We start from the raw sequence: 56,929 nt of genomic DNA, 5'->3' as shown, positions 1-56,929 counted from the left end.
AACCAGAGTCAGAGTCACTCTAGAAACAGGATTGGGGGAGGGGTGGGGGGTTGAGGAGAAGTGAAGAGGGTCAGGCATCCTTTTGCTTAGTTGGTTTAGGATCATGCCATTCATACCATGTACACATTAAATTACACTACGTCATTTAGCAGATGCTTTTGTCCAAAGCAACTTACAATAAGTGCATTTTGTCAACAGTAGTCAAACCAACTGTTTATCACAGTCTTCATCAACTAAGCCTTTAACAGGAATAAGTAACATTTGTAGAGTTTTTGTATGAGTTTTTTTTATTTATTTATTCTTTATATATTAAGAGTAGAGGGGGAAGAATGATAGGTTAATTCAAGCGGGGTCCAGGTGTAATCTGAAGAGATGAAGAGACCTGAAAGATGGGTAGTGATTGAGCCGTTCTGACAGAAGGGGGGAGCTCGTTCCACCATTGTGGTGCCAGGAATGGGATGAGAAGAGGTGGAGGAGCGAGCTGGAGTTTGGAACCCGACCAGTGATTGTAGACCCACAATGCCCTGGGTTTTAATCTATCTCTACTGTGAACTGTGTAATGAAAAGCTGATATCCCCCCAAAAATAATCTATTAAAAAAAGAGGGTCAGTGACACCACCAGCAGGTTAATGATTAAAGAAATTCTGCTGATCACACCTCTCTCACAGATCTCTCTCTCTCTCTCTCTTTCTCCCTCTGTGTCTCTCTCTCTCTCTCTCTCTCTCTCAGAATCACAGACAGCGAGCCAGAGTTAAACCAGGCAGTTTGGTGTTTTGGTGATTGGGTGTTTTGGCTGTCAGTGATGTCAGGGCGCCGTGTTTGTGTGGGTGACTTTGAGGAGGAAGCCAGGAGAGTTCTTCCTAAAGCTGTTTATGACTACTACCGCTCAGGAGCTGACCAGCAACACACACTGGCCAGCAACACCGCTGCCTTCAACAGGTACAACACACACAAACTCACACATGACTATATGAGTAGGCCTGGTTTGCATGCCAACCCTGGACACAAATAGTGAAGTACTATAGTCAGTGTTGCCGTCACTTTGAATCATATCCAAAAGACATACATTAGTATTGGTATTAGATAATAATCCTAGCTCAGTGAAATCCAAAAGATTCTCAAAAAATACTATTTGCTTTGATTAAACAGAAAGATTTCCTCTAAAATTGGTAGACAGCTTCAGGAGACTGAGATACACAAACCTACTATAAACCGCCCAATCGCATGAACTGTTTGGCCACTATTAACAAATTAACTTCCAAAAGTCACGTCTAACTATGTAATTGGCCAGAACTCCATGGCAGTTTGTTCAATTATTGTGAAACTTGTTAGATATGTTAATCTAAATGGTTTAATCCATATGCAAGTTTCACTAAAAATAGCCAAAAGGCCTACCATGACTAAATCATGAATATCCAAGTAAAAGAAAACAGCCAGTGCTATCAGAATAATGTATATCATAATACATTTTGCGCTAAATCACATAGGGCAGAAAAAAGTTAGCTCTGTTGCCCAGTCCCTCCAGGATTTCACGATTGTGCGATTGCAATAATTAACGCAAATTCAACCAATCCCTGCAAAATCTGTGAGAGCTTGCAATTTTGTCCAATCACCGCAGTATTCCCGCATAAAATGGTCCAGTCAAACTACACATCACCAAACTCACTTCCTTGCTCCTCGGTCTGAGTATGCAGACACTGACAGCCACTTCTCTACCGTGAAGCACATAAGAATAGCTGAAATGTCTGGAAATCACTGTGACAGAGGCTGCTGCATCAAAGTCCATAGCAAGCGCTGAAAGGATTGAATTTATCAGGTTCTCGGTAGTGTCATGAAAATCAGAGACATACAGGCAAGTGTATGTGTGTGTGTCTGTACGACAGACTGTGAGTGAGCAAGAGAGAGAGGGAAAGAAAATAGTCCAGTGGTAAGAAGTTTGGTAAGATTGTAAGAGGGAGAGAGATGCAAGCAAGTGTGTGTGTGTGTGTGTGTGAGAGAGAGAGAGAGAGAGAGAGAGTGAGAGAGAGAGAGAGAGAGAGAGAGATAGAGAGAGAAAATCACATTTAAAAAAAAAAAAATCACATTTGTTTCGCAATTTTCACCCATTCCTGCAATTTTATCGCAGAAAAAGCACACAACATATAACAAATTGCGTTGCAATTTTTGAGAAAAGCCGCTGCAAAATCAAACATTTTAGGCCGCAATAATCAGAAAAAAACAAAACAAGGAGGGCACTATCATGGGTGATTTACAGTCGCATCATCATTTACAGTCGCATCATATTTATTTTATCAGCATGTAAACCATCATGGGACATCACTGTAAAACTCTGGGATACATTAGGCCTTGAAATGAAGAATTAATTTACAAAAACCTTATTGAGCAATTAAATGGGTAACACTTTATTTTGACTCTACATGTCAGTTGACTGTCAACAAATTTGTCTCAATGGACAAGTGAAATGTATTCAACCACTACTAAGCCGATAAATTATATATCTGTCTAATGCTAATACAATATTATTTAAAGTCTTACATTAAAGCTGACAGTCTGCACTCTGAACTTGGCGTCATTGCATCATTCCGTGATCAGAAAAATTAGAGTGAAGCCAAAACAGTGTGTCGCTGTCCAAATATATAGTGAGCTTCCTCTATGTGTTGAGTACACGGTCTTATCTTGCATTGTTTCTCCACTACTGTATCTGCATATTTTGTGTATGCAGTTTTGTCACTTATTGACATGTAAATTGTGATGCAGTGGTAAATAAAGCAGTGGGTAAACTATGTCCTCCATTATAACAAAAATCATATATACTTTCAGAAGGAATTATGTTTTTCTTTCCTAAAGAACGATATATAGATATATAATTTAATCAGTTTGATACTGCTTACAATGATGTATACTATGAATTTATGTCTTAAATATTTATGTCAGGCCTAAAAATGTGATTGAACTCTATTCTGAAAATAAAATAGGTAAACTGAGTTTCATTGTATTCCTGCTTGTATCACAGCACTAACAAATCAAATTATTCATTACAATCAGGTCCCCTATTATTCAGTTTTCATGATTTTGTTTTCAAACATACTCAGTCTCAGGATAAGAATAATGTTCTTCTTGATGTTTTTCAAATAAATGGAGTTTAGTTAAAAGTTGAATTGAATTGGTGAAATTGAATGAATTTGAAGGCTAAGTCCTCATAATACTGGACCCTGATTAGCCGACAACAGTAACTTCTTTTTTTCAAATGAAGTAAACCTGCTGAGTGGAAACTTTCCTGTTCAAATGCTGCAAACTGGCCTGCTTGGAAGGATTTCAGTCATTCTTTAGTCATTCTTGAGTCATTCTCAAACTACTCAAACAAAATAAATTTGTAACATTTATGATCCTATATCCTAACATATATGATCCTATATTTTATATCCTATATGTATAGAGGAAAATTTGAATTCCTATGACATAGACCTTTAAAGGAAAAATCCACCCAAAAACACTGTAACACTGTTAAAAAAAACAGCTATTGGTGACATACCTTGAATTTCGAGTCATCATTTTGTTTTTGGGCATGTGGTTTTCTTGTTTTCTGGCCAAATGTAGATGACATGATGTTACATTGAGACATTTTCTGCTACAATAGAGTTTGATAGCAGAAAATGTTTCACCTATCTAAAACATCAACAAGTAAACGTCGGTTGCACTGAAGTTCAACAGTCATATAGGGAGAAATCTATCACAGAAGAGGCAAAGATTCCAATTTCTCCACCAACAGTAGGCTCAATAGGCCAGAATGCAATGTAGCCACAGACATGTTTTGTTTTGAGTAAGGGCGCGATCACAATGTTCACTAAGTAGTTGGCTACCTAGTTATATTTCTATGCCCATTTGATTGAAAGCGACATGTTCTCTGGGGGTATTCAAAAATGGACAGTAAGTCACAACACTTCAGCACAAAATAACTCCTGGAATGTATTTAACATCACAAATTGATGATGTATAACAGTGGATTAGCGTAAGAGGATTTGAGGGTGGATTTTTCCTTTAAGAAAGATGTTTCTGTAATCAATATTGCTTATTTCTCCCTGTTTGCAATTGATATGACTGTAAATCACACCTGCATGTGTGTGTGTGTGTTTGTGTGTAGGTGGTATCTTCTCCCTCGGGTGCTGAGGGATGTGTCGAAAGTGGACCTATCTGTCCCTCTGCTGGGCCAGACGCTAAGCATGCCACTCTGTGTTGGAGCGACAGCCATGCAAAGGATGGCTCACCCTGAAGGAGAAACAGCTACCGCCAGAGGTAGACAAACAGGCGGAGTGAGACAGCTACCATCAGAGGTAGACAGACAGACAGACAGACAGACAGACAGACAGACAGACACAGAGACAGACAGCTACCACCACATGGCATTGATACACGTCCTGGGTGATTGGAGTGCAAAAACACATAAAACCCAGGTGTGAATGCTACTGTGCCAATGTTACACCCTCAACAAAGTATTAAGCTCACTTATAATGAATAGGTCCAACAAACAATATGCAAAACCTAAATTAATGGTGGCAGTTCAACAAGTATCTAATGAAAATATCACAGGCTCTTAGACACATCAGCACAATGAAATGCTGGTCCTGCTAGACAGCCAACTGTCAATGAATCTTTATCTTTCAGTACAAGATCTACACATTTTGTTGATGCTACTGTATAAATCTGTATAAATTATGTGTGCAAATGTCAAAAATATAAAAACAAGAATACACAATTAATATTTCCCAACATTTTATTCTTTACATTTCAGCAGAATGTCTCAGCAGACAGAAGAAGTTGAAGAAACCATGATTCACATTCACACTTTTCCTTTAGCTCTCTCTCCGTGTTAAAAGACATCAGCTCATTCAGACATCATTGTTTAATTTTGTTTAACTTTTACATGATTTATTGTTATGTCTCTCCTTGATTCTTTTAATACTGATTCATTGTTGTAAAGTGTACTGAGACACCCTGGTGTGATATTGCACTTTAAATAAACTTTGACTTGACTTTACTTGACAAGAGCATCATCTTAAGTTTGAATGTGTTCCTACCCAGCATGCCAAGCAGCGGGGACAGGGATGATGCTGAGCTCCTGGGCCACCTCAACAATAGAGGAAGTGATGTCAGCGATGACTTCTTCACAGGGCGATGCAGGTATCCTATGGCTGCAGCTTTATATCTATAAAGATAGAGAGCTCACGCTGTCATTGGTCCACCGGGCTGAGGAGGCGGGTTATAAGGCTATCTTTGTTACCGTGGATACGCCATACCTGGGGAGGAGGTGGGATGACGTGCGCAACTGCTTTAAACTTCCCTCACACCTGAGGTAGGAACCAAAATAACACTGACAACAGAAGAAAACACAAACACATCCTAAATCCTAATGCCAACACTTACCTCTGTGTGTGTGTGTGTGTGTGTGTGTGTGTGTGCGCGCGTGCGTGTGTGTGTGCGCGTGTATGTGTGTCCAGTATGTCTAACTTCTCAACAGCCTCACTGGCTTTCTCTGAGGGCAACTATGGCAGTGATAGTGGATTGGCAGTTTATGTTGCCAAGGCGATAGACCCCACCCTCTGCTGGGACGATATCACCTGGTTGAAGAAACACACACACCTACCAGTGATTGTCAAAGGAATACTGACCGGTACACACACACACACACACACACACGGACACATACATACACACACAGACGTATTGGATGCCTGACCTTAAGGGCTTCCAGGAGGCAGTCAAGTGCTCCTTGACTCAATTTTAGGTTTATGTGATTATAGTTAGAAATTATTATTATTTCTATTATCTTATTTGAAAGATGTGTCATTCTAATTGTTAATTTGTGAATGACTTCATAGGGGGTCCCAAATAACTTGTTCATACTAAATACTTGTTCATTACTTATTCAGAACATTACTTGTAGCAGATATTGGGCTAATACCAGGGGTATCAAATTAGATTTTTATTATTATTTTCGAAATAATAATATATGATACTATAAGCCACACATAGCAAATTGATTTTCTGTGTTGAATCTTTAAAATGGTGACAAAATTTTATATGTTACTAATCTCTGTTTCATGAGCCCAAACTAATGGCATGAGTCTATATATTTATGTAAAGTTCAGTACTGGGTATTGTTTGGTTATCATGTACTTGCAATAATAATAATGATAATAATAAGCTTAGTACATGGAATCAGTATCAGCAGTTTTATCAGTGCATCTCTAGTTATCAGCATTTTAGATTTCAGTTAAGAAGAATTAAGAATTCTAAGAATTCTTAAGAATTAAGAATTCTCTGTGCATGGAAACACACCCACTGAAAACTTTACGAATATTATAATAATAATTATATTATATAATTATATTATGTAATAATATAAGCCTAATAATATAAACATTTCATAATTTTAGAGCCAGTGTAGAATTCATCAACACATCCTGGTTTTACCAACCTGACCTTTTCTGATTCAAGATTGAACCTGTTCAGAAGCACTCAACTCTGGTTAATCTCTGTGTGTGTGTGTGTGTGTGTGTGCGTGTGTGTGTGCATGCATGTGTGGTCAGGTGAGGATGCCATCCAGGCTGTGAACTATGGTGTCGATGGTATCCTGGTGTCCAATCACGGTGCTCGACAGCTGGACGGGGTTCCTGCCACGGTGTGTGTGTGTGTCAGTTGTTTGATAGGCCCTTTTCACACCGTCATGGTAACAGCTTCCATGTTGAGAAACTGGTGCATCTCAACTTCCTGTGGCAACTTTCTTTTTTGCGACAACAAAAACAATAAAATTGTATTGGATACTAGCACTAGATACATAACATTATGTAAATGAGGTGATGACTGAAGCTAAAACTCACCTTCATAATCAAAGAGGTAAGTTTAGGTGAAGAACTTGTAGCCTTTCTCTAGTTTAGATTCAGGAGTCAATGAAAACAGGTCAGCAAGTCTTTGTACTTCACCAATGTTAATGTTGGGCAGGTTGTGGAGTGATTAGTGAAGGTCATAGCTGGCAACAGGAAGTTGTAATGCACAAGTTTCTCAACGCGGAAGCTGTTACCATGACGATGTGAAAAGGGCTTATAGTAAGTCTTATCAATCCAAACCGCCAAGTCCAACCAGTGGAATCTGTAGCTGTCTGAAATCCATTGAAATACTGAGGTAATTCATACTATGTTTGAAACACAAGCATAGATATTCTAAAACACTGTAGTCTGATTTTCGTGAAAAGCTTCCGAGTGAATGTATGGATATGGATTTTCTAACAATTGTACTAGGCCTACTAACTGGAGTTCGACCAATATATCAATTTGACGACATATTGGGCCGATATTGTCCTTTTATTAGATACAAGATATCAGCCAGTGTCATCCACCTCTGAAAACCTGACATGAAATTTGATTTTAACACTAAACACAATGGGCCTCATTTATCAAGCGATTTCGAAACGGATTTGTTCGTAAATCCTTCAAATCCATATTTACACATGAAAATCAAGATTTATCAAAGTTTTCGGATGTCTGAATTGTTCGTACATCTGAGCGAAATTTGAGTCAAATTTACACCTGACTCAGAGCAAGTGTAAAACGTGTGTAAACTCCACAGTCTTTTACATTTAATTGATCAGTAACATACCCCTACTTTTTTCTCAAATTATTACATAGCATTAAAGGCATAAAGAAAGCAATATTTTAAAGAAACGAACTTAATTTGTTGTCGATGATCAATGTCCTTTTATTCTGTAGTTAGACTACTTAAATGGCTAAAATGCTGCAAAATCCCAGATAATCTGGACTCAGAGGAAAGTGGGGGGAGACATTTTCTTACCAGTCAACCCACAATCCAAAGAGGTCTTCCTCCTTGAGCCCGTGCGCTGGTGAATAGTTTCAGTGCTGGGCATGATGTCACTGTCCCCATCTGTGGGACAATGCCAGGCTCCAGGCTCCAGGCTCCAGGCTCCAGGCTCCAGGCTCAAGAACTGGTACTACTCTTCAATTTGTGGCGACAAACTTGTTGACTGTCCACACATCGGCCGAGTTTCCCTGGTCACTCAGTTCTACAGGAAATTAATTACCTCTTTTTATAGATGCACTGGAGCCTCAGTATTTACAATGCAATTTATCTGTCACAATAAAAATGGGCCTAATGTGTGTGTGTGTGTGTGTGTGTGTGTGTGTGCACGTGTGCATGTAGCTGGATGTGTTGGAGGAGGTGGTGAGTGCAGTGCAGGGTCGCTGTGAGGTCTATATGGATGGAGGAGTGAGACAAGGGACAGACGTCCTGAAGGCTTTAGCTCTGGGAGCCAAGGCTGTCTTCATAGGACGGCCAGTACTGTGGGGCTTGGCCTGTCAGGTGAGATACTGGACTAATACGCTGAAAGCTGGAAGTGCGGCCGCAGCAGAGAAGAGTGTTTCATCCCTCTTAATCGATACACTGTTCGCCCTATTTGTCTTCTCCGCAAGTGATGAATGGAAATTTAAAGTGGTTATTGGTGACATTTTCATATAAATAAATGCCAGTTTTGCTACTTCCTTAGTGAGGAGGTGTGTCTAGGTATGATGCTGTCTTTTAGACGCTGTCATTGGTCCATCAGGAAAAACCTCAGCATGCCTCTTTTAGTCATTCAGAATGAAATTGAGAAACACACAATTTACTCTATTTTGAAGTGTGGTTTACTTATAATGTCAAAAACGATTTTGACAAAATGTTTGAAAAGCCTAACCTTTTAATACTTGCGTGGCACTCACAGCCTAATACATGACACCTTTATTTGTGTGGACACAGTAATGTTATCATGACTTGTCAATTCAATTCAATTCAAATGAGCTTTATTGGTATAAATACTTCAGTATCTGTTGCCAAAGCAAAACAGTGACAAGCAATAAAAGTAACAATAATAACAATAAAAATGATTGAACAATAGAGAATTGCAATTATTCAGTCACACAAAGCAAAATATAAAGTATTAGTAGTTAGGTCAGTTGTCTCTCCTGTCTCAGGTTTTCACAGGATTTTATATAAATGGCAGCTAGAGTGGCACACTCACTTTTTTCTCCAATGATATACTGGAGTTTTTTGTCAGGGGGGGAGTTTTTCAAAATTACATACATTTTGGAATTTGGAGAAATATGTCTCTCTAACATTTTAATATCTAGCGCAGTTCAGAAGGAAGTGCAGCTCTGTCTCCACCTCTGTCTGTGAGCAGAGTGAACACAGCTGCTCCTCTCTGGGTTGTAATTATTAGAGGGTATTGGTATAATTCTGCCCTGCATCCAGAGTTTGGGGCATTTCTGTGCACACCAAGTATTGATTTGCAGAACTCTGCATGCAGGGTCTCAACTGGATGTTTCTCTCAAATTTCAAAGTCTCGTTTTGTTTTTGGTCCCCATATTTCACTGCCATATAATGCTATGGGTTCAATTATTGATTTGAAAATTTTGAGCCAGGTCCGAATTGGTATGTCGAATTGGATTTTTCTTTTTATGGCATAGAATGCCCTTCTTGCTTTCTCTTTCAGTGCATTCACAGCCTTATTGAGGTTTCCTGTATAACTTAAGATAATGCCTAAGTAATTATAATATCCCCTCCAAGTATGAAGTTATTTTCCTGAGAACTGGATCTTTTTTGGAAAATCATTACTTTTGTTTTGTTCAAATTGACTTGTCTATCAAGTTGACGTTAAGACATGGTGAAAATGTCTCAAGACAGACTGATTCATACAATTGCTGGCCTTTATTATAGGAATAGGGTTGTTGAACAAGAGTAGATTGTCACAGATGCGGACCATCAGTATACATATTATACACATATCATATACATATTCGATACAGTGTTATTGAGCTGAATGGGAGACGTGAGTGCATCTCTAATTAGATCAGCAACAAACATTATCCCTGCACAAAGTCATCTATAGAGTTTAACTAACTCACTGTCATTCAGTGTTTGGAGAACATTTCTCCTGCCTCTGGTTCTTTCAGCCATTTTCTCCTTTGCTTAAGAAACTCCTCAGCCTCCTAAACGTCGTCCTCTCTTCTCAACAGTTTTTCACCTTAGGAGCTCTCTTAAGGCCTAAGATGCTTCTTGAATAGCTTTTATCTTTACTAGGATTTCGTCTTACTTTTAAGGGGAAATTCTTCGAAACGGTCATAATTCTAAAAAATTTCTTGAGGGCATAAACAAAAGGATGACAGCGGATTGTCTGTAGCATATGCAAGAACTATCTACTAACTAAACTGCTTTCACCATACCCTCTGTAAACCATACACTGAATGACTAGCATAGCAATTTAGGTACACCAAACTAACCACTAGGGGGAGCCAAACACAATGCAATATACTGTAGCACAATTATACAAACGTGTGTGTGTTTGTGTCCAGGGGGACAAGGGAGTCTCTGAGGTTCTGGAGCTTCTGAGAGAAGAGCTGCGACTGGCTATGGCCCTGGCAGGTAACACACACACACACACACACACACACACACAAACAAACTCAGGCACATACCAAAGTGCGCACAATAAACTGATCAATTATTTCCATACTTTGGATCTACTATAGGTACTGAACCACCTATCAGCCATATTTTCTGCTAGACCACTGACTGTGTGCACGTGTTTGTGTTTGAATGTGTGTGTGTATGTGTGTGTGTGTGTGTGTGTGTGTGTAGGTTGTCGTTCTATATCAGAAATCAGCAGGTCCCTGGTCAGGAAAGTGGAGTTCACCTCCAGAATGTGACAGAAGAATCTACTGCTGTCCAGTGGAGTTTACTAACCTCAGTTTGTCTCCAGAAATCACAAATAAACTCTGGGCTGAGTGTTGGACTGATTTATTTGTGGGGGAAATGGTAGCCTGTAGGTTAGTCAATAACAATACACACTATCTGTATTAAAATTACTAGCTAACCAAATCTCCTTGGGAAAACTCCTTTGGCTAGAGTAACTTATTAGGGGTCCAAGCCCATTGTTCTATTGTCCTATTGTTTTTGTTAGGATTATTCTTTTTCTGCCTGAAAATGACCTGAACCTCGGAGACCACATTTTGGCTGATAACTGAACCGTAAGACCTAGAAAAAAATTCCACTGTGATTTTGAATTTTATGCAAAACCTATTTTCCGCTTTTACCAAAGCAAAGTGGGCCAATCTCACACAGCATATATGGACTTCTTAGATTACAGCTATTACCTACAGTTTTTTTTTCCAAATCGCGCAAACAGGAATTGAGGCGTAATTCCTAAACGCTGGATGCTAAAGCAACCAAACTTCAGATACATATTTGGGATGGAACCCAAAGTGTGACAGATCACATTTGGTCATGCATCATAGCCCCACCAGGCCAACCTTGCAATAGCAACTATTTTTTCAAATTTCTCCTAGAAAGTTGACTTGATCTCCACCACATTTTACACACAACATGATTGAGCTGCCTACATCATGTCTCTTTCACAGATTTTTGATACTCATACTCATGCATGAGGAAGCAGTGTGCAAGAGTAAGCGATAAGTGTTCCTCTTTTGTTCCTTGTACTTTTGGTGTTATGAAAGGGTCCACATTGGGACCTATTATTTAGTATATATATTAATGATCTTCCTCTAGTATGCTCAGATGTTAATATCCACATGTATGCTGACGTTACGGTCATTTACACCAATGCAAAGACCAAAGAACAAGCTGCAGCCAAACTGACAACTGCCACTCTGAACTCTTAATGTGAGTAAAACTGTCTGTATGTACTTTACCACAAGGAGCAATAACTCAATTGATCCAGACATCCTGTTTAATGGAGAGGTCATCACTTCTGTGAAGCATTTTAAATATTTAGGCATTTGAATTGATTCAAACTTGTCTTTTAAAAAGCAAGTTAAAAGGGTCATTAGCAATGTTAAAGTTAATCTAAATAATTTTAAATGCATTAGACATCAGCTGTCCTTGTCAGCTTGCAAGCTTTTTGTTCATTCTATGATTTTTCCTCATTTGTCATATTGCATCACAACCTAGTCTCAGGCAGGTGTGACTACACTTAAGCCAGAGTACTCGCTATACAAACAAATCCTTAAAGTGTTAGATTAAAAAACCTAGGGATTACCATCACTGTAACATTCTGAGGAAATTATTTATTTAAACTTTTTTTAAACTTTGATCATTTTTTATTTCCTGGTCATAGGAAGTCATAAATGGGGCGCCCCTGAAAGGCAATATGTAAAAAAAGAATGCGGTCAGTGTACAAGATAAACCAACATTGACTTTAATTGATACTATATTTGTCTTGAGGGAAGCTTTGCTGTAGTTCAACTTCTTCCAATGTGAAGAAACTGGTAGCTTGGAAAAACTAGACTTTCCCAACACTGTTAACACCATTTAATATCAATATGAATACATGCATATGACTTTGTGTTGATCTACAGTGATGTTTGTACTATATTTGTCTCATCAATGGACAGCTGGGTACTAGCAATTCTAATCTTTGGGACTGGAAGTGGATATTAGAATGATAATCAGCAATAGGAATGAAGACAGTGTTTAAACCACTTTAGGCTTTATTTCATGAATAAATACATAAATAAATACATAAATAAATACATGTAAATTATATGAATGTCCTGGAATACTCATTTTAGATTAAGTTGCCACTTGCTAGCCACTGGTTTCAGAACAGGTCTTCTATTCACCCCATAATACTTTTGGTTAGCCCTCTGGTTGGGGAGATCTGATGGAGGATGAAAGACAAACTCTGTCATACATGCCAGGCTTCCTCCACTTTACTTCCACTGTACCACTGATATTGAGGTCTAGCTCTACAGACAGTGCACGCTCCTCAGGAGTGCAGTACATAATAATCTCATTTACAAAAGTAAACAGGCTTACAAATATTAACGCTATATGTTAGTTCAGCCACACACTAAACATAATCTGTTTCCCTTATGCACTAGGATGCAAATTTCACAATGGGAAGAGGAAATTACAGACAGGGTTTGACAATGAGCTTGCTCAGCACTTCCCTAAGAAATAGGGAGCGTGGGAAGGGAGAAATTCCTAATTTGCAACGTCTTCACAAACATACAGATGACAGGTCTTGCTTAGCTACTTTGGTTTTTTCCTTCTTGTCTAAGGTCTTGCCTCCCATTGGAGAAGAGTAGTAAGGTGGGTGGGTCGATGAGGTGGATGGAGGTGTGGGATTAGCTAGCCCCTGGACTCCAGAGATCTGGATGTGGAGAGAGAGAGAGAGAGAATTATGCAGCATATTGAATGTGTTTTTATACAGGTACCCAGTTTCCGAAATTAACTTTTTTGCTAACTAAAAACAAATAGCTGCCAAGAATCATTTTTACAGGCCAAAATAATTATTTTTTGTTATCATTTTTTCATGGAAATATGTCACCATACCCATTTTCAATGATACCTATATCAGGTGCTGTGTGAAACATTCAATGAAGAGAAATAAGTTAATACTTTTTGCCTGTTTTCAGACTTTGTCCATGCTGATCCCTGTACACTCTCTATAACCATGAGCGAAGACCTGAAACTGTATAGGATATATGAAGTAAATACTCGTGTCCTTGTGGATAACATTCCTCCCAAGTTATCTTGAAGACAACAAACTTTCCAAGAACGTGAGCACAGAGGATGCGTCAGTAGAGTTTGCGATGGACTGTGTGCTTGACATTGCATGTGCGATCAATTCAGACACACAGCTGTTCATTTCCCAGCTGATTCAACCGGATCTGTACTACAGACTGTAGCACTGTCTGGATGTGATGCGCTGTTTCGCATGATTAATTGATTCACAATTAATCTTGGAGGACACAAGACCGTGCTAGAACGCGTATTGACAAAAACCGTATATAAACGAGGCATTCAAAAGTTACCAGCCAGTGTGGTGGGCGACCCTTATTCAATTATCCACCAAAGACAAATTTTACCAGCATTTGGTGCTTGGTGGGTGTTAATTTTGGACCCTGCATGTACCTATCCATGTATGAACAGTGGGGTTAGGGTTCAGATTAACGAGGAGTCTCACGAGTAGCTGGTGTGCTGCTGGCGTCTCCTGGCGCTCCTCATCTTCTCAAAGCGAGCCTCCATCTCCTCTAGGACCTTGGGGGTATACCGGACCACCAGTTTGACCGAGCTCTGGGCGGCTTTTAGTAGCTCCACGGCCTTCTCATGGTGCTCCCCCTCCACGCTCTGCATGGATGCCAACACAGCACACATCATCACAGCGACCATTTGTAAAATTCCCTGATTTGTCCCCAGAGAATTGGTCAAATTCCCTAACTTTCCCTGTCTGGAATACACTTCCAAGATATTCCAGAAATTCTATGATCAGTGGGAATCCTGATATATGTAGGATAACCAAGAAAAGATACACCTCTGAGAAAAATAGGAAAATGCAGCTACACTTCAACCCCACATTGCTTTTGATTCGGTTTAGAGGTAAAAACTTTCTCTTACCAAATGAAAGTGTGATTGAAAACTCTCTTGGATTGTTGAGGTCCTTGGGACTACAAGACAAACTTGAACCATGAGAATTCGCCACACAAATAACCTCTTTTGTGGTGTATTTTTCTTATTAACATGGATAATTGGTCAGGTCGAGATATTTCCAGCACAGCTATGTGGATGAATCCTATCTGGCTTAATCACAATGGTAAGTGGACTCAGTCCCTTAAAATCAAACCACAAGGGCTTCTTTCTAGAACCGCCATTTTCCACCGACGTTCAGCAGTCATACAGGGAGAAATCCATTGTAGAAGAGGCACAGATACCAATTTCTCCACCGACAGTAGCTTCCATAGACCAGAATGCAATATAGCCACAAGGCATGTTCTTGGAGTAAGAGCCAGAAGTCTCTCTTTTTCTCGACTGGAAACTCTCACTCTCTTGCCGTTACTATCTCTATCGCTATCATTATTGTTCTTTCCACCTACACGTAGAACCCGCAAATGCAGTTAATGCCATCTTGACAATTCAAGCATGTTTAATATTATCTTAAATCTTTAGTCTTGGCTCAAAAGGTGTGTGATGGTCAACGACGCGATTTATAATGTTAGACTGTCGTCAACAGCCAATAGGTGCGTTGTCTTTGGCTCTACAGATAGACAGAGTAGTAAACATGGCGATGCCGGAAGGGAAGCGCAAGTCCTGGTTCCGTTGGACCGTCGAATTAGAGGAGAAACTGGTAGAGCTGTGGAGAGAACGAGAGTTTATCACTCTCTTTATTTCTCTCTCTGCGTGTTGTGTATGTGTGGTTTGTTGTATGTATGTATGTATGTATGTATAGATGGTGGAGGAGGGGGATGTTGTAGCTTCATTCACACTCAACTGATGATATCTAACAGTGTAGGAGTATCTGAGGGTGGCTTTATCCTTTAAAGTGGTAATTTGTATGTTCCTGTTTTTTTTTTTTTATTTTGTTTCCATCTTTGTTGCTTAGCAGTCATTGCTGTGGTGTTTTTTTTTTAAATTTTGTCTACATCTTTGGCGCCTAGCAGTCATTGCTGTGGTGTTTTTGCACTGCACTTCCCAGAGATCACCTGTCAATCAAACGATACGTGTGGGCGGTACTGTGATGTCTTTTTCCTTGGCTCTTCTGTTAATGAAGTTTGAGTTTCTATAGGTGGCGCTCTTTTCTTTGCCTGTTCAGGCATGGTGGTCATGCTAACTAAGAAAAGGCAAGGAATCCGCACACTACTTGGATCAAAAGAAGGAGGCCGAAAAAGTATTTTCAAGGCATTTATTGAGCCATGCTCTGCTCACCAAAATGTGCTTCTTCTATTTATTCCAAACAAGCTAGAAACGTAAAACCTATCACTTCCTGTTCACCAGAGGATTTTTTTCAAGAAAAGACCTACCCCACACCAGGGCCATATTTATAAAACTCAGTGGTAACAGCATTGCATAGCGCAGAGTCTGGGGCGTGGTAATTTAAGGTGATTCATGAAGTTACTGTGGTGTGCCTACCGCAGCAAAAAACACTTTACCATGGTGTTATTGTCCGCGGTGGCCCAGGTGAAAGCCAATGAAAATCATTATGTAAACAAAGTGTTGCATCTACCCACTACCGCGTCGTTAACCCTGCCGGTGAGTTTTATGAATATGAGCCATAGACTGTAAAAAAAGATGGACATAGTGGGTGTGACGTCACCCATAGGTTTCTGAAGGGCCGTTTTGAAGCCTAAAGATTTGGTTGTACGATGGCCGCCATGTTGACATCTTTTGGAGCTGGCGCAGCCAGAGCAAGCCGAAGGTCAGCTCTGTGCTATTGGCCCGTTATCAGAGACCTGTCGATCACTGGACAGGCAACCTGTCAATCACTAGGAAAACAACCCCGTTTTATGTCCGTTATATCCCATTAATGACACAATTATTTTGAAAATCGCCATAAGGAAGAAACACAGAAGAAGTGAAATTAGCTACTGAGACCATAACTTCTTGTAAAAAAATGTATTGACTTTATATTTTGAGAAGTTGGGTTGTGGTCCCATTGACTTGCATGGAGTTGGGCCTGATTTGGAGTCTTTTTGGAGCCAGCCCCTAGCGGACGTTAGAGGAATTGCCGCATGCCGACACTTCCTTATTGGCTTCAAAATTCACCTGTGGTTTTCGACGCTTGATATGAGCCAAAGTGTTATGAATGCACAAGCTTTCATGAACTGGCTATAGGTTTAATCACTACTATGTTATACAATTGGTGATAGAGAGCCACCAAAAGAACATTAATTTATATGAAAATGTCACAGATTACTTTTTAATGCATTAACATTAAAATGTATTATTATTATTTAATGTAATTTTTTTAATTTAATGTAATTTTTAATGTTACTTTATGTTTTTTAACCCATGTATTGTTTAATCAACCTATTTTATGTAAAGCACTTTGAGTTGCGTTCTATGTATGAATGGTGCTATATAAATAAACTTAAACTTAAAAAGTTGACATTTCACCAAACATGTCTATATGAGTGTGCAGCAACTTCTCATGGTTGAAGCTTTTTGTGGACAATCTCATTGGTTTCACTGTAACACACACACACAAACAAATACACACACACTCTTTCCCCGCAGCCAGCCAGAGCTTCCTACCACTCCATTGACAGACAGCAGTTGGTCTCCTCTCTTTAGTCCCCCCTGGCGATCGGCCACCCCCCCGGGGATAACCCTGGATATGTAGATGGGGGAGTTCTGCTCCTTTCCCCCCATGATGTTGAAGCCCAGCCCCTCCTCTGTCTTGGGCAGCTCCACTACCCGTGGGTGGGCATGGCCCTCGCTGGCTGCGAAGGCTGCCACCGTGGCCTGGCCAGGGAGGAAACCATATGTCCAGTCATGTAGAGGTAAATAAAAGGAGAATTGACTACTGCCACGTTCACGTCATGTTGGGTTCACCATAGATATGACCTGCTGACTGGGATTCACGGCGACTTCCTAGTGGTAATTACAAGTAGGACGTGGGGCGCCCCGGTGGCTCAACCGGTAGAACGCATACCATTACGGCTAGGGGTGAAACAGTTACCGAAAAAAACCTGTGCTGTATGGTTAGCCACCGCAGGTCATTCAGTCCTGTCCCCACACTCCACATGGGTCCAATCTCCATGGAGAGTATCTGTCCAATCAGTTATCAGAATTACATATCAATCTATGATGACATCACAGTTGGGTACCGTCACTAACACATGCAGTTTGGAGCAAATTGTGGAACGTTAAGTCCAATAAAGCAGAAGTGCCAAAAAGATAATCTTAAAAAATAAGAAAGAAAGAAATTTTAAATTACAAGTATGACATTTTTTGTAGGCTCTGATATCTCCCACTTGGCGTCACAAACAAGGCAGTAAATCCACTGATGTCAGCAGTCCAAGGTAATAAAAATCAATAATGTCTGCTGCAGTTCATTTATGGTTGATTTTAAATTCATGATTTTTGATTGCGGGTGCTCCAACAAGTTAACCTGGTGAAATCTTCCAAGTTGTAGCAATGAGATGTCATTCCATTCTTTTGCTTATTCCGATATGGCGTGAACGTGGCATATGTCCTCAAGTCTGTGGTCATCAAAGGCAAACAATCACCAATATGAACAAAAATCAATTATACTTTCAGAAAAGGATTCATTTATGCTTCTTTCCCTTTAAGACCCTATCTTCTTGAAACTTAGTGTGGACCGTTGCTTTGAGGCAGCCCGCCCCACCAGCATCAGCTACCGCTCCTCTTGAACAACCAATAATAAATACACGTATAATATTTATTAATTACAGTAGAATCCCCTTTATCTGAACCTCAGAGTTCTGAACCCATCAAGCGAACAAAGAAGTCATTCAGTTTCCCTGTATCATTTAAATATAACTTAGTGTGTAATCCCAATTAGCGTACATCTGCAATTTATTTAATGGATAATCAGACCCAGGGGAAGGAACCAAAATTATTTTGCTGTTGGTTTGTTCCAAACATAACCGTATTTTTTTGGTTTTCGGTTCAAATATTACAACCTATAAACCTATAAAGTTCTGAAACGAGTGGCATACAAGCACAGACCTATGGCACAAAGAGGAGGCAGCAGCAAAAAAACTATAGCCTAGTGATGGGGATCATTTTAACAACAAAATAGGATATTGATGAATATTATAATGAAAAGAAACGTATCGTGCTCAGCAGTTGCACATCAACAAGCTAGCTAGTTGACGTCAACATGTTAAAAAAGGGTGCAGATGATGAGTCTAGACAGTGAAAAATTACTGATATAAATTCTGAATTTCATATCACAAAGATTAATACAAGCCTTAGAAGGTGGTAGGCTCTATTCCACAAATAAAGAGTTATTATCCTATAATAATATAAGACTTATCCTATATATAGTTATACTTTAGCTCAAAGTCATATGCATGGATTTGGCTTGGGCCTAATAACTCCAAAATGATTATTCTTGAACGATGCTGGAGTGTTCTTTAGTTATTTGTTTAGATGTGTAATACCTTTGCAGTTGCCTGTGCTCGCACCTCTGGTCCTCCTACGATGTCTAGAGTGTCGTAGAGCTGCTCGTATACCTGAGGGACGACATGGCAGATATGTACCAAATATATACAGATATATGTCAAACCAGAGGTGAAAAAAATCACTGGGGAGGTTGGGCATGCTGACACTTACAACAGCTGACAATCTTACACTTGCAACCACGGGTTCCGCGGGTAAAACCGTGGGGCCCAAAGTGAGTGGAAAAATGCCATTTCAGTCAAGAGCAGAGTTTGGATCAACTCTTGTTAATTTCAGAGGTTTTGAATGAAAATACATATTTGTACAAGAACTCATTTCAAGTAATTTGTCTAGCCCTGAAAACCAGTTGATTCCAAGCCCTGGTGAATTGGATGCAAGCAGGCAATGTGGGTGTTAACAGTGTTATCTGCTGCTGGGTGACCTACCTACACACACAGGGTTTACTGGTTGGAACCACTGGAAACAGTTCATACATTGTTATACCAGCATAAAAACATATTGCCTCCCCTCATGACACAAGAATAGCATAAAAAATAGCATAAACTTACTCTGACACACATCTCATTCAAATGATGCTTACAGAGAATGCTCAAAATAAAAAGAACTCCAACAGAAATACTTTCCTCACTACAACTGGCTCCACAATGGGGTAAAAGTAGCATGTATATATCCTATGCCATGAAACTTTACTTATTTGTGGATAGCAAAACAGCTTTATCCTTTATTGATTGTATTATTCACATTTCTGGATTGTTCTGGATTTATTGAAGAATGAGACTGACCTCGCTCCATGCATTCAGCTCAGAACTTAATGCATTAATTGCATGCAAAAATAGGGAAGGTTAAATGACTGCACACAATAAATAGGATTTATTTCACATTACCATCCATTTTCATTCATGATTCCTATTTGGTAGGAGCCTGGTCTCAGATTACTGTATTGTACTGTACTTTACTGTATTACTGTATTGTGTTGTATTGTCTCTGATTATTATCATGTCATTCCTACCTCTCTGATGGCGGCGCAGAATTTACTCTGTAGGACTCTCTGCAAGGCCTGCAGTTTGGGAGGCGGCAGTTCACCGCTACGCTGCAGCCGGTCCAGCAGCTCGATCACCCTGCACACATCTGACAGAGACAAGATGGCCTTTGACAAGTTCCACTCTTGTTTGTGGCATTGGCTTCACCTCTCATGCTTCCATTAATGAGAACCGGTTGTTACTGAGGACAGGTAATGGGGAAACCCCAGTATCAATGTGAAACTTTATCAGTTGTAAGCTTCTGTCTTCCTCTACCTACTCTGTTTATTTTAACTTGTCTATTTAGTCAAGTTATATCTACAAATATGTATATTACATTGTATTATATTACCTTATTATCTTACTACTATATGTACGATGATAGTCCAACATTATGTCTGTTCCATATAATTAAATTATATCAAAACCCATATAAGGGGTTTCAGTCTATCATCTATTGATTATCCGTACATATTATAATCAACTGTCATTATAAGGTTTTAATATTGTAAAAAAAATTATTTCCATTAATATTACTGTGTCAGGCTAATAGTTGTTGCAGTGATGGACTCATTTGTAGCCCTAAAGCTGATGCACTGCAAACTAGTTAAGCTATAGGCTGGTTGTAATGCAATCAGAAGATGATCCTATAAATTAAAAATATAAGCAACAACTGCAGCCTCACACCACAAAAAATGTGATCAAAATAAATTGTTGGATTGGGCTCCAAACAGTTTTTTGCAGATACAGAATGAAGAAAGCATGTCTACACATGTACTGATGTCTAGATTTACAGTATTTTGTCATGACTTTTGTTATCTTTAAAATAAGGGCACAGTTATTGCTTTGTGCTTGTTGTGGTCCAAATACTCCCATTGTATTCAATTAACGCTGTCAGTATAGACAAATACAAAGGGTGGACAAAATTAGGGAAACATAACATGGAGTTAACTTTGAAGTAATCACAATTACGAAGGCTACATAGTCAAGTCATGTTAAGTTAAATGCCAATTAGCACTATGTATCAGCTTTAAAAGAAGTCTGGCAATCACCACTTTTATATGTGAGTTTTCAAAGGAACATGATGCAACTAACAGAGCTCCAAAGAGGTCAAAGCGTCATAGAACATTGGTCATAAAACTGTAAAATTATTTCATGTGGCAAATGGAACATTCTGGAAAATCATGACAACATATGTCAAACACAGACAAACTGCATCGGCAAAGAGGAACAGTGGTGGCAAGTGGAAGTTCATCACTGAACCTTTATGGGAAGCAGATTTCCTCCTCCTCCATCCCTCAAAGAACTGGAGGCTTTCTTTCTTGAACAAAGGTCCAACATCCCACTACACATAGTTTAGGATGATAGCAGGACAGAGGCCTGAAGCTGTTCTGAAAACCATCTGTGACCCTTGATATTGATTGTTAGGTGTTTCTGTTATTTTTTCCACTCCCTGTAGATGCCTGGTCTATTAGCTTAACAGTGGTCTTCGAAGAAATGAAAATGATCCTGCCTTCCTTTAACATAAAAACACTGATCAGTTAATTTGATTCATGAAATGGCACCTAGTAGTAAAACTCTGATTTGGGGCCTGGAGGCCTTCAGTACAGTCAATGTGGTTAATGTGGACATGAGAGACTACTGTTACTGAAGACACTGGTACTCAGGGAGGAGGGGGACATTATTAAATTTGTCACCAGACTAGCTTACTGGTTTAAGGATTCAGCCTAGGTGAGGAGCTTGGTTGATAGCAGGTGAGTGATAGCCAAAACGTTCAGAATCAGAAGCTCATCTTTCCGTGTTTCAGGGGAGGAGTAAATTGGCTGTGGCGCCGCCCACAGAATTACAATTCATTCTATTTCTATTCCATTCTATTTCTGTGGTGCCACCCCTCGTCTGTAAAACAGCAGTGAGGGATTAAACACCCTTTAAATCCCCAATGCGATTTCAACTCCATTCAAAAACCTTTATTTTTATGTTGACTTGCTTATCGGCAAGGGTACAAACTAGAACATGACCTAAGACCGTTTACTAATGGTTAGGAGACATTAAATTCGGTATACAAATACGCCAAACAGTATTAACTGAATTTCAACTTTTAGAATTGGTTCGCCTGTTATACGGTCTTCAAAACACACCGGAAGGCGGCATTGAGCAGTGAACCAATTCTAAAAGTGGAAATTTAATTGAAATAAGAGTAGCTTGATGGATTACATATATATGCCCAATTTAACATAAGAACGTAGTGATTCATAAAAAATCTTAGATGTTGTTTTGCGAGGTACACATCTTTGTCTTAAATAACGGCAATATAAAATTTGCAGGTTTTGAATGGATTCCAGCTTGACGTTCTTTCCATACGAGAACGAAACGTATCGAGGATACGGAAACCGTTAGCACCCTGGGCCAAAACCTTAGAAAACTGGTAATGTTACAGCTTGACCAGCAAGCTTCATGACAGCCCGCATCAGGCACTACAGCGGTTTATCATACAAAGGGGAATATTGTACACATCAAGTGTGCTGTCTTAACCATCACTAATCCGCTAGGAAGAGCGTTGCATGTGAAATCCTTCTCTAAAGCAATTAACTACATACTGCAAACACTCGTTTGCAGTATTGTTACTGTAAAAATGGTGCAAATTGCTGATAATTTAGCTTATCTTTATAGCTGTGAAGTTACCTCTTTCTAGGCAGAGCGGCTCTGTCATGGCCGCCATGTCCGCTTCCTTTGCAGGGTGGTAATAGGAGGACATCATGCTGAGCTCCAGATATGAGGCTTTTCTTAAGTAAACACGGCAGACCAAGACTAACAGAAAAACAAAATCACGGCAATATCTAGTTCAGGTTATGATGGCAAAGTCAGTAGGCTGAAAATGAGCTGAGAAATTGCTGGAGGAAGCAGATCTGCTGGAGAGCAGAGTAGAGCAGCCTGACGCAGCAGCCCGTCACTCCAATAACGACTCCAGTATGTACTTACACCATACATGTATGGAGGGACAATCCCTTCAATATCTCAGTTAAAATATTCGTAACTAGGCTGACTTAAGTCATATCCATAATCACGATGCCAGTTTGTGCAGAGCTAAAATATGTGGGGCCAAACACCAGTCATAAATAAAAGAAATTTATTCCAACACAACCAAGATGCTGAACAGAACAATGCTCGATTTAGTTTAACAGTGAAAAATTGGTAATCAGCCCACTCCTGGTCATGCAATAGATTTCATTGCAGAAATTGTTACCTATTTGGGTCCAATTAAGCAAACAAAAATCTAAGTGAGCGATGTCTAGGTTTGGAAAAGAAAAAAAATAAACAGAAAAAACACACAAATCTCCAAAATGAAGTAAAACAAATATAGCTAGTGCCTCACAAGGTTATGCACTTGTACAAAAAATAGTCATTGATGCCTAACAGTTTCTGCTTACTCCTCCCCCACCAAAAAAAAACACCAAAAAAAGTTGCAGTTGAAACTCTTAAATTCACCAGGAACCTTTGGTGGCATGGATTAGTTGGGCAAAATAGGAAATCATTGCTCCCTCATGAGTCAACTATATGTGAAACGATAGCTAGTGGAATATTGTAACACATTCTCATCAGATTCGAATTGAAAGCTAGTGAAGGATGGATGTAGAGCTATGGTACTGAGGAAGCCCTGAAATTACTTACGGTTCCTATACCTAAACTGCCCTGTGGCAGTCAGAGTAAGGGGGCAAGGGGATGAGTACAGTATCATACACTTTATGTATGAAAGTGGGAGTCTGTTGAATAAAAATGGAGGCGGCCATCTCAGTACTCGTCTCCCTGTGCCTCCATCTTGTAGCCGTTCTCGTTGGAGCCGTATCCTTCTCCAGATTGCACAGACTCCTGGTCCATCATCATCCCATCTTGGCTGTACTCCTCCATGGGCGGTGCTGTGTCTCCCTCATCCCCGTTGCCCATGTCATCCTGGGGGCCCATGTCGTCTCGTAGGGAGGCGTGGCGCTCCTCCCTGCGGTCCGCTCCTCTCTCTCTGTCTCCTCGCTCTCTTTTATGCTCCCTGTCTCTCTCCCTGTCTCCCCTGCGCCTGTCTCTGTCCCTGTCCCTGTGGCTGCGCCTGCGCTCCCTGTCTTTCTCTCTGTCCCTGTCTCTCTCTCTGCTGCGCTCCTCCAGGCCCTCGGCAGCCTCCTCTCCCTCATGCTCCTCGGGCATCCGGTCTCCTCCTTCCATGGGGCCATCTCCCTGGCCAGCCTCCTCCCCATCCAGCCCCTTGCCTCTCTCCCTGTCTCTCTTGCGTTCTCGGCTCCTGCTCCGTCTCTTCCTGTCTCTGTCTCGACTCCTCTCCCTGCTCCTGCTGTCGCCTCCTGCCCCGCCCCCACGCTCCCTCTCTCGTTCTCGGCGCCGGCTGCCCCCGCTGCCGTCCTCCCCTCCCGGCGCCACCACCAGACCCGACCTGTCTCTCTCCCTGTCTCTCTCTCGAGAACGGGAACGCCGACGGCGTTCACGGGATCGGGACCTCCGGCGTTCTCTGTCCTTATCCCGGTCACGCTCCCGGCTGCGCTCCCGCCGGTCTCCGCGTTCCCGGTCACTACAGGTAGAAAGGACAATGAAAAGACTGTAAAAACACAGAGCAGCACAGCATTTCACACCAATCAACATGCCTTTACTGATACTAGCAGTGATATCTGGTTTGACCAAATCACTGCGCTTACATTACCATCCCAGGACTGAAATAGCTGCATGAATCAAAGCACTGGAACATTCAAAGAAGTTACTAACCCTCCCAGAGCGCGGTCATCGTAGCGAGATGCGTCATCTCGGCCAGAGTGCTTGATGTTAACATCAGCTCCACCTCTCCTGGTGCCACCCAGTCCACCACCTATTTGGAAAAAAAAACAATAGCTTGGTTGGAATGAAAACCTGCACACACAGAGCTCACTATGGCACATGGTTAGAGACCACCGATGTACAAGTTTAATATGAATTGATGGCTGACCTAGCCTGCGGGGATGCCATCCTTTGACAGTGCGTCCTCGTTCTACGTCAACCAACACCCTCCTGCCGTCAATCTTCTTCCCATCAGCATGCTTGTAGGCGGCTGGAGAGGAGGAATAGGGAGAGGGAAGACAGAGGTGGTGAGCTAGGAGTATGGCTACATCACTGTGGCCAAGGAAACAAAGAGTGCATGATTATACTGACCAGGAGCAGGCGAGGCCGAGAGGGCTGCTCTCTGGGTAAAAGCCGAAGGATATTGGGAGTTGACCTCCTTCCACCACACCCCAGGAGTGGTCGATACATTATGGTTTTACCTGCATCTCTCAGATACCCAGCTCTCACCTAGGTTTCCGTTATTTTGATGTCGATACAACAGTTATATTGTGAAGTGCAATTTAACTATTGTATGCGATAGAGTACAATGCCACTCTAATATGCCTTACAAATGCATGTAAAGTTAAACATGAAATAAAATCCCCTTGGACATTTTGGTCACAAGTGCTAAATCTTTCATACAAGTTTGACAGTGACAACGTAGAGCAATTATTGACTCGAACACTGAGGTAGCAGCATTGCGTTGGGGCATCAGGAACTGTAATATCTTACTTTAAGAAGGCTTTGTGCTCAGTTGTTTAAGAGTTTCCTGAAGACTTGTGAAAACAGCAACTAAAGCTTCAGGTTCCTGTGGAAAATCAACAGGGAACCCTCAGATCAGATTACATATCCAATTCACTCCCGTCAATTATTTTACAACCACTAGATTGCTTACTGCATGTTACACTGAGATGTAGAATCATGCTAAGTTTTGACCACACAGTTTTGAGTGATACAGTCTTTAATCAAAACAATAGTTTCATTACATTTACAATGTATTTGCTAAACCTAAACCAACCTGCTGTGTTAGTTAACGTTGTGGTTTTGTATAAGTCAAACTGTTGCTAATGTGTAACAGTATGTATTCACCACGTGAGATTATCAGAACATCCAGTTTGCTTACAGGTAACTTCAGTGTCCATGCAACCAAGCAAATTTCCATTATTGCAGTAAAGCACACCACATGACCTACAATCCTGAATACATTGCCAGTGATGGGTTGTTGAATAATTGTAAATCTGCAGTAGTTTTATTTATTTTTTTTAACAATTAATGAGTTTGTCCTGTATTAATTTTCACAAACCTGAGAAAAATAGTACCTGTGCAGTCACAACAGCATTTCACTGTGGCCGTGCAAATAAAATTCTTTGAAGAAAGAACCCGGAGGCTGACAAATTCCCTTACTTACCACAGCATTTTATACAAGACGTACATTGCATAAGTGACATATATTATGAATGATCTATTGATGGTTGTCTCCACCCAAATAATTTTTGACCTAGATGCCAAACTCTTTGTTCAGCCAAGAAAAGTGTGACTGAGAAGCATCTGATATTGTGAAAATTTGCGTGTATTGCCACAGTATGTGGTTTTCAAAAGCAATTCATGCCAGCCCAAGTTTCAATCATATTGAAGTGCACTGTGGTCTTTGTGTCCTCATGGCTTAGCTTTAATCTGTTGAAAATTCTTCACTGTCAACTATCTTACCACCATCTGGATGCATGTGCAACATGCTGGAAGGAACCAACAGCAAAAAGCTTCCATTTGCCAATCAACACGGGAGTTGACAGCCTTTGGCATATTTACAACATCCGCTATATTCTGACTTTGTCCAACTCTTAAGTACACCCCATTACCCCACACAACAGTCTTGGAATCCATCTTTTATGATGGAAGAACTTGACGAGATCCAGACGACCCATCCTGGCTGCTACACTGGTCTGATGTGGCGATGATCCCTGAGGGCAGGGCCTTTACGTCCAAGAAGAGGGACTTACCCAAGACCCCTTACTCATAGTATACAGTCTGAGGGTCTTACCAAAACCCCTCACACATGGGCCTTATGAAAGCCCCTGACCCAATCTGAGGGCCTTACCAAAATCCCTCATTACCAGAAAGCACATAGTGTCACAACAAACAGGGGGCCTTACCGCAACCCCTCCATTTCCTAGGTTCACCAAGTATGACAACATCCCATTCTAAAGTAGGGCCTTACCAAACCCCCCGCCAGTCCTGCCGAAATTGACCATCTGAAAAATTAACTCTAACCTAAATAGGAACTGCTTTCCTTACAGGAGTTGCCTTACCACAACCCCCGACCAACTCGCACATGAGGCCAGAACATACCGAGCTTTTTTTTTTTTTTTTTTTTTTATAAACTTGAAAGCACAAAAACTAGGATTTCAAAGAATTCAATCTAATAATGTTCCACATGCTGAAATAAGTGTATGCAAGTAACCTGATTTCTCAAACTGATAGGGCTTCCCATGTCTAAACCTATGTACTGACGTGTCATAAGCTGTGAGTGGGATCCATTTTATGAAAACCTTTGTCGAACTATTCTGTTATCTATACGAGTCTGTAATGTTATCTTGCCAAATATCTACTTTAAGTTATGCAGTGGATGCAACAGTGTATGAGTAGCCTATGTAGTAGTATTATCAAGCGAGTCCCCTCATCAGCCAATTATATTAAAGCCAGCTCAAAAGCTCATTAGCTCAATCTAACCTGTCAACATCTTATTTGAGATTCTAGCATTATATAGATGAAATCAAGTTATGAATTTTGTCAAGCTACACAACATCTAGAGCCTGCCAGTAGCCCAAAGTCACACAGAAGCAATAAGCAGTTTGGCCAATGGAGCAGGCTTTAGCACCCTAACAAATGCCTTAGCCCAACTTTCACTGTGAAGACTCGTCAAAATAGTTTACTTCCTTACGACTCTGTAGATATAGATTCCATTTCGATCAAAGTGGTGAACCTTTGGAAAAGCTCTGTAATGGAGCTTTTGGGCGTTCTGTTACTTCCTCACTGTCACACTCACTGACAATGTGCTCTCCATAAATCTAAGAAAGAAAAAAAAAACTACATTGCTTGTGCTAAGCAACAGCCTTCATTAACCCGAGGTGGCTTTAACATAAAGGGCAGATTCATTGGGCACCTGTCAATACACTAATGGCCTGGGGTGCGTTCAATGGTCAAAGCCCAAGCTCCAAGTTCTATCAATTGCAGTAAAAGCTCTTTATGGCTTGCAAAGGAAAAGTGCTTTTGCCATTGAACGTAGCTCCTCTTCCCTAAGTAGGAGATGGAGGGTGGAAAGAAATCTTACCCATCATACAAACCCATTATACCAACCATATACTGAGCTGTGGTAGTAGGGTGTAGATGTATCATAACCATCATCATCTGCAAGCCAGCTCTGGCCAATAGCCATCACAGATTGGCGGCTGCAGTGGCAATGAGAACAACACACAGTTAATACACTGCAGAGTCCCACATTCCCCCTCCAAGTCAGTCCCTTGCTGTGACAATAATAACAGCGATACAACAACTCTGGTCCTGAAGAGTCCAGCTATTCCGGTTGGATAGTACTCATATCCCAGAATGGTGTCACAGTGGTGTTACAGACTAGATTCTCTCACCAGTGTGTAAACTAAAACTAAGCTCACCATGACCAGGGTTGAGGACCACTGATAAGAACTTTGAGAAAGAGGCTGAATATCAAATCACACAGATAACAGGTTTCCATACTATCCTTACACATTCTAGTAAAAACCCCATTCAATGCTTGGTGACCAATCTGACCTTGTGCTTACCATTACAGTCCAACCAGGAGAACTGCTCTTCCACAGAGCTACAACACCTACCAGTTAAAAAGAAATCTGCCCTATGACAGGCAAAGATGTTCAGGTTTACAGAGGAAAATTCTGAGACATTTCTACCTTTGTCCTCCCACCTCCCCATGATGGCCCACTGAGTGATGTGGAACTTCTCCACAACCACACTATTAGTCGACTGATGATGCGCACCAAACACAGACACACACACACATACAACCACTAGACTTGTGTCTGTTTTCTTGTGTCCGACATGCAAATTGTGGATGATACTGGCGGCATATTTTGTATTGCCCATAAATTGCCCCCTCAATAGTAGTCACCTTCATTAGGTATATGCAAGTAGGTATTTTAGAAAGCTGCCACCCAAGTATTATTATCAGAAGCTCTATGATACAGGAAAGAGGGCTTCAACTTGAGGCCGCGCTAATAACTTGTCTCAATAAAACAAGGGTGAGTCTTCAGATGAAGAAACTGCTAAGCAGTGCAGCCAATATATTTCACATACATAAATAATATAGTATGCCCGTCCGATGACTAAAAATATGTGGTGGTTCATGGGTTTGGGTCAGTGGTCTCTGTTGGTACTCACAGTGCATGTCTCGCTCATGCTCATATTCAATGAAGGCATAGCCCCGCGGCTTCCCAGTCCTCTTGTTGTACACTATGTAGATCTGGAATAAAGAGACATGGTGAGGCTGGGTGCTTATGGGAATTTATCTTTGTAAACAATGCAGCTGCACACGAGACAAGCAACAGCATCAAAACACGTACCCGTTTGATGGGGCCATACACCTCAAACTCACGGCGAAGCTTGGACTCTGTAGTATCATAGTTCTAAAGCAATGATAAAATAACATTATTATACATAGATGGCCATAACACAAGACACCATCACATTTCCCTCCACCAAAAGCCTGGGGAAGGACACTTGAAAGTTAAATATTAATATGCTTACCACTCGCGCAACAAACAATGTCTTGAAAGCATCCCCTTGCGCATTGGGGTCATTATGGGGATCCCCTAAAGTGATGCAGACAGGAAAACAAGATTATTTAAGACCAAGCCCTCCACCTACATTTATAAGGGCTTGCATATTTCACCTTGTAAACTTACACAGCTTGAGTTCTGTCTCCACCACTGCTTGCCTCCTCTCAATCTTCTCTCGCCTCTGCAACACAAACAGATGTGCAGGAATTAGTGAAACCGCAACACATACTCATTTCCTGGTAGAGGGTACACGTGACTGGGACATGTGTGGATGGCCCCACAGTCTGCAACTTCCCTTTTGTAATACACTTAAAAGACTAATCTCAATTCACCTTACCTTTCTCTCCAACCGCTCCTCACGGGTTTCTGCCCTTGTTGGTGGAGGTGCATCTCTTGGGTCCTGTTCAGAAAAGGCAATTATCAACAAGGGGGGCAATATAGCTTTGAAACAAACATTATTCATTATGTAGAGGATAGTGTGTTCACCTCAAAGTGCCTAATGAACGGTGCAATGCCACAGTAAGGTTGGTTGTGATGTTTTTCGTGGGGCAGCTTCTCTAGCTGGGGCAGAAAAGGTATGGGATCCCGCGGTGCAAAGAGAGCCAACAGATTCGGGGGTAAAAACTGCGTCATCTTTCACCTAAAGAAACAATAGGACAGAAATATTTCTTGTTGGCTTACATAGCTTGTAACTGAAACATTGTGGCACACTACCAAGAGGAGTATTCCGCTAAAACTGCTGCCCAAACAATGAATGTTAGTGCTTGGTTAATTTGTTTCGACCTCCCTCCTAGCATTTAACGTTAGCTGCTTTGTACTTTAACACATATTTCTTCACCCAGCGGAACAACACACTTTACCGGACGTCGTTAACGCTAGGAAGCGTTTAAATCATGTGCTACAAATTTTACACTCCAACTAACAGGTTGTAACATTAAAGGTTAGTTTAAAGTTTTTCATCATATAACATTAGCGCGAGTCCGTCACGTTTGTTGTCAAGCTAACTATGCTAACACTGGGCCTCGAGTGGCAAATTAGTTCTGACCTTAAATCCACTGTCTTCACAACTCGTAAGAGCCTGGAGTAGACGACGACGAAAACACGTATAATCTCTCCTCTTGTGCTAGTCCAATTTACAGTAGCTATAGTGAATAAATAACCAATAAGAAACGGACGGCCAGGGCCACTGAGACGGTGTGGTGGTGATGCATGCAACCCGCTTGTGTTCTCCTACATTAAAATGGCGGGATGCCGTAAATCGATGATGAGCAGCTCCGCTTCCGCTTCTTCTTGTGTTGTAAAGGTGGTTGGTAACCAACGTTAAGGCGCATTACCGCCACCTACTGAACTGCCGTGTGGGATCACGGCCTCGTGGACTATTGAGGCGCGTTCCCGATAAGTCTGCCAGGGCCCAGGGCCTCGTTTCCCAATAACGATGGTTCTTAGAGGTAAAGTAAAGAGTGTTTTTAAGTGTGATCCTGCAAAGGTTCATTTATTTGTTAACTTGGTTTCATAATAACGGATTAATCAAACTATGTGATATTGTGCAAATAGGCCTACTAAACAGAAATTCACACACAACAGAAGCAATTTTCTATGCTTAGAATCGCCACAGAGACATTATTTAAATTGCCTGTAGAAAGCTTACAGCCAACTGTTAACTAATTTAATGCAATATATTAAATGAGCGAGAGGCATACATGTTATTGTATGCTTTTGTCTTTTCTATATACTGAGCAGAAATTAATAACTATAGCCTCAGATTTAGGAATGAGGATTCATATCATAGCCTTTGCCTTTGTCAGTTTTAATGACTTTCACACGGCTATTTCACCACACCCAATTTTATACAGAGATCATTAGTGGGGAAAAATATAGGCCTAATAAAGAAATAAAATAAGCTGAAAATAAATTAGATAACAGTAAATAATATAAAAACAGCCTAATAAACCTTAAATTCTCAAGTTACAAAGTTGCTATGAGTCCTGCAGGTGAGACGGCGTGTTTTTCCCACAGCGCAGCCGAGGGCATCATGCGGCAAATTCAGGTCAGGCAGTCAGTCAGTCAGTCCGTCCGTCAGGTAACGCTTAGTGAGATGTCACTTCCTGAGATGGCCTCTAGAGGGCGTCTTTGACTAAGAGATGGCCCCGAGTCTCTTGACAGAGGAAACAAATCTAGGGGATCATTGGGCCGGAACACACCGGTACGCCGTTCCGGGAGTGAATTTGACGACGTAACACGCGTTTCGGCTCTGAAAAAATAAATACAGAGCAGTACCGGTGGTTGTACCTGTTTTAGGAGCTTAAACTACTGGCTCGGTTCATTTTATGACCAAAGTTTTCTGGCTGGGCGGTGTTTGGACCTTTGTTTGGATCACGGTGCTTAAAGTCGAGATGAAACGGCATTTCGAGAGTATCTAACTTCCGTATCGTGACGTATTTCCGAGTGAAACAGGAAAGACAGGCGGGACATAACGTTGGGAGGAATTTGATTTGAACGTTGAAAAGTGGGTGTGTCATAACACCCGAAGACACACCGAAGTACCATGCTGTTGCTAGCTAGCTAACTAATGAATCTTAGCCTCTTAGCTCTGTGCGCTAAAAGTTGAAGATTGATTGATGGGTGGATGTCATGATATTATTGGTTGAAATTAGTTACGGGCATGCTTACGTAAGCACATGGCATATTTTGTTTTACAGGAAGAAAACATGATTGAATTTTGATATAAGAATACAATGAAATTGATTTTTTTTTTTTTTTTTGGCATATATTGTTAAATAGGTGCACAGTATGACCGGGGATGTGATCTAAAAGGGTTAAAAAGGCATTTTTCATTTCATCTCGTCTTTAAAGGCAGAAAACTCCACTCAACCGGGATGCCGGCAAACGCACAATCAAATGACAAGCACAGACAGTTTAATCGTGGAGCTGACAGGTTGCATTGTGAAAATGTTGAGAAAGAAGAAACTATACATTCTTTTCTATTTTCAACCCAATGTGAGTGATAAAACAATGTGTTCAAGTGAATTTACCTTGTTTCTATGAAGTAAAACCGTTATGAGTGAAGCTAGGCTACGAGGGCCAGATTAACCAACCACAGGGCCCCTGGGCACACATGTCCTATTGGGCCCCCCTCCTCTCGGTACACACCCACACACCATAACTCAAGATACTAGCCTGTTCACAATACAAGCATAAACCTTTTACAGGTTCAAAGTACATCTGAAACTCAGTTTTAGCTGTTACAAACTGCCATTCCTTCTATCTAGAGCTCGCTCATTCAATTTGAGAGTGATAACATTTCTCCAACCCCAAGGCAAGCCTTAGTTTGGAGCTGCAATCCAAATGTAAAAGGGAAGCCCCACCATAGGGGCTTCCCTTTTACATTTGGATTGCAGGTTGTGGCTTTAAGGAAGCGAGGTGACAGGTGGCGGGAATGAAGGACCAAAAAAGTTGTTAAATGTTGAAATTAATTGAAAAGGTTTGATTATGTCTAGACCCCCCTGCCCCACCAGTATATAATAAGTGCCCTGTATCATAGTTGGATGATATTCACTAAATGCATTGCTCATAAACATACAGTCAATAGGTGGCAGTTTAATAATTGTGGTTGGGGCTCCATTTCAAAAGAAATAGTGTTTAGGGCCCCCAATGTCAATAGAGGCTGTGACTTGGGCCCCATAATCATTCTAAACTGTGGCCTACAGTTAGGGGCCGGAGGCAGGTAAGTGTGTGTCAGGGTCCCACCTGTCTGCACATTTCAATTGAAATTAGTGAAATGTTGTTAAATGCATTGAACACGAACGCGGGACTCAGGATCTTTTGGGGCCCCTGGTGGTCTGGGGGCTGCTTGTAGGCTACTGTATTTCTGCCTCTCCCACCATGTTGACATTCCAAAACAGCCCAATGGACAGAAATCTATCCGTCAATAATTCTGTCTGTTTTCCGACGGATCAGTGTGGCAGCAGCTAGTGGAATTCAATACACCCGGCATGAGCCTGTACAGGATCTGTACTTGTTTTCCTTCTCAAGACGCACTTAGCATTAGGACCGGTCAGAGGCAGGCGTTAGGCTATCTATGATCACTTTTAAGAGCGTCTTAAGTTACGCCTCAGAAACTAAAGAGGTTTCGTAAGATGGATTCTACGATCATCTTAGCCAAGATGCTTTTGGGAAACGACAACCGGCAAGTGCGTGAGGGCTCTCTGGCGGACTTTTTGAGCCCTTTAGGTAGACTTTCAGCAAGTCCGCAATTGTGCAGACTTTGCTTGAGGGAATTACCCACAGTTCATAGCGTTTGTGACGTTAATATTGATGTGTGTGTGAAATATCAGCGATCCAATCAAGCGGCCAAAACCATGGGTGAATTTTGAAGCCAATAAGGAAGTGGCTGAAAGCTGCAATTCCTCTAACGGCGCTGGCTCCAAAAAGACTCCAAATCCCGCCTAACTCCATGCAAGTCAATGGGACCACAACCCAACTTCTTTGGCCGTGCACCTAAGGAGGATTTTTTGATCGAGTTGTGCTCACACTTGGCGGAGTTTACCACAACCCAACTTCTCACTCAAAATAGTAGCTAATTTCACTTCTTCTAATATGTGTCCATATGGTGATTTTCAAAATAATTGCATCATTAACGGGATATAACAGTTATAAAACAGGGTTGTTTTCCAAGTGATTGACAGGTGGCCTGTCCAGTGATCGACAGGTTGCTGATTACGGACCAATAGGCGGCGCTGCTGTCAACCCCCGGCTTCATTCTGGCTGCTTTGACTCTGTCAACAAAATGTCAACATGGCGGCGCTCGTAAACCCCAACTTTTGGCTTCAAAACGGCCCTTCAGAAAACCTATGGGTGACGTCACACTCACTACGTCCATTTTTTTTTTACAGTCTATGCATCCAATACAAAAAAAATAAACAATTAATATGAACTTACAGAGAAAAAGGCATAAAAGGTTCAAATTACACGCAAGCTAAAGGCGGCAAAGATGGCCGCTTGATCTAAGCACTCCTGAGCTCCGTTTATCCTGAGTTAATTTATCAAAATTACCTCTGCTCTATAGCTGCCCTACCTTTACAAACACCTATCTTGTTAACTTTTCTGTCAACTTTTTGAACGAGCAAAGTCATAAGATGTGTAGAGAAAAAGGCAGACGGGCCAACAAACAGGTGATTGGAGAAGGAAATTCTGCTTATGAACGTCTAGTTCATAACGTCATAACGTCTAGTTCTGCTTATGAACGTCTAGTTCATAAGCAGACTGAACTGACTGAAATTCTCACCAAACTAAATATCTCAGCGCCCCGTCATCCATGGTCATTTGGACGACATAGACTCATGTCTGGATCATTTAACATCACAAGTTTCGATAATCGAAAGAGGTTTATCTGAAACGGATAAGGCGTTATCTGAGCATCAAAAAACACCTTAATCGTAATCCTATCAGTGCAGATGACTTCCTACATGGTTTTGAATCCATCCCTTATTCTACTGGGATTTTTGTGAAATCCCAGTATGTTGCCTGGTCATTTATCATCCCCCTAAACCAAATAATAGTTTTTTGACTGAGTTTTCTGAGCTTTTATCTTATGCTGTTCTGAAGCATGATAGGATTATAATTGTTGCCGATTTTAATATCCAAGTTGTTGACCCCTCTGTCTCCTTTGCCACAGAATTCTTAAATATTGCCAATTAGTTCAATCTGATCCAGCATGTTTCTGGTTCTACTCATAACTGTGGTCACACCCTTGACCTGGTGTTTACCCTTGGCTTGCAGCTGAACTCCCTCTCCATGGGAGAGCTCTCTCAATTTTGTATCCGATCACAAATGTATTCTATTTGACTCTGTGTTCCAGTCACTGCCGTTTTAATGATATACGTTCATCTGCCCTAGATGCTATTGCTCCTTTCACTATATTATCTGTTAATTCTTCACCCTGGATAAATGACAACATCCGCCGCCTAAAAAAACTTTGTAGAAAGGCCGAGCGCAGATGGAAAAAGTCTAAGCTTAACGTACACTATTTAGCAAGATCTATTGACTAAACTTAATGAAAAAATTAAGGATGCCAGAGCTGCTTATTTTGCCGAATTAGTCACTGCCAACAAGTATAATCCCGCATTTCTATTCAACACTATCATGTTGTAAATCCAGCCTCCATTCACTCTCTGAGTGGTTGATTGAGTGATTGAGTGAGTGAGTGAGAGAGTGAGTGATTGAGTGAGTGAGTGAGTGAGCGAGTGAGGTATCAGAACAAATACCAAGCCTCTATCTTCTTGTCCTGATTTACCAACCTGCTGACTCAGTTCGCACCTATTTCCCTACAGTGTCTCATAGATATGGTATCTCACATGCGCCTGTCTTCTAGTCCTTTAGATATTATCCCTCCCAAATTACTCAAAGAGGTCTTGCCTGTCATTGGCCCAAGTCTACTCTCTATTGTAAATCAGTCCCTCACCTCACCTGTTCCTTATTATTTGAAAACAGCTAGCGTCCAGCCCCTTTTGAAAAAACCTGGACTTGATCCTTCTCTTTTATCCAATTACACCTGTATCTCACCTTCACAATTCAAGAAAAGGTAGTCGCTGAGCAGTTCCTACAGGTGGTTGAAGGACATAACATCTTTGATACATTTCAGTCTGGCTTTCACCAAAAACACAGCACTGAAACGACTTTGTTAAGAGTCACTAACGACATACTTATGCACGCTGATAATGATGAACTCTTTATTTTGGTGTTACTAGACTTGAGTGCAGCTTTTGACACCATTGGTCATGCCATCTTAATAGATAGGCTGACTAAATGGGTTGGTATTTCTGGAAATGCCTTGAAGTGGTTCTCCTCCTACCTGTCCAACAGAAAATTTGCTGTATCTCTTGGCAATTATGCGTCTTCGTCTGCTCCTCTGTTATGTAGGGTTCCCCGGGGGTCAATTCTCGGACCTATTTTGTTTTCATTATACATGTTTCCCTTGAGCCATATTATCAGTTGCTTTGGTTGTATCTCCTATCATTGCTTTGCGAATGATACACTGTTGTATCTTTCTGTTAAGCCAAATGATCTAACTAATTTAGGCACTCTCCATGACTGTTTGTCTGCTATTAAAGACTGGATGGCTCTAAATTTTCTCCAGCTAAACCCTGACAAAACTGAGTCTCTTGTTAATGGCACCCATCACGCTGCTAACAAGATTCATCAGTGTATGTCCCTTGGCCCCTAATAACAAGCCCTATATCCCTATAAGCCCTAATATCATAATCTCTGGTAAATAGACAATGGCAACCGCTCAACTGCTTTGAAAAAAACACTTTGTTAGCCTATTATTTCTTACAAAAATGATAATGAGAGAACCTTTGTGATGCCACAAAGTTAGGGAAGTCCAAACAGCTCGTTTGTTTCGAATATGGATTGTGTGAATTTAGTTGGCGACGTTTTGATACTTTCATGATGTTTAGATAGCACATCCAACTCCTTTATAATCAAAGAGGCAAGGGAAATCCCGTTTTCCATGATATGGGACCTTTAATGTCCGTATGTATTTATCATCTGCCTGCATGTTGTTTGTATTCTGTTTTTAATTTTACTGTTTCTTTTCTGTCTCTGTGAAGCACTTTGTAACTGTGTGTTTGAAAAAGTGCTATATAAATATTTTACTTACTTACCTACTTATGTAGTCAGGCTTTCTAGAGGGCTGGTTCACTTTGTAGCCAGGTTTTGCTTAGGGGGCAGCTCCACTTTAAAGGTGCCCTGAATGTCCTCATCCATCTCTGGGTCTCCTTGGGGAAATGGTTGAAATATGGTTTTTGGCACTATGTATGGGAGTGACTTTGCATTTTGGCTACCCTTAGAAGGTATGTTTTTCTTTGCGTGATTATTTCCAATTGCTACTATATAACCTATGACTGTTTGTAGGCTGGAGTGAAGACACTGCATAGAACAATCACCCCACTGCCTAGGAATCCCAAGAGGTATATCCTCTACTGGTGTGAAGGTAAAACTGGAGCAAAATAGCTCTGCCTTTAGAGATATTAGACCAAATTAGTGGACATGTAACTGCATTTGCCTTTGCCTGTCTCCTTTTTTAGATTTGTCAGCTGTTGCTTTGCTGAATTGTTCAGTGGGTCATTGCTTTTGTGTGAAACTGTACCTGTTTGTACACTATTCAGTTGGAAACTAACATGCCCTAGTCTGGTATAGTCTAGTCTTGTTATTCACTACCAAACTACTGCCTATGTTTCTTACTTTTAAGACTCTGGCTGCAGGTTGGCATAGCCAAGCAGTTGTCCTGCCGAGAGGGGCTGTTACCGGCAGTTCCCCCTTCCTAGTAGCATGCATGCATGTGTTTTTTTTTGTGTGCAAACAATAATTTTCACAGTTTGCTGTGCGTGTGCATTTTGAGTGAACACCCACATGTGGCCTTATTAACTTACCCCTGTGGGATAGCCTTTAGCATGTTTAGTCTCTCTCTGTAGGCAACAAACCACCCCTCCTGGCTGTTGGCGGCCCTTATCGGGTAGTAAGCTTTACACTTTTCATCATTTTATAGCGGATTGAGCTGTTAGTGTACCTATTTTTGTGAATTCCTCTTGTATCACTCTGGGCCCCCTCTTTGCAGCCCCTAGTCTTTTAACTTGGGTCTATTGTTGTGTTTTACATTTTTTTTTTTTTTTTTTTTGGTACATCTCTGCTCCTCACCCTCCTTTTTAAGAAAGCATTTGTATTTGCTTTATTGAATGTATTATTTATTGTTGAACTGTAGTGACTATTGATAGTCATTATATGATGGAGTGCTAACCCAGCACACGCGCACACACACACACACACACACACACACACACACACACACACACAGTACCTTAATGCTTCGGCAACATTGTAAACTTTCATGCCAATAAAGCAAATTGAATTGAAAATTTGTGTCTTAACACAATTCTGGTTAAGAATTTAGCCTAATCCTCTTCAGTAGTTCAGAGATTGGAGCGGGTCTTACAGGCATCCAAAAAAATTAAAGCTTCAGAAGGAAACTCCAAGCTCACTTTCCGCCAAGACCTGTCAACAACAACAATTACTACGTAACAGAAAATGAAAGTGGTTGGACTCAAAAGATATATGAGATAAGAGCTAAATGTTAATTATGAGTGCGATAAACCTATCCTTTATGTAGGCGTGTGTCTGTCCTGGGGGTAGTTGGTTCTGATGAGCTACCTTCAGGGATGCCATCAATTATTGGTCTTCCACTGTTCACAGAAAGAGCCAGCTCGTCTGCTGGTGGGGGACCCACCTGTTTTATGGGCCTCAGCCTTCTTCCGATTAGCTACAGACTGAAATTCAATTAAGTCTAGGCCTACATTTAGGCTACTATTAAGAAAATGAAGTAGTTATAAACAAATTAAATCTTACCAGTTTGAACTATATTTGTATTAAATACTATTGTATTTGCTGGATTTCTTTTCTGATTTCTTTTTTTTCTTTTTCTCTGCTAAAAGTGTCTGCAGCTCAGAAACTGTAAGTCCTACAGCAACCATATATGGCTCCTACAGCCCTCCACTACTCAGGCAAGGCAGCCCACACACATTGGCCAGATGGTGGCGCTATAACAAGCAACTTTACGTTTTGCCAATAATTTCTGAACCGTGTAGTAGAGAGAAAATTCTTGTGTCCATAGATTCATTGGAAGGTGCCGAGTCCAACCCATGTATCACTCTCAATGTCCACCATATTGGATTTTCCGGCATTTATAATTATTTAAGAAACACTTTGTCAAAACTTCAAAAATTAATTAAAAAACAGCCGTATGTCCTAGAGAGTTGAAATCAGGACATGTCGGCTGAAGTGAGATCAATCTTTCATACACTGATACCTACCCCCGATTCTGAAGTCGCCCCCCTCTGTTTATAGCAAAAACTGACTGTGATCCCACAGCGCTGTCCTACTAAACTGTACATTACAGAAAAAAACCTGGTTTTTGAAATTGTCATACCTTAATTAGTAAACAGCCTAAAAATTGTAATGATATCTTGAAAACTGAGCGTACAGTAGCCTACATGGAATTGTGCAGCTGCAAATAGTTTGATAAATTGACAATGTGATATGTTCAAGATAGTATGATCAATCTTTATCAAATTAAGACAAATGATGTCTGGACTCTCAAGATGATGTCTGTAAAACCATGTTTAAATTGATTAATGTGGGGCACTAATACAGTTATAATATTCTTTCTGAGGCTTTCAATATGGGTTGGACTATCGCCTATGACCTATCACTTGTTCCTTTGTTTTGTTTCCCCACTCTGGAATACCAAAGTGGAAGTTGGCAGAGTGGTTAAGCTCAGGTCTTCGGGGCACAAGGTTGTGTGTTCAAAGTTTCATGAAAAGTAAATCAATACTAAATCACATATGCTGAAAACTAAAAGCAGGTGTTTGACATCATCTGTCAATGGCAAAATACCTGATTTGGCATCACTGATTGGGGAGTGGCCAGAAGTTTCAGTTTCAGTAGTCTTGCACACCCAACATCAAAAGCCAGAGGACAAACAATGCCTTCATTCTTGATAACACCTGCTGTGAGGTGATATGCACCTCAGCAAGAACTTATGGTAGCGATGACTGTATGTTTGTTTGTTTTCAGTCAAACAGAGTTATATTCATGAACCCTTGCAATTCAAAGTTCATTGGTTGCCTTAGGAGCCAAGGAAGTAGCCACATCAAGGAGATCAAGTGCGTGTTAATGTTAAACCTGTAAAGTGTAACATTTTCATTGCACTGTTAATCTTAATGTGGTGTTTAGATTTTGTCTCTTCAAACATACTGTAGTTTTTTCCTTGTAACATGTAGTTTGTTTATTCAATTTCATGTAACACTACCACACCTTGAATACATGCTTTTACAACCTTTAGAAAACGTGTTGAAATGAGCTAATGGGAATGTTACAGAAATGTTCTGGATTGGTTGCATCTGTAACATGCAAAAAACATTAATACAATGTTATTTTTTAACTATCAAACACATATACTAAAAATGTTCTATCAACATTTCTTTCATTTTTGTTGTTATGGGGTAACCTTTTTAGAATGTTGTACATACATTATGTTACAACTAAAGTAAAATGTTCATGGAACATCAGAAAAAACTTTCCAAAATAACTTCAGGACAACAAAAATTCAACATAAAAGTAACATTCCCTCCACCTTAAAAGAAGGCTGTACATCCTAATAACTTCAGCTTCTACTAGATGTGATGGTTAGCTGACCAGATACTATGGTTAGATAGCTAACAAGCTGACATCTAAACAGAAAATTGATCAGATGTATCAGTGATGAAACAATCAAGTCAAAAATAGCACAGAACTCAGAGTCGTACATTTAGAAATGCAACCAGCTGTTTACAGGCACTGCTCCCCAAGAGCTGAGGACCACCAAAGGATGTGTTACTTAAGTGTTACTCATAAGTTTTCGTTCTTACATCAATATTTAGAAATGGTAAAACAAATAGAGTATATGTCATCATGGGCCCGAGAACACAAAATGTCCCTTTACAGAGCAATGTATTGGTTTTTTTTACATATCCCCACAGGGCAAACACAGGCATAGTGCAATGCAGATACAGAAATGTCAGAATACAGATCACAGTTTCCATTCTTCTGGCTCATTATGTTGCAATGTGTTTGTGGCTGGCAGCTTTAAACCTGTGTAACTGCGCGGAGCTTTTTCCCAGTCTTTACTGAATGGGACAACACTGAGTTGGTGTTCCTAAAGCTGACCTGTGCATCTATTCCCTGATACTGGTGATCCTCTGAATGCTCCTTTGTAGTCTGGTCATTAGGATTGTTTCTGGTGTCTGCTGTGAGAGCCTGCTGAGAGTTTGTATTTGTTGTACTAATCTTGCTGTCTATTTCTTGAAGCTTATGATTATCTCCATCAGATTTGTGCTCAGGACTGATTGTAGTTTTATGATCGGGCCTGGTTGTGTCAGGCTCTTGGGAACTGGTCTGAGATGAAAGGGACTGTTCTGAACTGGTCTGTCTGCTGATCTCTTCATTTGTAGATTCTACTGAACCAGACTTGGGCCTGGGTTTGTTTGTTATTTTGTCATGGTCAGCTTTGGTTGGGTGGGGCTCTAGCTTGGTTTCCGCAAGGTTCTCTATGTTGCTCTTTGTGCTTATCTGTAAACATTTTACTTCATCTTTTCTCTCCTCTGTTGCAGATTTGGAGAAAGTTTTGTCATGGCCAGATTTGCTTTTGTCTGACTGTTGGTTGCTTGTCTCAGATGTAGGAGACTGTCGTAAGCTGTCCGACTCCTGCTTCTGATGCTCAGATGCAACATCTTTGGCTTTTGTTTCGGGTGTAGATTTCTTGCTTTCAGTTTCTTCAGTGTCAGGCTCTTCATTTTCTTCTGCCCCAGCTTCAGGGAATGGGGACTCCATGGACAGATCAGATCCTTGTCCTTCAGCCTCCCCACGGATTCGTCGGCCAACTGCTTTCAGTGATTTCAAAAAGGCAGCCTTCTCCTTTTCAATTACAGCCCAAGCACCTATCTTTGTTGCTTCTTTATATGTTTCTACCCCAGCTGCAGCTTTGGCCCCTACAATGCTCCCCATTCCAGCCCCTATAATGGTCATGATTAGAAAAAAACCACTGATGACTCCACCAGAAATCGAACTGAGAGAGAAAGTCCCTATGGAAGCCCCAGATGAACCCCCTAATATTAGAGGCATTACCAGCAATGAAACGTAGCCGATCATACTTGGACCCAGTCGGTCCAGGACAAATGTAGCCATCTTCAAAGAAACTCCAAGCACTCCCCCTGCTATTGCTCCTGTGACTGCACCCAGAGCCATCCTCTGCAGCATTTTTTTGAACCGCTCTATTCCTGCAGGTGACAAATCTATTGTTGCCAAGGCTGGAGGGAGGGGTATGGAGAAGGGTAATTGCAGTGTTTTGCATAATCTGACTTGATTTTCCACCTTCCCTGTTGTGGCCAAAGCCTTGTGGATCTCATAATTGTAGTGTCTCCCACCATTTTTAATTAGCATGTCATCAATAATGTTCAACAGTTTCCTAGACTGTTTTTTCTTTTGCCAGCTCTTGCTGCTGATGATATACTTGTTGCCTCGAAGAATCTCAATAAGTTGCTTTAGATGCTGGTCTTCTTGTGGCAACTTGCGTCTCCTGCGACTCAACTTATCACCATGAGTAAACACCAAGATAGTGTACTTTAGTGCTTCATCTCCAAAATACTGTTGGACACTCAGTAACCCAACTGTCTTTTTATGAGTCTGTGCCTCTTTCTGCTCTCCCAGTGATTGTGCCTTGACCCTCTGCTTTGTTTCAACTTCATCCTTTTCAGTGTCTTTGTTGCCACTTTCCCCATCACACTCATATCCCATCTTGGTTTCCTGCTGCCTTATCTTTGTTTCCTCATCTGTCTTTTGTGTACCACTACCCTCCTCTATAACTCCCTGTGCAACCCAGTTCACTCTGTCAACATCTTGGGACAGTCTCTGGTGGTAGGCATACAGGTTTATCACAAAGACAAAGGCGTGGGGCCCAGGAGAGCACTCTGCCAACCACCTCATCCCCACTCTGGCAGGACTGGTGTGGTGACCATGGTCACAGTCTCTCAGGTTCTGAGTGTCCACCACTGTGAGTCTCCTGCCATCCACTTTCCTTGTCTTCTTCAGAAACAAGTTGTCATCCTCCTCCCTTGAGATTGGATGGGAAGATGGCACAGGGAAAAGGTTCTTACCTAAGATGGCATTCCCAACAGTACTTTTCCCAGAGCCTGTCTCACCTAGAACAAGGATCCTGCGATCTCTGGCTCCTAGGAAAATTCATGAGTTAGATTTAATTTGGTCACAGTTATTGTAATTTGTAAATTGTAATTTGTACAGACTAAAGTTGGAAACCCCCATTTAATTTGTTTAACAAATACTTGTGGGATTAAACCTTATGTTGTAATTCAATTACCCAACATTGCAATTGTATTAAAGGCAATTTTCTACCTCATATGAATGGATTATTAAGACTCTGACGTTGAACATAGGCTTAATTTATTACATATTCAATGCATCAGACTTGATTCTCATCTTTGGAGGGCTCGATTGCTCAGAATTCAAATGTAATTGTTAAATGATAAATGCTTTTTTTTTTTTTTTTTACCATAGCACTAATAATATATAAATAGTAATGATTGTACCACAATAAAATGTACAAATTAAAACACAAACAGAAAAAGAAAAATTAGCTTTCTGTTGGCAAATTATTATTATTGTTATTATCCTATTATTATTATTATTATTATTATTATTAATAATAATAATAATAATGGTGTAAATTTGTAATTCAATTACCCAACATTGCAATTGTATTAAAGGCAATTTTCTACCTCATATGAATGGATTATTAAGACTCCGACGTTGAACATAGGCTTAATTTATTACATATTCAATGCATCAGACTTGATTCTCATCTTTGGAGGGCTCGATTGCTCAGAATTCAAATGTAATTGTTAAATGATTAATGCTTTTTTTTTTTTTTTTTACCATAGCACTAATAATATATAAATAGTAATGATTGTACCACAATAAAATGTACAAATTAAAACACAGACAGAAAAAGAAAAATTAGCTTTCTGTTGTCAAATTATTATTATTATTATTATTATTATTATCATTATTATTATTAATAATAATAACAATAATAATAATAATAATAATATTATAATAATAATAATGGTGTAAATTTAGCTCACATTTTTGCATTTTCTGCATTTATGGCTGAGATTCTCTGACTGCTATGAGAATATCTGCAGTTTTCTGAAAGTGTGAGATGAAAGACTTTTATTTTGAAGGCTGTGGGGATCTTAAATTAAATTCATTTTATGGCTAAATTATAATTTAATTTAATTTAGGGGCCATAAAAAAGCTCCTCCCTTATAACTGGAGCCCCTCCCACTCCTTAACGAGAAATAAAGAAAAAAATCAGCAGGCAGCACATTGTTCTCCTACTGAGCTTCCTATTGCTAGAACTCCCTCTTGCAATTAGGGGAGCTAATTCTGTAGAAATCTTCAAATCCAAATTTAAAACCTATTTATTCTCACAGTCATGTGACCTACCATAGCACCTAGCTAGCTCGGGATGGACACAGTCTCTTCTTCTACCTTTGCTTAGAGATATGCCGTTGGGAACCCAGCCTATGGCTGCTTCCTGGATGCTGCATGTCGAGACGGTTAGACTCATTCTCTGTCTGCTGGTTACATGAGTGTGAACGTGGCTGATTATGTCAACTCTGACTTTATTATGAGAATTCTGAGATTAATCTCAGAACTCAAATAAATTACATTTTTCACGTGGCCCTAATCCTCTTCCGTATAGGCCTACTCCTAACTGTCTTTGTGTTGTAAGTTTTTAACTATTTGAGAATTCAGTAGCTTTCCATTTTTTCAAAACTAGCTTGGCACTTCCCTCGCTGGGCCTTCACCCCCTCCCATTCCTGAAAAAAAAAATGGTGGAATTGATGAAGCGAGCAAATACATTTGTTAAACTAGTAAACTTAGTAGGTGATATTGAACATCTACTGCGGATCAAACATAAGTCTACTGCTGGGCTCAGATCTAGTCTAGTCTTGTCTATTTATATAGCCCTCTATCACAAGTATGTCTCAAAGGGCTTTACATAGCATCATCACCTTCCTAGTGCTATAGTAAAAAAGAAAGCATGTGTCATTTAATGAATACATTTGATTTCCGAGCAAAAAAATCCCCCACACCCTTCCCAAAATGTTTCTCTCTGGCTTTCCTGCAGTCCTATGCTGAATCCAAATGTCTGGACTCCAGACTCACGGACTGAGCCCTTGCAGATTATGGCTTTATAGTCTGACAGTGTTGTGCAAGTTCACACTTCACAAGAACTAGCTCAAAGTTCAGTTCACACAGATTAAAATGAACTAGTTCATGTTCATAGTTCACAATTTTGAATTTTGAACTAAGTTCACAGTCCCAAAAAATGAACTAGTTCACGTTCATTTCTTGTTTTTTTTAAATGAGCTGCTCCGAGCTATTCTTTTTCAATAGAACCTCCTCCTACCCATCCATCCCCAGCCCCCAATCATTGCCACTGCCCACTTCCCAAACTAAATGAATTACTGTATACTACTATAGAATCACAGACAGAGATTACTTTTAAAAGCCAAGAAAAACCAATGTGAGTATATGTTTTACCACTTAAACAATGTGTCATATTATGCAGAAAGTGAAAAAAAGAGGTGCAGTAAAGGTATACTGTGGATGCAATGGAAATTGTATTTAGCCTGCATGAACCAAATTATGCAGCAGTTCAAAAACATAAAATAGAGTCATATGCTTCCAAGCGAGCTGGTATACACAGGCTCCACCACTGGCTTCATTACAGTCGCTAGCTGAAAGATGTGCTATGATTTCAGTTCTGCAGAGCACACAATTTAGAGTATTTAGAGTACTTCAGCAGTACCGGTAGCTACGTCTGAATTGCCAGTTGCACTAGCCATGCCGGGTGCCGTAAAATCCTTGGGTGCCGTAAAACACAGTGCGTGAACGTTCATTAGTTGCAAACGGATACATTCAGTTCACCGTTCACCAAAAACATGAGCACGTTCAATGAACGCGCTCTTTTAGCGCGTTCATGCACAACACTGTAGTCTGATGTTGACTTAAGTATTGAGCGTGTATATGAGTTTGCAAGAACGCAGGGCTGCGAGGCCGCATTAAAAGAGGCTCATAGGATGGGCCTATATCACCTGACAATTTTTATATAATCTTATTTGTAGTGCAATGAAGTAGGTTAGCAGACTCTCTGGAAGTCCACATAAAGCCCTAGCCCCTCCTGGACTTCACGGGAGGGAGCGCACCACAAAGTCAGCAAGTCCGGGGAAGTCCAGTCGTCTGGGCTGAATCCAAATGTCCGGACTTCAGCGGACTTGCAGCCTTTACGGTGCACTCCCGTGAAGTAATGGCTGATGGACTTCTGTGCTCTGCACCCTTCAGTGATCGATTGACGTTGATTTCGCGTCGGTGGTATCCATGGCAACGAGCGAGGGGAGAAGGCCCGTCCCATTCGCCCCTTGTATGCAGTCCCGCACCCCTGAGCCCTTGCGAACTCACATAGTCACGCTGAGCACTTCAGTCAACATCACGTATGTAAAACCATAGCCCACGAGGGCTCAGTCTGCGCAAGTAGTGATACATGCATCAATATCTGTTTGTGTGTGAGATTTTTTCTCTGAAACTTCACAGCAGATTTTTAACACTTGCCTTTCATGTCCTGTTTTAGGACTCTTCTACTTGAGTCCCGTTTGGAAAAAAAGTTAATGTTTAGAAATTAACATTTTACACTGTGACACAATTTAATTATTTTTGATAGATTTGTTTCAGAAAAGTAAAGTGAATTATTGGAAAGTGGAATGAAATGGAAAGTGAAATGGGAATTGACAAAATACATCATCAAAACCACTTTTGTGGAGAAGTGTCCCTTGTCCCAAACAAAAGGCTTTCAAGTGGAAGAGTTTAAGAGGTTTCACTGATGTCGCTAACAGCTTGGAGTCAATAATAAGAGGTTCCTCTTGTTAATTGTGTAGGTCAGTTTGTGATATTTCTCGTCTCTGTCCCTCCCCCAATTGTGTTTTTGAGGTGATTAACAAGCAGTTTAAAGCAGTGTGTGGGAATAAAGTAAACTGAGTAAAAGAAGTTGGTGAAAAAGAGGAGGAAGAAGAAAGGAAAAATGAGTGCAGTCACCTGGGGGCGGTAGTATTTCAACCACCTCTGCTGGTGTGGGCTGAACCGGGTCCGGCTGTGACACATTGTGTTCAGAGTTCTCTGTTGGAACAGAAACATTTCAGTGGTGCAATGTTTCAGGCAGCATGTTTTTTCTTTAATCAGCCCGCATTCAAGAAATAGCATGAGTTGCAATCTACGTACATAGCCTTATCATTTTGAAGTAGTGCACCCTGAACATACAACTGTTGACTTAACGTGGTTTGTTCAGTGGTGCTTCAGGCGTACATTGTCAGGTTGGTATGCCTGAAGCAACATGTCAGCATTTGAATTCATTAGCTCTTAGGGAAGAAAAGGGAAGAGAAAAGATATGAAGAGACAGGAAAAGAGAGGAGGTGAGAAAAGAAATACATTTTACTTTTTTGACATTTGCCTTTAGGTACCGCCCCAGGTAGAGTCTCAGGCTGCCTGCAGTCGCCTTGACTCCTTGCTGACTCGACATCCAAAAATTAACTGCCATCATTAAGGATGTTCCAGTTGATTAAAAGACACGTGAAGGATCCTTCATGTATCTTTCTTGTGAATTGTCTTTGTGTGGGTTGCCATGGAATTTATCTTTGGGGATAATACATTCTTACTAAACCTCATCAACAGCATTTCATTGTCTATTTTGCATATTATCTTCTTACAGCTAGATCTATGGTCAATTAGGGGTATAAAAAGAACAAAACTTTGGTTCATTGCTAGTGAGATGTCAAACAGCTTACCTGATCATTGCCCAACCCAAGTCGCAGAAAAGAAGTTGGGACAACAACGCACAGACACACATCAGCTTAAGACATTTCTTTTAGGTGTTCTACCTCCATGAGGTGGAAAGGCTCATTGGGGGTTGACATAGATGGATTACACATTAATCTGAACTTTGTGAAAGGTTTCTATGTGGATGAAACTAGACAGCTGTCATCCATGGAGGGGAAGGACATACTGCTTGCGAGGAGCCTCAAACGCCACACTTTAAACGTCACTTAAAGGTCCCATAATGTGCAAAACCAGATTTCCCTTGTCTCTTTGATTATAAAGGAGTTGGATATGCTATCTAAACATCATGGAAGTATCAAAACACATGGTCGCCAGCTAAATCCACACCATCCATGTAAGGAAAATATGCCCTTAAACGAGCCGTTTTGGACTTCCGTAAATTTGTGACGTCACAAAGGTACGGTCATTTCATATGCCCGCCTACAGCACTGTCCGCACTAAGACACGAATGCGGAAGACCAAACCCTGTTGTCTGTAGTGTAGCTGCATAGCACGGAAAAATGTCCAGAAAACAATCAACTGCACCTGAGAGATGGATCTATCCTAACTGGACGTGACCCAACAGCAAACATGCAATCGGTAAGTGTCGCCACTTTCTGATTATATTTATAGTTTATTCCAAGTACAGTCAGCTGCAGTGATGTAAATAGGTGCACGTCCTGCGTCTCTGACGCGTTAAAATCCGAAAGGACACAGTAAACTCACTATCGACGCGTCCAGGGGACGCACCCTATTTTTTCCTAGAAAATAGTCTCAATCATCGCGGGAGAGACTTAATGCCCTTGCTGGGCCTGCATCCAATGCTACTTTCGCCGCACAGATTTAATTTCAACAAGGCTACAACCTTGGTAATTGGTAAATAAACTCACGTGGATGCTGTATTCACTCATGTCGATGATGACCCGATGAGGCTTCACCGTCCAGGGGACGCGGCGTGTTGGAAAAAAAAAAAAAATCTCACCGTCTGCGCATATATCTCACGCATATCTCCCGTTTAGTTCAGTCTCAATGAGTGAAAGGAAAACGTTTTAAAATGCCACCAAAGAAACAGATCAAACATATTGCTGGCCAACAAACTATTGCAGGTAGGGATGTACCCGAATCCGAATACGTTATTCAGGAAAGCACAGATAGGCTAATGCGATGGAAACATATTTCTTCTACCCGAAGTTGCTCGTTATTATTCGGGGAAAAAAAGCCATGACTGACATGTCTGTGCGTCAGCCACTATGTTTCTTCAAATCGATTCATATCATTGTGGATGGCCACAAGATAAAAATGCCCATTCTGTTTGCAACATAGGACTTTGATTTCACTAACTAGTCGTTTCATTTACTACACAGAGGTCTGCAACCCGACCCGAACCCGACGGGACCCGAGACTGTAACGCGCTTGGTCGTGTCTTAGCTTACATTAGCTTTGTGCTTGTTAGCTTTAGGGAAGTAGGCTAACGTTACTCCTGGATATAGTTTAATACATCATGCTGGATAGCATGACAGAGCGAGACGACGTCAGTATTGGGTAGACTGGGAGTAGTTGGTAGTAGCCTACTGAACCTGTTGCTGTAACTCAGTCTCAGTAAAAAAACAAGGAGTGCCACCCAGTGACTTAATCTGTTACTGCAACCAAACAATGTTCCAAAAGCATAGTAGGCATATTTGCGACTATTACAACTGTATGTCGGGCTCGGTTGTTTTTTTTTCATGCGTGGAAAAAAGCACAATGTTTTATGCTCCTCGCTTTCTCCTGAAGCTCTGTGTCACACAGGCTGCTGGGCACACACTGCCCCCCCCCCCCCCCCCCCCCTCTCTCTCTCTCTCTCTCTCTCTCTTTCTCTCTCAATTCAAAGGGGCTTTATTGGCATGGGAAACATACGTTTACATTGCCAAAGCAAGTGTGAAATAAAAATCTGAAAATTAAACAAATAAAATCATTTTATTTGTTTAATTTTCAGATACATTTTCAACATACATGAATATAACCATAATTATAACCATATAACATCAAACACGAGTTTAACACTACAATTTGTCAAAAAACACAAATTTTATTGGGGACCCACTCAATTTCCCTGGGACCCACTCAAATTACCACTTGTGGGTCCCGGGGACTCACTACATTGAAAACCTATTTACATCACTGAAAAAGTCTTAGATCTTTTATTTCAACTCATGAAAAATGTTGCGTTTATATTTTTGTTCAGTGTACATAGTAATTATTGAGGCTGTAGTTTGTGGTAATGTAGTTTTGGATTGCAGAGATTTCAGAGTTGGCTCTTCAACTGTCCCCTTTGTTCCTCCACAACCTAGCCTGACCTCCCCACCTATCAAGAGACCATCCATCCCGACCCGTCTTGACCTAATGGAGGAGGAAGAGGATGAGGAGGACCCTCAGAGCCAACTTTCAGTATGTTTACCAACACACATTTTTATTGCACACACAAAACTTTGTAAATTTGAAAATTCAATAAATATACAAATGTCATAAAGTGTAAACTATAGTTTAAAGTAATCTATAAATGAAAATTGCAAATTTGCTACACACTAGTATGGGATGTACACTCTTGTAATGGAACTGATGATTTCTGTGTTTCTGTTACTCCACAGATTACGTTGATGAATTGATGGACCTCATCTTTGATCATGTGTTCCAGGACCCTGCACCTTATGTGAGCCAGGTTTTGAAGATCCCCGTCCCAGAAGACCTGTGCGCCCAGTCTGACAGGCCAGCCAAGGAGGACGTCATTGCAGCCACGTGTCTCAGTTCAATCAAGAGGCAGTCTGAAACTGACATAGCTGGCAGCATCAGGGAGCTCACAGCATTTGCACAACACCACACACACTGGTATCACTACTCTGACCCTGCGACCTAGAAAGCCCCAGCACTAGCTGACAAAGGATCTGTAGGCTAGACACTGAGAAGAGGGTACACATACTGTCAATACATTTCATTTGAATATTTAGTCTCTTCTTTTATTGTTTTGGTTATCTGGCATGAGGTCAGGTTGTAGTTGGGTGTTTTCCATGAATACATAACAGATAATTAAAAACATCAAATTATAAATCATTTTGGTGATTGATACTGCACTACTTTACTACACTGCAGTAACTGCTACAGTGGAACACTCACCTGTGTACACTCACAGATGTAGATTTTGTAACATAACAGCACCCCATTATGGTCCTGCATAAGCAGTGTTATGTTTCTACATGTGCCTTTTTTATGCCTTTTCTATAATAAAATAAATTTATTCTGTATGAACAGTCAGTGTTGTGGTTACTGTTTGGTTTCACGTTTAATTTACATGGGTGTGTAAAGGGAAAAAAATATAATCCCACACACACTGTCTTCCCTTACATGGTGCTTTATTACATTTCAATGACTGAAATGTAATAAAGCACCATGCAAGCGTAGACAGTGTGTGGGATTATATTACTTTTTCAGTAACTTGTCCAATGCCCCTGTCACTACAAGACTTTTAGATGTGCTTTTCAGTTGTTTCTCTACATGGATGTGTAATAAAGTATAACAACACACAGTTATTTTACTCAAATTTATTGTCATGTAAAGTATTATCCAAAATCACATGTTGGCCATATCATTATTTGACAAATCAATTCATACACAGAATGCATAAAAGAAACTTACTGCTCTATACCTCTAAGCTGTAAGGGCCCATAGTCTGCTTTATAAATGTTCATTGCATTCTGTAGTGAGAACACATTCAAACATACAGGCTCCAGACCAGGATGATCCACCATGCATGTAGATGGATCCTGAAGCTGATTCATTCTTCTGGTAACCTAGAGAATGAGAAAGGGTCACTGTTATTGAATTTTGCTAGCTTTATAAGAACATTACACTGACGTTTATATTATATGTTTATCATTTAGCACAGACAATGCAGAGTAGATGTGAGTACTGTACAAACTAATGTAACATACAACATAAACAATAAAGGTGTCAACTCTAAAAGAGGTAAGATGTTATGTACAGGGGGAATGACCAGCAGGCCTCCATGAGATGCAGTTTTTGAATATTTCAGCTACAGTTCTAAAACTGTTGAGCTGTAGCTGAATAACACTGGCATAAATTATGACAGTCATATGTCCAAATGGTAGATAGCATGGGACATAACCATATGTTTGCCGGTGTCGTGACAATATTTGTATCCACTGCAGATGGGTTCTTCTTTTGCGTCTTCACATCAATTTGATGTAATTGAACGTAATAACTACATAATGTCTGGTGTGGATTTGTTTCCTATCACTAGCCAGTACAACGGCTATTGTAATACACTTCATGGAATAACATTGCAGCAGCTATCAAATTAGCCAGCAAAAAGCTACCGACACCTACTGTGTTGATGAACTTACTAGACAGCGTGCGAGACACTCCGGCAGGTAACGTTAGATATCGTTTTTATGGGATATAAATTTGTCCGCTATGGCTATCCAGGAAGACCACATAGCTGACGCAACCACATACACACACACGGTGAAGTACGAAAACAGTGAAATTTCAACCTACCAGTCAGAGACATCCTGCTGTAAACGTGTCTGTAAAACTTGGGCAGCTGCCTCCTCTTGTTCGGTTGACAGATTCCGCCTCAAAAATGTACGGTTTTACATGTTGTGTCACAGAGTTTTCTTCTACAAGGAGCTGCCATATTGGTTTTGGAGTTTTTCAGCGTCTGCACCCTCCCTCCTCACCCAGCCGATCAGGCGGCCAATCAGAGCAGCGCCTCATTATCATGGAATCCCCGCCCACTCAGAACAGTGCATAGTTAATGAGGGGAGAAACAGAGAGGATGGAGAGGCCCCACAGAGGCTGGATTTGTGTGTTTTTTTGCAACAGAATTCATAACCTTGTTTTAAAGACCACTGAGAAATGTTTTAAACAGCTAAAAAGAGCATAACATGGGACCTTTAAATGTGGCGCGTGCGAGGACGTTCCAAATGACAGGACATGATTCACTCCCTTCCTCTCCTCCTCGCATCTTCTCCTCATTTCCCCCAGGACCTTTCACCAAGGAGTCAAGGAACACGAGGCGAGGAGGCGAGGAGAAATCATTATCAAATGGAACACACCCAAGATAATGCCCCAGCATACCTATGGAAATCACTAGAATATAGTACCACAGGTCACCTTCATGCAAGGTTTATGCTATGTTTCTACATAGAGCCTCATTGACCCTTTTGTTTTTCTTCATTCAAAGCTATATAGCTATGAAATACAGTATAGCTTATATGTGCCTCACAAACTCCCTAGTCCTACAAGATAACTGAAACAATCTTTATTACATCCTGCATATACAAAAATGGATTGTGTACATTGTGTCCGCTTGTCTTTTTTAAATTTGTATCCACCAAGATATCTTTCGTTCAAGAGGGAAACAAGTGAAGAGAAAAGAGAGAAAATAGAATCGTAAAACCAGAATGCTCAATGGGGCTATGGGACAAAATGAATCAATGTAATACATACGCATTCATGTAATAAGCATATATACAGTAGGTTAAATGTAATGTGCCTCTCTCACCTGAAGGGAGTGCTTTGGGAGGTCCCTGACCAATGATATTTCCAGAGATACTTCTTCGATGAGTGTTAACAGGTGCTGTGAGACATAATGGTGACAGTGGTTTGGTTCAACATTATGTCTATGGAGAGTCATTCACTGATAATTGGAATGCAGCAGGTAGCAACAGAAGAGACGATTTAGACTGACCACTCCTGGCCATAACGCACTCAACGTATGTACCATACTGAATACATTTCCATGGCCTATAGAAACAATATAGGAACCATGTAAAAAAAAACATTAAAAATTATTCATATCTGCCAAAATGTGTCCATGTATTTTCATCAAGTACTGATCTGCTCATATTCGTAATTCATAAATTCCTTCAAGCCAAAGTCGACAAAAGCTCAGGAATTTCAAGTTCAGAGAATCTACTAAGAAAAGTAGAAAATATATTTTTCATTGGTGTAATAATTTTGGGCCCCTTACAAACAGTAATTGCTTCATAAAATCTATGATAATCATAAAGAATTTAAAAGTGAAAATTCAATGTTGAAAAGACTTACCAGACATAGTCCTGGATGTTCCTCCTCCTACAAGCTGCTGTCTGGTCATGTGAAGCCTGGCTTATGCTATTCAAGGCTGAGATGTCATCACAGCCAGCTATTTGAATTTACAATAGCCCCCCAGAAATGTTTCTAAGAATGCTGAATAAATAACACAGCATTATTATACCCACTGCAAATAGTTGTCAGGAGTTCAGTAAACCGCTCCAGGTCAGAAACACCTACTTTTGACACCCTGAGGCTGGAGTTCTATAACTCTTCGTCTGGCTGAAAATACTAAAACTGACAGTCTGCACTTTGAACTGTATGTCAGTGTCTTATGAAATACTAAGCTAGCTGTATTTTACTTTCTGCTACTCAGAGTGAGTACACTGACAGACTTTCTACCAGATGAATGAATTTAGGTGTTGACTCCATCGAGCTGGAGTTTGAGATGTTCCAGGTCATCCCACCTGCATGCATTCATTTGATAGACTTTCAGTAGTAGTAGATCAGTGTTCAACTTTGAACAAAAAAACACAATGAACTCTATAGATTCTCCACAAATGTTTCTACACTCCAAATTAAAATGCATACATTTTCCCAAGACTATTCATCCAGTTGTCCAAGATGTAAGCTTATAAGGATAACATTTATATATCTATTGTATGTATTCTGCTATTTTGGAGAAACAATCACTTCCAACTTTTAAAATGTTCTCAATTTCTGCATCTACAAAGAATAATTTGGAACAAAACTGTGGTTCTATTTTTCAAGACCTTTGGTCTCCCTTGCTACCATATTTAGACAGTTTCCCAAATCAGTAACTGAAATATATTATTACATTTATATTATGTCATTTAGCATAAATGACATAATGTCATTTAGCATAAATGACATAATGATAATGAATAACCTTACTTCAACACTTTTGTCCAAAGCGACTTACAATAAGTACATTTTTCAGGTGGGGTAAGTCAATCAGGCCAGACCAGGAACAGATGAGTGGGAGACTAAAAGAGATGTTAGAATAGAATAGTGACACAGAGACCCCAATAGGGGGAATGCATAACAAGATTTACCCTATACATGTGATTATATAATTCTCAGTAATGTACATGGATCTATGAAATGGTTCATTTGTCTCATGCACTCTACACAAATCCTATTAAAGCTTTAAAGCTTGAGGCAAACTAAGAATTAATGAAAATAATTTGGTTTCACACTTCCAGAATGCTATTTTAATTGATATTTTAGATTTAATGTAATACAACAATTAAGTAAAACATTTAAAGGGCTTTATCCAATTATAGAAGAGACTAGCGACATGTAGAAATTGGAGAGTACCACTCATGCCATCTGTATTTTAAATTAAAAACATTGAAATCAGGACAGTCTTATGTAGTCAGAGCATCCCATTATTGACAAATAACCTTGTGAACTAAAACAGTGTAATGTCTGAACTTTTATGACCTTTGCATTGGTGTAATTCCAAACCAGAAAATCTTTCCAAGGAAAAGGACATAACATAGTTCACACCTTTTCCAGTCATGGTCTAGGGCAGTGTTTCCCAAACTTTTTTTCTGGGGACCCACTTTTTTAAAAATGACAAACCATCGCGACCCAATTCACAATAGGCCTTATCTATAAATCGTGAGAAAAGCGAATTTGTGAATAAATGAACGTTCCTGACCATTTTTACTGCCATTTCCTTATCACCTTATATTATCTTGAATAGGTAAATCATCCATTTCGAAGAGATAAACGTTTGATAAATCACAACTTCGTTTTATGCACGTGTTATTGAAAACATATATACGTTAAATACTTTATCAATGAGACCAAATAAATGCATTTAGGCGGAGTTAACAGGCTATCTCATTGTTTTTATTTCCTCTCATCAGTAAAACAATATACACATTTTAACTTTATAAATGAGACAAAATAAGTGCATTTAGGCGGAGTTAACAGGCTCTCGTTTTTTTCCTCTCATCAGTAAAACAAACAGAATGTAAGCTAGCCTTTCATATTAGATTCAATGTTATAAGTACAATTATCAGAACAATAGTTTTTCGCTGCATATAACACACATGGGTCGTGCGTCCTGGTTTGGATTGGAACAATTAACAAAACCATATTTCAAAAAATAGTCTTTGTATGGCCTTGCCCCTGATTTTGTCTTCTTAGTAGGAGGCTCTTCACCTGATCCCTCGACCCTTCTATCTGTGCCGTCATCAGCGGGTTGAATGTGACCGGTAGCAGGGGTCGGTTCACGTCCATCCTCATGCTGGCTTCCCTCACGGGAGGTAGTTTGGCTAACGTTAGCTGTAGTCTGGTCTTTAGCTGGGCCTTTCTTTTTTGATTAGCCAAGCATCCATTTCTTGTGGCTGGCTGCAGAATCTGGCGGAAACCGTGAGTGTGGTAGAAATACCAACGAGCTCCCTCATGTGGCTCAAAGGTGTACTGCAGATATAAATCTTAAATAAAAGACAATGGAAGAAATTCTGCAAATGTATTGGGCGACCCCGTCTTTGGGAATGACCGGTCTAGGGTACACATTGTTGGGGCAGGTTCATATTTACATACCAGTTTGTCCTACAGAATAACTACGGGCTTTCATCT

The 56,929-nt window shown here is 40.5% G+C and overlaps 3 protein-coding genes across 5 annotated transcripts; 1 reads left to right on the top strand and 2 right to left on the bottom strand.

Moving 5' to 3' along the window:
• The first annotated feature begins 802 nt into the window (after positions 1-802).
• Positions 803-10,748, top strand: hao1 (hydroxyacid oxidase (glycolate oxidase) 1). The gene is made up of 8 exons (XM_078284854.1): positions 803-939; positions 4,142-4,293; positions 5,080-5,350; positions 5,496-5,668; positions 6,588-6,679; positions 8,212-8,370; positions 10,395-10,464; positions 10,681-10,748. The coding sequence occupies exons 1-8, from the start codon at positions 803-805 to the stop codon at positions 10,746-10,748; spliced, it is 1,122 nt and encodes a 373-aa protein (XP_078140980.1).
• Positions 10,749-12,542: 1,794 nt separating this feature from the next.
• lin7b (lin-7 homolog B (C. elegans)) lies at positions 12,543-22,903 on the bottom strand. Of its 3 annotated transcripts, none has more exons than XM_071905212.2 (6): positions 22,689-22,903; positions 19,997-20,115; positions 18,969-19,040; positions 17,092-17,301; positions 14,030-14,193; positions 12,543-13,213 (listed from the first exon to the last, which is right to left on the bottom strand). In XM_071905212.2, exons 1-6 carry the CDS (start codon positions 22,762-22,764, stop codon positions 13,192-13,194), a joined length of 663 nt encoding a protein of 220 aa, XP_071761313.1. In that variant the 5' UTR covers positions 22,765-22,903; the 3' UTR covers positions 12,543-13,191. The 3 variants fall into 3 exon arrangements, with proteins under 3 accessions (XP_071761313.1, XP_078140982.1, XP_078140981.1); XM_078284855.1 differs by having other exon boundaries at positions 13,083-13,534; XM_078284856.1 differs by lacking the exon at positions 14,030-14,193.
• Positions 22,904-23,116: 213 nt separating this feature from the next.
• Positions 23,117-30,908, bottom strand: snrnp70 (small nuclear ribonucleoprotein 70 (U1)). Its single transcript, XM_071905205.2, has 10 exons — positions 30,726-30,908; positions 30,167-30,320; positions 30,018-30,080; positions 29,807-29,861; positions 29,649-29,713; positions 29,465-29,527; positions 29,283-29,364; positions 24,982-25,083; positions 24,765-24,864; positions 23,117-24,573 (listed from the first exon to the last, which is right to left on the bottom strand). The coding sequence occupies exons 2-10, from the start codon at positions 30,311-30,313 to the stop codon at positions 23,796-23,798; spliced, it is 1,455 nt and encodes a 484-aa protein (XP_071761306.1). The 5' UTR covers positions 30,314-30,320; positions 30,726-30,908; the 3' UTR covers positions 23,117-23,795.
• Positions 30,909-56,929: the final 26,021 nt, after the last annotated feature.

This window comes from Centroberyx gerrardi, chromosome 7, assembly GCF_048128805.1.
Source record: "Centroberyx gerrardi isolate f3 chromosome 7, fCenGer3.hap1.cur.20231027, whole genome shotgun sequence".
Lineage (NCBI taxonomy): Eukaryota > Metazoa > Chordata > Actinopteri > Beryciformes > Berycidae > Centroberyx > Centroberyx gerrardi.
Note: the sequence above shows the minus strand (reverse complement) of the source record. Positions and strands in the feature narration are given on the sequence as shown.

Coding starts and splice junctions, on each gene's coding strand:
- hao1 (XM_078284854.1), top strand. CDS start 803: ATGTCAGGGCGCCGTGTTTGTGTGGGTGACTTTGAGGAGGAAGCCAGG. Junction 8,371..10,394: donor TGTGGGGCTTGGCCTGTCAG/GTGAGATACTGG, acceptor GTTTGTGTCCAG/GGGGACAAGGGAGTCTCTGA. Junction 10,465..10,680: donor ACTGGCTATGGCCCTGGCAG/GTAACACACACA, acceptor GTGTGTGTGTAG/GTTGTCGTTCTATATCAGAA.
- lin7b (XM_078284855.1), bottom strand. CDS start 22,764: ATGATGTCCTCCTATTACCACCCTGCAAAGGAAGCGGACATGGCGGCC. Junction 20,116..22,688: donor GCCGCTCTGCCTAGAAAGAG/GTAACTTCACAG, acceptor TGTCTCTGTCAG/ATGTGTGCAGGGTGATCGAG. Junction 17,302..18,968: donor GAGCACAGGCAACTGCAAAG/GTATTACACATC, acceptor CTCCCTGGCCAG/GCCACGGTGGCAGCCTTCGC.
- snrnp70 (XM_071905205.2), bottom strand. CDS start 30,313: ATGACGCAGTTTTTACCCCCGAATCTGTTGGCTCTCTTTGCACCGCGG. Junction 30,081..30,166: donor CGTTCATTAGGCACTTTGAG/GTGAACACACTA, acceptor TTTTCTGAACAG/GACCCAAGAGATGCACCTCC. Junction 29,714..29,806: donor GGAGACAGAACTCAAGCTGT/GTAAGTTTACAA, acceptor GCATCACTTTAG/GGGATCCCCATAATGACCCC.